Raw genomic sequence first — 72,089 nt, 5'->3', positions numbered from 1 at the left:
GAGTTTTGCAGCGCTGTGAGGAGACCAATTTGGTCTTGAATTGGGAGAAATGTCATTTTATGGTGCAGGAAGGTATTGTTTTGGGCCACAAAATTTCAGCAAGAGGCCTTGAAGTGGACCGAGCAAAAATAGAAATTATTGAAAAATTGCCACCACCTACAAATGTTAAGGGAGTTAGAAGTTTTCTTGGTCACACAGGATTTTACCGGCATTTTATTAAGGATTTCTTTAAAATTTCTAAACCTCTTTGTAATCTGTTGAATAAGGATGTTGTGTTTGATTTTGATAAGGACTGTTTGAATGCTTTTAACAGGTTAAAGCAAGAGTTGGTGTCAGCACCAATTATGGAAGCCCCAGATTGGAGTTTGCCTTTTGAGCTAATGTGTGATGCTAGTGATTTCGCTTTGGGTGCTATTCTCGGCCAGAGAAAAGACAGGAAGTTGCATGTTATATATTATGCTAGTAGAGTTTTAAATAATGCACAGTTGAATTATGCAACTACTGAAAAAGAATTGCTTGCTGTTGTGTTTGCTTTTGACAAGTTTCGATCTTATCTTGTAGGTTCCAAGGTGATCGTATATACGGACCATTCAGCAATCAAGTACTTGCTGAAAAAGAAAGATGCCAAACCGCGCTTGATTCGGTGGGTGCTGTTGCTTCAAGAATTTGATCTTGAGATTCGAGACAAGAGAGGCATGGAGAATGTGGTGGCAGATCACTTGTCTAGATTAGAGGGGCAGTCAAGAGCAGATGAGGTGCCCATTAATGAAAGCTTTCCAGATGAGCAGTTGTTGGTAGTTTCAGTCATCCCCTGGTATGCTGATTTCGTGAACTATTTGGTGAGTGGCATTGTTCCCCCTGATTTGAGCTATCATCAGAAGAAAAAGTTTTTGAGGGATGTGAAGCATTATTTTTGGGAAGAACCGCTACTCTATAAACACTGTGCAGATGGGATGATTAGAAGATGTGTGCCCCAAGATGAGATGCAGGATATACTTGACCATTGCCATTCCTTGGAGTGTGGTGGACATTTCAGTACCTCTAATACAGTTGCAAAGGTATGGCAGTCTGGTTTTTGCTGGCCGACCATGTATCAAGATACTAGACAATATGTGAGCATGTGTGATAGATGTCAAAGGGTTGGCAACATTTCAAAAAGGAATGAGATGCCCTTGACCAATATCCTGGAGGTTGAACTGTTTGATTTATGGGGAATTGATTTCATGGGCCCATTTCCTTCTTCCTTCAATAATCAGTACATTCTGGTAGCAGTGGTTTATGTGTCTAAATGGGTTGAAGCTACTGCAACTCAGACTAATGACTCTCGGGTGGTGATGAGATTTGTGAAGAAAAATATTTTTTCAAGATTTGGTGTGCCGAGAGCTATTATTAGTGATGAAAGCTCTCATTTTTGTAATCGGTCATTTGAGGTTTTGTTGAAGAAATATGGGGTTACTCATAAGGTGGTACTTGCCTATCATCCCCAAACAAATGGGCAAGTGGAACTTGCAAATAGGGAATTGAAGCAAATTTTGAAGAAAACTGTGAGCAATTCAAGAAAGAATTGGGCAAATAAGTTAGATGATGCACTTTGGGCCTATAGGACAGCTTTCAAGACACCTTTGGGTATGTCTCCTTACAGACTTGTCTTTGAAAAGTCTTGTCACTTACCAGTGGAATTAGAACACAGGGCCTATTGGGCAATCAAGGAGTTGAACATGGATTTGAAAGCTGCGGGAGAAAAAAGATTGTTACAGTTGAGTGAGTTGGAGGAGTTTAGGTTGGATGCTTATGAAAATACTCGGATTTACAAGGAAAAGACAAAGCATTGGCATGACAAACATCTTCAGATTAGAAACTTCGAAATTGGGCAGCAAGTATTACTCTTCAACTCAAGACTTAAGTTATTTCCAGGCAAGCTTCGTTCTAGGTGGTCTGGCCCATTCACGGTAACGAAAGTGTATCCATATGGTGCTGTTGAGGTGCGTAGTGAGGTCACTGGTGCATTCAAGGTTAATGGGCAGCGTTTGAAGCCTTATCTTACTAGTAATGCGGTTCCTAAAGGAGTGATTTACTCATTGAAGAATCCTACCTATGGTTGATGGTGTGGAAGTCAAGCTAATGACTGTAAACAAGCGCTTCTTGGGAGGCAACCCAACCACAAAAAAAAAAAAAAAAATTCCTTTCTTTTGTCTTTTGTTATATGTTCTAATTGTTGTTTTTATTTAAGTCTTTGAATAATTATTGTTGTGACCCCTTTCTTTTTGGTTGTGTTGTGTAGGTGCAGAAAAATCAAGCAAGAAGCTAGTTCGTGTTCAATTCAGTCGGACATTCATTGTGTTCAGCCTTGCTAAAAGGGGAGTATTAGTCTTCCATTTTTCTTTGCTTTCACATTGAGGACAATGTGCAAATTAAGTTTGGGGGAGTGGATATTTGATTATGCTGAATGCTAGTATTGGTTATGTTTGTTTGAGAAAGAAAATTTTTTTGAAATTCTGGTTTGTTCACTTTCATGCAAGTTAATTGGTGATCATATCTATGTCTTCCAAACCAAATTTTTATATGAAAGATTAGGAGAAATGAACATGCATTTGCACTTGTGTGAGACTTATCTAGGATCAACATTACACTTTTGGGTTCTTTATTGTGTTTAAGCATTGAATTTTGATTTAGGATAGGCAATATCTTATAAAGCAAGAGTAAGCATATTTGTTTTCCTTTGGGATTATTGAAGTACATCTTTCCTTGCAAAGTTGTATGAGTTGTGTGATTATGCATAAAAGATGAGTGTGATGCTTTTCTTGTGATTATCCCCTTTGATCTAGTCCTAAACAAGGTTTAAGTAAATAGAGTGATAATGATTAGACAGTCGAATAAATAAATGTGTACAAAGTTCTTTCTACTCCAATGTGTTGAGTTGCTTAGTAACTAGGGGTATTCATCACCAATGTTTACTTTTACGTCAAACGGCAACTTGAAATATGAGTATGCAAAAGCACTTTAAGTATGTGACTTGTTGAGTAACCGGGTGCATCCATCACAAATGCTTGTATTCGCGTCAAAAGGCAAGTGACAACTTAAAGACAAAGAATAATTTGCAACAAAAAAAAAAAAAACTCTCTAGTTTGCTACCTTGTTTGTAGTAGTGAGAAGGGGTGATTGCAGGTTGAGTTGTTACATGATTCAATTGTGTTGGTCGCATGATAAATATGATTGAGTTTGGAATTATATATGGATATTTGATCTAGAGAATGTGAGTATGCTTAGTTTTCCTTCATTTGCTATTATTTACGCACTAAGTTGAAGATTTGATGTTTGCATGATAGGTCCTTTGGGTGTGATGAGTTGAGCCTGACTATGGTTATTGTCCTTTGTTTTTATGGTTTTTCTTTTGCTTGAGGACAAGCAAGCATTCAATTTTGGGGGTATTTGATGTGGGAATTTATTTCACATATTTTCTTAGTCTTAATTATTTTGTTTTAGAGTGTTTTGTATGTTCTTAGCTCATTTGTCTAGAATTTAGGTGTCTTTTACATTTATTTAATTCTTAAAAATTCTTGGTATTTTGTAGGTGTTTAATTATTGAATTCGGTTGAAATTGGGCTGGTCTAGTCAATCCAGAATACTATTCGGTTTTTGGATTCTAACTGGAGCTACAGACCTCCGTTTCATATGTTGTTTAGCTTGCTGGAAAGATAAGAGGTAGACCTAAAACTTTTATGAAGATCACAAAACCAATTTCTGCCGTTTTGAAGTCCAAAACTTAGCCGAAACGGAGAAGTCTGAATCTGTCCAGAATTTTACTGCGGCCCAGACCCTGTTTCGGTTTTCAGCTTGTATATGGAGTTATATAAGTTAGAATAATGCAAACCCAGGTGCATTGGAAAGCTGAGAACGAGATCTAAAACTTTTGTGAAGGGTCCAACTCCAAAGTATATCGTTTTGGTGCTCTAAATTCAGCTGGGAGTCGAGTCTAAAAATCAGCCTAGAATTTCGGGATTTCAGCTAGCAGATAGGGACGAAATCTGTTTTAAAATTAAAAAAAAAAGGGGAATTCCGAGAAGAGGAGGGGGGCCAGCAGATACGAAGAGGAGGAGAAGCAAAAAAAAAGAAAAAATGTAGAGAATCTGAAATTCCGAGAGGAGAAAAGCTAGAAATTCCGAGAGGAAGAAAAAGCTGGAATTCTGGGAGAAAGAACGGAACAGAGGATTTTTGCAAATACAGAGTTCTTTTCCTTTCTTTATATATATTTTTTTATTTTTTTTATTATTTGCGGAATTGTTATTAAGAATGTTGAATGCGAATTTATGTTTGAGAAATAATGGGATTGATTTATTAGTTATGTTTTGCTAGTTTTCTTATCCTAGGGCTAGGACGTAGTCATTGAAGTTTTGATATGAATTGAGTATGGTTGTATTGAACATCTTTTGTTAATTGTAATTTGATGATTTCGGTTTTCATTCTTGCAATTTACTGGCCATGAATTGCATGCTTAAGATGTTGAATGAAGTAACGAAAGTTGAAATTCAATATTAGTTGGTGAATTTATCAAACATTGGTGGTGTAGTTTAGAAATAAATGCACACCCTTGTGACCTACAATCAAGAATTTTACAGATCATAATGAATTTATATTAATTTCTATGATCACGAAAGTAGACATAGGATTAATATAGGTATAGGTGTTATGCCTTGAAAGAGGATATCACATAAAAAAAAGGAATTCGGTCATTGTAATTAGCAGAATATTAACAATCAGATTTAAATTCATTGAAGGAATTCAATTGATGAAATCCAAGCCCTAGGAACCTTTCATATTTGATTTTTCAGGTCAAGAAATTGCAGTCAGTCACATCAATTTGGGATCGTCTAAATAATATAGAAAATTTATAAATTGGTACTTGAATCGTCTCCTTGTGGAAACGATATTTTTTTTGTCCTATTCTACTTGTTATGACCCATGCACTTATGGTAGAGTCCAGGGACTATCACCAGCCAGCAGCCAATTTCTAGGGATCTCGTGACAGCCCAATTGTGTATTTCCAGCTCCCAATCGAACGCAGCTCAGCCTTCCATTTTCACCAGGAGCAACTGCCGATCCCAGCTGCCGTTCCGCGTCCTCTGCGTCCCAGCCTCCTCCCAGCGATCCCGCAGCATCCAGCCTTCCGTGATCAACGTTCTCGGCGATCACGCGTCAAGCTCTTCTTCTTCCGCAATGATCCCAACCTCCACCGCGGCCGTGATCGGCTCCTCCCTGCATCCCAGCAGCCGGTAATCCAGCTCCTTCCGCCCGACTGCAAGCATGAGATCAGCCCCCTTCCCAAATCTGCACCGTCTCAGCCCGTGCGAAAAAAGGGAAGGAGCAATGGACCAGCAAGCCGTGATCCAGCCAACCGGTGAAGCTCCCGGAGCCCCAACGATCCCGTGATCCAATCATTCCTCTTCCATAATCAACATTCCCACGGATCCCACGTCCGTTCCATGCCGGATCAGCTCCTCCCAGCACCCACGGCGTCTTTCCCGTTCCTCGCCATCAAGGAGCTGCTCCAGCCCCGCATCCAAGGATCACGCATCCGTTTGCATTCCGCCCCAGTAATCACGCGTCCGTCTTCCTCTTCCGCTTCATCATCGGCATCTTCCGAGTTCCAGCCATCCACGTGCTTGCTGGGGATCTATATAAGGGAGCCATCGGCAGGAAACAAAGGGGGGAGAGAGGGGAGTTCTCGGTTGGGATAGGGGCCAAGAAACAAGGGAGGTGGTCAGCTGGTTCAAGAGGAAAAAGGGGGTTCTCGGCTCGGTTGAAGGAAGAAGAAAGGCTATGTTGTCAGAAGAAAAGGGAAGAAACAGAGCATGGCTCTATTTCTTTTAGTCCTTGTTTTCTTTTTTTTATTTGCAGAAGAAAAGAAGCATTAGGCTTCATCTTCAATTTTTTTACTTCTGTAATCATTTCTTGTTATGAAATTTTTAATTTTTATTTTATGAAATCCGTGTCTAAGATTCAGTTTAATTTCTGCAATTTATTTTATGCATTTTGGAATTCTTAGTTTTAAGATAACTCTAAAATTTTTCTTTGCTATTCGATCTGCAGTTTTCATTTATATTATGTCTTCAGGAATCAATCCCTACTCTGCATTAGAATTCAATTGCAAGTTTTCTTTCTCTTCTTTGTTTATTTTCAAATAGAAAACATTCTCTGATTGACTAGAGAATCATTCCACATCCCCGAAGTAATGTTTTTCTTTTATCATTCAAAAATCAATTTCAAATCTTAGTGAACGTTTTAATTTTTATGCAACTCCAATCGCCTCCCTGTGGATCGACCTCTTACAACCGCTATTCTTCGAGTAGAACAGGTAAGAGTAAAATTAATTTAAACTTTGTTTGTTGGTTCTAACAACGATCTGTTTAGCATATTTTTAGGTAAATAGGAATCGGACGAACAACTATGGCCAACACCATCGAAAAGAAATCCGCAATAGACTCGGATTCTTGCATTCGTATACCTTCAAAATCTCCTCGTAGCATTTGAAAGCGTACTTTCTTCACTTTATCAACTCCTTGGTAGGAGTTTTGTAAGATCTCCCATGTTTGCTTGGCGGTGGTCGCATTAGCCACTCTCTCAAACATGGCTTCATCCAAACATTGATGGATGAGGGTGAGAGCTTGTTGGCCCTTTTTCCACATTCTGGGTAGAGCCTCCCTTTGAGCAGGACTTATCAAAGCTTCTTCACGAGGCTCCTCATAGCTTCTATCCACAATCTCCTACACATCTTGCGATCCAAGCAAAGCTTTCATACGAATGCACCAATTCTCATAATTCTCTTTTGTAAGGCGAGGGAATTAAAATGGAAAGGTAGAATTGGCCATCTCCAGGATCAAAAAACTGGAGCTCTGATATCAGTTTGTTGGAAATATAGGAAGAGAGATTAGAGAGGAAAGGATGGAGAGGAAGAATACTTCAGATTTTTTCTATTAACTTTGGCTCTTGCCTTGCTTACAAAACTAAAAGACTTATATGGTATTTATAAGACTTCTAGGGACATGAATAAACCCAAATACATGAACCACTTAAATATACATAGAAAATCCAAAAGACATAAACCACTTAAATGCACATAGAAAATCCAAAAGATATGAACTACTTAAATACATATACATGAATCACCACTCTCAAGGTGACCTTTCACATATTCATGAATCCTCCCACAAATCATTCATTAAATTAAGTTTATCTTCTCAACAGACGGCTCCGTGGGGGGCACGGGGTTCAATTGCGGTCCAAGGAAGGGAAGCTTGGCGCCGGCTCCATCGTCAGCCAGTGAACTTTCCGGGGCGTAGGGGAGGGCCCATAGGCCGGTCTCGCCGGTAGCGTGCGGCGAAAGATCGGGGCATCACCGGCTTCCCACAACAAAGTATTTTGCTTTGATTCTTATAACCACTCTGTGTGTAGGTTCTTCTCTGTCTACGGCGGACAGCTCCGTGAGGGGCACGGGGTTCAACTACGGTCCGAGGAGGGGAAGTTTTGCGTCGGCTCCATCATCAGCCAGGGAACCCTCCGAGGCACAGGGGTGGGCCTAGAGGCCGATCTTGCCGATGGCGTGTGGAGGAAGATCAGGGCATCACCGGCTTCCTACAACCAAGCATTACTGGAGTGTACAGATCCCTCCCTCTACTTTGTTTTCCTCTAACCACTCTGTGTGCAGGGTCGACGAGCCGATGGATTAGCAGGCGGGCTCATCGGGGACAAAGCCTATGAGGAAGAGGACATCAACACCGTGGAGGCCGACGAAAGCTTCTAGCCGAAAACGACTGGAGGCCGACGAAGATTTCCCACGTGGTCCACCAGTGCCGGCGCAAGATCCTCACCGGCGTAGACAACGAGCTCTTCCGGAGTTGTTTGACGAGCAAGAGGACGAGGCGGTCTTTAGAGCTTTCGATGGACCACGCCTGAACCCAGGTGAACGTGGCTTCGGTGGGGGCGAACGGAATTGGAGAAACTTCAACCGCAGACTTTCCATCGGGGGCTTGGCTTTCGACCGTCGATTCCCTGATGAATATGGGCTATTCGATGAAGCCCACGAACTACATCCATGGAGGAATAGGGACTATGTGGAATTTAGGCATGAACGATGGAATGCATAACCCGCGGGAAACAGGCTCCCTCGGGGCGTTCTTGATGGGGGCTCCTCTAATTTCAGATTGAAGGTGGACCTTTCTGCATTTAGCGGCAATCTTCACGTTGAGGGATTTTTGGATTGGTTGGGTGAAGTAGAAAAATTCTTCGATTACATGGAGATCCTGGATCAGAAGAAGGTGAAGTTGGTCGCGTACAAATTGAGGGGTGGAGCCTCTGCATGGTGGGAACAATTGCAACATAACCGTCTGTGGCAAGGGAAGATACAGATCACGACCTGGCGCAAGATGAAGCAACATCTGTATGGTCAATGAGTTCAACCGTCTCAACATCCATAACAATCTGTCAGATTACGAACAGACGTTGTATCATCAATATCAAAATTGCAGATATGGCTCCAGGATGGTGACCGAGTACACGGATGAGTTCAACCGTCTCAACGTCCATAACAATCTGCCAAAAACAGAAAATCAGCAAGTGACCAGGTACATTGGGGGATTGAAACTGGTGATCCGAGATCAGGTAGATCTACATCCGGTATGGAGCCTATCGGAAGCCACAAGTTTGGCCCTAAAGCTCGAGGCCCAAGCAACACGGAGGGCGAACCAACCCACGAGTCGGACAATTTCCTCGGACTCCCTCATGGCAAAGCAGAAGGCCGTTGATGTGGCCGCCACTTCGGGCCAACCGCCACCAATGTCCACGACCAAAGGAAATGGAAATTTCAACAAATAGTCAGTGGCCCCAAAAGGTAAGAGAAATTCCTATGAAAAACCAATGCCCTTAATGTTGGGAATTGTATCCTAAATGTCAATCGTCAGCATATTGATGATTGAATATTGTAAATAAATTGACAAATTAATAAAGTATTATTTGGCATTATTCATCATTTCATCTTCAAATGAACTCTTATATGATGAAGTCCTTAGGACTTATGTTATGATAAAGGAGGATTTATCTTTGAGTCCTTAAACTTGTTCGCGACCAAATGATATGTTGTTACTAGGACGACAACATTATCGAGATTAGGTCGTTGTGTGACATATACGTTGGTTGTCCTCTTAACCAAGGAGTGTGGAGACACTGGTATGCCATACAGGTGAAGTGTAGGAGTACATTTCACTGAACGTGACCAATTCCGGAACGCTCTACTGTCGAGAGATGTTCCGAGTGGATATGGGTATAAGTTTGGCCCTCTGACCTGAGACCGCAACCTGTGACTAGCAAGCAACTCACTGTACTTTGGTACCGGACTACCTGAATTTCTAATTCAGTGACGGAAGGTCACTGGGTGCAGTCAAGTACTTGCGTAGTCAGTTGTGAGTCAAGATGGAATTGACCCCTCCTGCAAACAGGAGATAATGTCTTGTGACTAATTTAGCAAAACCTTGGCCAGGGTAATCTCAGTGAGGAGTCACGGGATATCTAAAGTTAATCACATAATGGATGTACTAATTATAGGGTTGACAGTGAGCTCTAAGTCATCCTGGCATTAAGAGTCAAAGGGATTGAATTATACAGTAACCATAGTTCAGGGTTCCAGAATATTTGCTTCGCATATATTCGGCCTATTCGGACGTCGGGTACCATTGCTAGATGGTCACATCGATTAGTGTAGGAAGTCGTTCCTATACTACCGGCTTAGGTTCGAACCTATGAGGTCACACGCATAGAAGATTCCTGATTGATCAAGAAGGCTGATGAATGATTAAGAATCATTCAGGGGTAATTTGGTCAATTCGATTGGCAAATTATCTTATAAAATAATTAAAGTAATTATCGGAGGATTAATTAGTAATTAGATTGCTAATGAACTCAATTGGATTGAGTAATTAGACTAAGGATGAGCCAAATTGAATTAGATTCAATTCTGGGCTCAATCAGGGTTTTTGACCTGATTGGATTAGGTCTGAATCAAGAGGACTTAGGTTGACCAAATTAAATTAGATTAAATTTGTGCTTAATTAGGGATTGACCTAATTGGATTAGGTTCAACCCATGGTAATTGAATCATTCTAATTGTTAGGATTTAATTAAATTAAATGGGTTTGATCTGAAACTATTCGGATCTTGAAATCCACTTGTCACATATCCATGCATGGCGCCATAAATTGATTTTTAATATGATTAAAAATTAATTTAATTTATTTAATGGTGCCATGGGACACTTGGCAACATCAGGGACCTCTTTCATCATTAGATGGGTCGAAATGGAGAGATAAATTCATGAAAAGAATTGGATAAGATCAAATTCTCTCTCTTCATGACATATGCCATCCTTATCTTTATCTCACTTCTAATTAAGGTTGAATTTCGAATTTAATCACCACAAAATCACCACGTGACCCTCTAATCTGATTAGGGGCATGGAAATTTCGAAATTGAAAGAGGGAAGTGGCAACATGATGAATGGTTTAGATTAGATCAAGCTTCATCATGTAATGGCACATGAACTTGAATTTTGAATTCAAAATTCAAAACCCCACAAAATCCTCCACAAATATGGGATGGTTGGCATGAAGTTAGGTAGGAGAGCAACATTAAAAGGACCTCCATCATCTGGTGGTCGAATTCAAGGAAAAAAGAGAGAAAAAGAAGAAGAAAAAAGGGAAAAGAAAAGAGAGGAACCCTAGTTCATGCATGGAAAAATTCTACATTCAATCTAGCTGACTTCTTCCTCCTCTAAGTCCATCGCGCCATTAGTGTTAGGGGTCCCTGATAAGAGTCTTTAGATCAGATCTAAGTCCTCTTCAATCCCTTTAAACCTTTCCTCCAAGTTCTTCCAAGAAGGCGGATCAAAAGTTGATAGCGTTTGGAAGATCAAATTTCAGCCTCAAGAAATTCTGCGCAAGCTAGCACTTCCGTAGGATTGGATCTCTTCAGGAACTTCGCGTGGACTTCTCGTAGAGGCCATTCGTGTGCGTGGCTGCGAAGTCGAGGATCAGATCCACAAGTTTCATCCATCATAAAAGGTATTAATCCTACATTAATCTTTTATTATGGTGTCAAGATCTAGGTCTGATTCTCCGAGGTTTTACCCTCTTTTGGGGCTCCTCACGGAGATATCTCCAGAATCCATTCAATGGATATTCGGAGATTAATCGGAATAGAGTTCTTAAGTTTCAGATCTGATAGTTAATCATGCATGAAAGTTTTAGCATAATTGTTTAAACGATTCCGGCATAATCCTATGTGTTCTTAAGGTGCTGATTTCTAGATTTGATCTTGTAAGCATGCATAAATTAAATTGTTTGATTCGATTTTTCCGCTGCGTTTTAAAACTTAAAAAGAACTACGTATGGCTTGATCCCCCTTATGAAGGGGTACGTAGGCAACCCGATCAGGTTCAGCCATGGTTTTAAAAAAAAAAAAAATCCGCATGCTTAATACCGAAGAACCTAGGATTCACTTTCACTTAAAATGTTATTGGTGTCAGGAGGTTGTGCATCTGTCCAACGAATGTCCGAAGAGGCGATCAGTCAATGTGGTCGAAGCTGCGGAAGAAGAAGGGGTGCCTTTTGAGGAGGAAGAACAAAAGGAGACGCCGACCGACGATGACGACATCGTGGTGACGATGCCTGATCAAGGGCCTCCAGCTTCTTTTGTGGTTCAGCGTATCCTGTTTGTTCCAAAGAGTGAAGAAGAGTCGCTATGCCACAACATCTTTAAGACCCGATGTATCGTCATCAAAATTGTGTAATATGATTATTGACAGCGGCAACAGCGAGAATATTATTTTTTCTGCATTGGTTCGTGCAATCGGATTGAAGACAGAGAGGCATCCATCTCCCTACAAAATTGTTGGATTAAAAAAGGTGTATAAACAAGAGTGGACAAGATTTGCAGAGTGCCACTATCAATCGGGCGGTACTATAGGGACGACGTTTTGCGTTATCTCGACCCCTGTATGTAACATCCGTATCATGCTGCCATGGACGCCCAAGTAGAACATGGCATGCGTCCATGGCAGGGTAAGAAGATCCTACTAGTGCCAGGGAATGAAAGCACTACCCCCAAAGCTTCTAAAGTGGAGGAGAAGTTTTTTCTTATTGTGCCGGAGGAGATAGATGAATTGATCGAGAAGAACATTAACTCGAGGGCGAGTTGTTTTCAAGTAGAGGGGATTGATGCAGGATAGGGAATCAGCCGCGATGAAGATGGAAGCGATAGAGATGAAGACACTGATCCTGGGGGTTGATCGTGATTGAAACCCAACCGTGAAGTGCTGGATTAAGAGTCCTTTTGCATTTGAATTCTGTTTCGTTTGAGTCAAGAGTCCTTGTTATTAAGTTGGTTTGGATTAAATTGGGATTAGGAGTCTTATTGGTTTTGGTTTAGTTTTCCTTGAGGCCGAATGTATGAGGGATTAGGGTGCTTTGTGATCCAATATAAGGATCGTGTGAAAGGGTTGTTCTTCTTCCTTAGCATTGTTATTTTTTAGGCCGCCATTGATGAATGGAAGAAAGATTTCATTGAGAGTTTCCAACGAAGAGAAACCTCTATTTTATCCCTTGTTTCCTTTACTCTATTCTTGTGGGAGAAAACCGAGCTTGGGTTGAGTGTTGATCAACGTTGAATCCCCTGCTTGGATGCCTCGATACAGGCCTTTGCGGGACGATCCCAACACTCGCGGCAGCCGTGTTTGAGGATTGATTCTCCTTCCGAAGCAGGGTCTCGTGTCATCTTCGCGGCGTTCACCAAGTTCTGAGTTCTTTCCAGTTCTGGCAGCATTAATTGCATCTTCTTTCCCTCCACGCTCCCGCATCAAATATAGGAAGAGAGATTTTTCTAGGGAGGAAAGTATGAAGAGACGAATTACTTCAAAATTTTTCTATTCACTTTGGCCTTGCCTCTTGATAAAATCACAAGACTTACATAGTATTTATAGGGCTCCTAAGTATATGTACAACCCCAAAATATAAATTACTTAAATACACATAGAAAACTCAAATACACGAACTAGCCAGATATATGAATACTTAAATACATAGGAAACCCAAATTTATGAACTCATCCATATATGAATCATCACTCTCAAAGAGTCTCTTCACACATTCATGAGCCTTCCAAAAGACATTCATTGTATTAAGTTTATTTTCTCAAAAAAAAAGAGGAGGAAGGCTCGGAGTCGGGTTAGGGGTGGTGGCTTGGTGTCTGGTCGAAACTCGGCTCTCTCCCTAGCGGCTGAGACCCAGATGTCTGCCCCGGAGTACCGAGGCCTCGGCCGGAGGGAGATTCATCTCAAATTCCAAAACAGGGGACAGAAACAACGAAACAGGGGAGATCAAGGCGATGTGATCCAGCCATCAAAATACTGGTCGACAGCAGCAGTCTCTGTTCGGAATAGTAGAGGGAGAGAAAAAAACGTTTGTTCGAGACATCGATACTTCACCTTCGGCTAGGTTTAGGGCCGTGACATGGCGAGTGGAGACGGCGTCATTGTGAGGATGACGGTCAGTGATGGGGTAATCCAAGGGAGTGGAGATCGCTAAACGGAAGCGCTGTTAGGATTTCCTAGCCTCTGGCCCCCCTTGGGACTCACGACTCCGAACGGAAGTATCTGCATGGCTCCGTCACGGACGGAGCACGCCCCCAGACTGGGGGTGGCGTTGGTCGAATGCAGGCCGGTCCAAATGGATCGGACCTCCCGTTGAAGTTAGTCCAAATGTCACAGGATACGAAGTTTTTGAAAAGCATGATGAGTTGGAATCTGTTGCAGTAGTAACGGATAATTCAGACGACATGCGGATATTTCATGCGCCAGTTCACCGTTTCTGGGAGTCTTCCGAATACCTATAAATTGGGCCGTTGGTCCCACTCCGATTCCTACCCGGAGTCCCAAAAGAACCCTGCATGGTTCCATGAGTGACCCCTAAAACGTTTATAAATACGGCTATTCATCCGCACATCAATCAACGATTCAACACGGAGAGTTTTTTTGCTTTCAAAGCTGATGGACTCCAGGGGACCTTCTTCTCCTAGTCTGTGAGGGCCATTGCTTTTCTTGTTTCCCTACCTTTCTCTCTCTCGCAATCTCTCTAGTTGAGTTTCTTTTCTTCTTGCTATCAAGATTTATTCTACGTTCCTAACAATCATGTTACAATGTCTAGGCTCCAGAAAAGTTGCTCAAAGTCTGATCATGGACGGCCAGCGGCTTCGCCTTCAAGATCTTCCTCCTTCGCCGCCACTGTAGCTGCCGTCATATTCTTGAGGAATAACGGAGCCAGGAAGACCAAGAAGGCGACGGCGACTGCAAAGAAGAAACTGAACTGTGGCTGCAGGCTGCCGCCGCTCCCCATCAAGTGCCCCTTGCACCAGTTTGGTTCATGGCCTTTCAGCATGCTCGCGAAGAGTGCCAGTGTTTGTGGAGAAAAGAAGAAAGAAGTTGTCTTGCCGGTTACTACAAGTGGTATTTCTTCGGTATACGCCAACTACTTGCGGAGGAGTCAGAAGAAGCAGCCTAGTAGGTTTTTCTTTGAACACCAGGCAAGAGTTGCTTCTGAAGCCTCTGGCGCCGGCTCAAAGTAGGTTTTGGGGTTCCTAATTCTATTCTCTAGTTCTTGGGTGAAAGGTAAGGCAGCCACTGCCCAGGTTTTTTAGTTGGCCTGTCACAATCGAAGAAGGGAATTCTGGAAGAAATTAGAGCTTGCGAATAGGGCTGTAATGTAACATACATGGCAGTGAATTTCTTTTTTGTTTTCGCTAGTTTGTACTCACTGCTGCATATAAACCTCAATCCTTAAAGTTACGGGGCCCTTGTGATAGAAATTCATTATGCTTTCTTGATTCAATCTCTCCACTTACACACCGAATTGTATTGTTCCTATTACAAATATTTTAAACTGCAGAGGTGCGTGCATGGTTTGCCCAGTATACGATTATTAAAATTTTTATTTAAATTTTTATTTAAATAATTTTGATTTTTAATATTTTAATACAAACTTGGTCAAGCCATTGACCTGAGCAACCAGATCGGCCTTGATGCGGGTTTAATAACTACGCTTAAATCCTTACTTACTTATGGGTCGCATGCGATTTCCATAAGTTTTATTCTTGTCCTTATAATTATATAGTCAATACTAATCTTCATCATTAAATTCTACTAAAATCTGCTTTATATCCCAAAAACATCCAACTTATATCCTTACCGGGATAAAAATATATAGACACAACTCAAAACCGACATGTATTCATATTTGTTTAGAACAAATACAGATATTGTAATATCCAACCCAGCTAATAAGGAATGAAGCCTAGTTCACTTAACCGGCCCAGACGTGAGAGTTGGCATAGGAGACGGAAAAAAAAGAGTAAAGCATTATTTGACTTGGAGTAGGAGACTGAAAAAAAGAGATAGAACCCTATTCGACTTGGAGTAGGAAACAAAAAAAAGGAGGGACGCCCCTCCTTCCTTTGGGCGTGTGACAAGAAGGAGGGGCGGATGCCCCTCCTTGTTTCTCCTTTGTTTTGGCCTGCATGAAGGAAGGGATACTCCCTTCCTTTCATGCTTAAATTTCCATAATCAAATTAGAAAACATGTGTTCCCTCTTGATTAATTGAATCCTAATCCAATTAGGACCCAATGTGTTCTCCAATTAGATTCATGGGAATCCTAATCCAATTAGGATCCAAATTGGACTTCATGAATTAAGTTCCTTATCTAATAATGAGATCTAATTAATTAAGACTTCTTATCCTTATCCAATAAAGTTTAAACCTAATTGATTAAGTCCAATTGAATCAATCAAATTATAATCCAATTGCAAATCCTTCTTTTTTAACTTACAAACTCTTAGTGGGTTAAACCAATTATCAATCAAATTGACAATTGCGATTCTAAATCACAATTCAGCCGTTGAAACGACCAAAACCTCTTATGTGTATGACCCCATAGGTTCTATTCTGTCTTATTGTGAAATATATTGTAATCTCTATCACAATATCATTAAACTCCTTTCAATGGTTGAAACAATTTTAACTCTTCTCTTTAGGGTTTACTGATCATTAAGTAAATGCCTTCGAGTCTCACAATCCACTAGTGATACCTAGCTGCATACTGAGGCAATCCAGCAAAATTGAATAGATGAACCTCTAGGTGCAGTTAGCGTATGATATAGTACCTCTATTATGGATCCCGACAAAACGGAGGTTATAGATAATTCATCAAATCCCATCGTCTGTCATATTTCAAATTTATTTAACTCAAGTTCGAGATTGGAAAACTCTTTTTCCAAAACTGCCCTAGCCAAAGTCTTTCGAACTTAGTCTCATAAATCACATAGAAATACTCTTATTCTATCAAGGTCGATAGATCCCATCTAGATGCAACCTTAATCTGACAGTGAACCTACAACAGCCAATCTGCACTACAAAGACCATGATGGATAGGGCCTATGTTCATGTGCTCGTCAAACTACAACAACCTCACCATGACTAGCTGAGGCATCACAGGTCTAAGTAGTAGTCATATAACTGCAGCGTCAAGTTAGTCACTAACAAGTGGATAGACATCCAAGTGACTTCTTGCTTTGGTCACGCTCAGTAACCTTGTTCTCTAACAAGCACTTGCACAATCACTCCAGTGTTCCCACACTGTGGACTCAAGACTCATCCATCAAAGAAAGTGATATGTGCATTATTTCATCGGATCGATCACCGTCCTTCGTGATGATCCATCGATCAGGAGCAATTTAGGAATTAATTACCTAATGACACATGTCTTAAATTCTCAACTCTTGAGAATATGTGTTATTATCTTATTAATTCCTAGGACGATTCATGAACACGTAATAACATAAATGAACAAAATGCCCGATTTTATTAATTTATAAAAAGGTCAAGTACAAATTTTATGCCCCCACAACAAATACAATGCGTCGGCAAAATTGGCTTTTAGGACATACTTCTAACAATCTCCCACTTGCACTAAAGCCAATCAAACATATATCTAAGCCCCATCTTCTCAAAATGTGCTTCTGTCTTCTGCTGACTCAGCTACTTAGTAAAATGGATCAACCTCGTTGTCTGGGAGTCTACTCTATACACCTCTACATACTTCTTTTCGAGGTAGTCGCGTATCAGATGATATCGCCGCTCTATGTGCTTGGACTTCTGGGGAGACCTCGGCTCCTTGCTAGTGCTATGGTATCATTATTATCGTAGTAGAGTGTGATGGCATCTGATGACATCACGCCTAACTCTTCAACAAATTTTTTGTACCAAAATGCTATCGGGTTACCCCCGAATGCATTGCAACGATCGCAGTGCAAATACACGCGCGGAGTCGTTCATCATATGAATGTCCTAGGGAACGTAGATTTCAAAAAATTTTGAGTTCTTTAACTTAGAAAATTATGAAATCTATAGGATAGATTAAAATTAATTACTTGATTATTTCAGATCAACAATTAAAAATTATAAAGATCAAATATTTACCTTTGAGCGGGTAGATCTTCACTACTATCTGATGATCGTGGAAATCAGGTTCACTTAAAGCTGCACAAGTATCCGGCCTCTACGGATATCCACACGAAAATCTGAATCGATCAAGGTCGTGATCTCACCGGGTGCTAGCTCCCTTACAGAGATCTCTTTTGATGGTTGGAATTTCTCTAAACAATCAACTCTGGATTGCTTCCAAGAGGAGGAAGAAGGAGAAGGAGAAACGCTTTCTCCTTTTCTTGGAGGAAGGAAGGAGGGAAGAGAGGAACACCTTCCTCTCTATGTTTTCTTCCATGCGGCTGATGAAAAGGAGGAAGAAGGAGAACCATGCTCGTTGCCCCTTTCTTTGCCTTTGCGGATAGAAGAAGAAAGAGAGGGAGAGATGGTCGCCATGATGAAAAGAAAAGCCACAGACCCAAGGGGAGCTGGCCTCCTTTTTTTTCATCTAGATGCCCTAGGCGTGGTCTCCTCCTTAAAATTAGGAGAAGCCACGCCCCAACCAGGTCTCGCGTCCCGGGCACCCGGGAGGATCTAAGGAAAGGAGGGGCTCTTGCCCCTCCCTTATAATCCTAATCAAATTAGGATTTAGGTGGCCCTTGGTTTATTGAATCCTAATCTAATTAGGACCCAATTGGTCTCCCTATTTCATTCAAGATCCTTATCCATAAGATTAAATCAATTATGACTCTTGGAGTCCTAATCTAATTAGGACCCAATTGGATCATGACTCAATTGAACTCTTCAATCCTAATCCAATTAGGAATGATCTTCATCTATTAGACCAATAATTAATTAGGACTCCAAAAGTCCTAATCCAATTAGGACTCATATAATTTTAGTCCTAATCCAATTAGGACTTTAGGAATCCTACTCCAAGTAAGACTCTAATAATTTGAAGTCCTAATCTAATTAGAACTCTAGGAGTCCTACTTCAAGTAGGACTCTTGAACCTTATCAAATAAAATCGAGCCCAATTAATTAAGTCCAATTGATTCAATCAAATTGCAATCTAATTGCAATTAATTTCTTCTTCAACTCACTAACTCTTAGTGGGTTAAATCAATTATCAATCAAATTGACCATTACAAACTATTGTGATTCCAAATCATAATCCAACCATTAAATCGATCAGATCCTCTATTGCGTGTGACCCCATAAGTTTTGTTCTGTCTGGTAATGAGATATATTGTGATTTCTATCACAATACCATTGAAATTTCTTTCAATGAATTGAAACAATTCTAACTCTTCTTATTCGGGTTCACTGATAATCAAGTGAATGCCTTTGAGTCTCACAATCTACCAATGACACCTAGCAGCATGTAGTGGCAACCCAGTAGAATAGAATAATGAACCTCTAGGTGCAATTAGCGTATGATACAGTTCCTCTCTCGTGGATCCCGACAAGATGGAGGTCATGGATAACTCATCAAACACTATCATCTATCATAGGTCATGATTTATTTGATTCTAGTTCGAGATTGGAAAACTCTTTTCCAAAAACTACCTTGGCCAAGGATTTACGAACTCAGTTTTATAAATCACATAGGATCTCTCCTAATCTATTAAGGCTGATAAATTTCATCTAGATGCATCCCTACACCTACAATGAACCTACTGCAGTCAATCTACACCACAAGAACCCAAATGGATAGGGCTCATATTTATGTGCTCGTCAAACTACAGCAACCTCACTGTGAATAGCCGAGGCATCGCAGGTCAAAGGACCAGTCATACAACTGCAGCATCAAGTAAGTCACTGACGAGTGGATAAACATCCAAGTGACTACTTGCTATGGTCACGCTCAGTACCCTTGTTCTCTAATAAGCACTTGCACAATCACTTCAGTGTCCCTTCTCTGTGGACTCAAAACTCGTCCATCAAAGAAAGTGATATGTGCATTAATCTCAGTGGATCGATCATCGTCCTCGTGATGATCAATCGATCAGGAGCGATTCAGAAAATAATCACCAATGACACATGCCTCAAATTCTCAACTCTTGATAATATGTGTCATCTTATTAATTTCTTGGACGATTCATGGACACATAAGAACATGAATTAAAAAAATGCCCTACTTAATAAATTCATAATTAGGTCAAGTACAAATTTATGTCCTAGAACAAAATAATGCATCAACCGAATTGGCTTCTAAGGCATACTTCTAACAATCTCTCACTTGCACTAATGTCAATCAGCCATAAATCAAGCCCCATCTTCTCAAGATGTGCTTCAGTTTTCTACTGACTTAGCTGCTTAGTGAATGGGTCTACCACGTTGCCTGTGGAGTCTACTCTCTATACCTCTACTTATTTCTTTTCAAGGCAGTCGCATATCAGGTTAAACCGTCGCTCTATGTGCTTAGACTTCTAGTGAGACCTTGGCTCCTTAGCTAGTGCTATGGTACCATTGTTATCGCAGTAGAGTGTTATGACATCTAATGACATTACACCTAATCCTGCAATAATCTTCTTGAACCAGAAGATTTCTACTGCATCCTTAGAGGCGGCGATACATTCAGCTTCCAAGGTAAAATTTGTAATGATCGGTTATTTGGAACTCTTCCAATTTACTGACCCATTAATTTACATATTTCGATGTAGACTTTCTATCATCAATATGTGTGTATCCTTTTACCTTTAACTCTGATCTTCCCTAAAGACCAAGAACATGTCCTTAGTTCTTCTTAAGTACTTAAGAACGTTTTTTACAGCTATCCAGTGCTCCTTGCCTGGATTTGACTGATATATGCTCATGACACTCACAGCATGTGCTATATCAAGTCGTGTACATAGCATGGTATACATGAGGCTCCCTATAACTGAAGCATAAGGGATCTTTTTATCCGCTAAATCTCTTCAAATGTGTTGGGGCATATCTTCTTGGAAAGATTTATCCCATGCCTAAAGGGTAATGATCTCCTTTTTAGAAGCTTCCATGTTAAACCTCTTCAACACTTTCTTTATGTACATATTCTGTGACAGGACGAGCATCCTCTTAGATCTATCTCTATAGACCTTAATTCCCAAAATATAGAATGTCTTCCCCAGGTCTTTCATGGAGAATTCCTTAGACAGCCATACCTTGACATAAGTTAGTATTGAAATATCATTCCTAACAAGAAGAATATCATCCACGTACCATACGAGGAATACAATAGCCCTTCCACTAACCTTCTTATAAATACATGGTTTCTTTTCATTCTTGATGAAATCAAACTATTTGATTACATCGTTGAAACGAGTGTTCCAACTTCGAAATACTTGCTTTAGTCCATAGATGGACTTTTGCAACTTACAGACCTTGTGATCACCATCACAATATCTCATAATCATGATATGCTGCAAAAGCAAGCATTATTCGAATGGACTTCAGCATGGCTACAGATGAAAAAGTATCCTGATAATCAGTGCCTTTGCACTGACTATAACCTTTCGCCACTAGCCTTGCCTTATAGGTCTCTACCTTGCCATCTGAGCTTTAATTTCCTCTTGTAGATCCATTTACACCCAATAGGTACTACACCTTCTGGTGGATCTACTAAGGTCCAGACTTGGTTGGAATGCATAGAGTTCATCTCTGACTTCATCGCTTCCAGCCATTTCTCGAAATCGATGTCTAACATCGCCTCGTTGTAGGTATTGGGATCCTTATCTTGATCCCTATCTCCCATGAGGAACACTTTCTCTACATCCTCTGTAAGCATACTTAAGTAATTTTCAGGAGGACAGAAGATCCTACTAGATCTACGAGGTGGAGGAGGTACTACATTTACTAACTTGATATGAATAGGTTTTATAGGCACAGTGGCTCGTTGCTCTTCAGAGACTTTCTCTTCGAGCTCAATTTTTCCTCCCACTGCCTCTACCAAGGATAAACTATTTTTCATGAAGATAGCATATCAGCTCACAAATACTTTGTGATCTTTTGGGACGAAAAATTGTATCCTAATGACTCTTTAGGATATCCAATAAAACGAGTATTAATTGTCCTATCCTCTAATTTATCCGCCCGTTGTCGCTTGACTTGGATCGGACATCCCCAAATCTTGAGATAAACAAGACTCGGCTTCTTACCATGCCATATCTCATACGGTGTGGTAAGAGCAGACTTTGAGGAAACTCTATTCAATATGTAAATTGCTAAAAATAGAGCATCTCTCTAAAGAAACAACGGTAAATCAGTGAAGCTTATCATGGACCTGACCATATCTAATAGGGTCTGATTCCTCTTCTCTGACGCCCCATTAAGTTGAAATGTATCAGAAGGGATCCATTATGAAACTATATCATTCTCTTTGAGATAATCACGAAACTCTATATTAAGGTGTTCACCTTCTCGATCTGATCGAAAAACCTTAATGAGTTTTCCTATTTGTTTTTCTACTTTATATCTTTGAACTCAGTAGGCTTATATCTTTGGGTCTAGTCAAGTCAAAGCTAGATTTTCACAATAAATCCTAACTGGGTCTCAACAATTCACTTGGACCCATAAATCAGAGTCATTCCAGCATATATGACAGTTTTGCTAAATTTGTACCCTTTTTGGTCATCAATAGATCCTTACCTTTCAATTCTGAAGATAGTCACTTTATAAACTAATCCAATTGTAAACAAACATGACGTAAATTTGTGCATATACATATAAAAAGTAAAAAGTTTTGCCCTAGATTACAAAGCACCAATATAAGATAGATCGTGATCAAGATGAGAACCTACAAAGATGCTTCTTATTAGCCTCCCAGGGTCCTTGCATTGATACACAACTAGTTACAAGATAACCCTGGGAAACATTAGAAACATGATAATTCTAATATTAACTACACTTCTTGTTTAACCCATGAATGAGAAGAAAATGATAATTACTTGGGAATTTACTCCTCTGAAAAGGGAGCGTATCTACCTCTCAAAGTCCAAAATCAATAATGAGCCAATCATATTAAAAATCTACACCATTTATCATAATCTATACTATTAAAAATGCTTATAAACTAAAAATGACCTGTTCAATAGTCCCTATCCTTGCATCAAGTTGTGCAAAAGACCATAGTATACTAGCAAATCATGATATATCTTAAAATATGCAAATCATGATATACAAGATGGATTCTTAACTTATATGTTTTATCATGTATTTTAGTAAACTAGCACAATAGAAACCATTCATTTTTATATCCATATAATGCATAAATTAAAACCCATTAAAATACATGATACTAGGTTTTCTAGGCATTTTTAATAATATAAACAATTGTGATCTTCAATTTAAATGATCCATTATTGATTTTAGACTCAAGAGAGGAGTCGATACCCTCCCCTATTAAGAAGAGCACAGTCATCTCAATTACTTTTCCTATTACAAATCAACAGAATAACTTGTACATTTATTAAGGAAACATGTCTAACATAGTTGCCTCTGAACAAACAATTGTAAATGGATAGAGAAAACATAGCATTACAGGAGCACAAAGACCCTCTTACAGACATGCTGCTATATGACCAAAGTAAACAAAACAAATTGTTTGAAATATATTGCCACAATGAATTAAAAAACAAAAAAAGAGAGAGACAGAGGGAGAGCATGGGTGAAGTGATTGGAAGATTTCTATATTAATTCCTTTCCCCCTTAAAGGATGAGAAATTTGGGCTCTGACTCTGATGGGTTTATGTACAAACAAGAAAAAAGGGATAAGAAATTGAATGTCCTTTGAGAAGGGGTCTCAGATCCTTGCTTTCGTATATTTATCTCTACAGCAGCAAGTCTACTACATTCGAGGACCCACTGGAATTGGCGAAATCAGGTCTTTGAGGGTTTGATTGAATCTGTTTTGATGTGCCTCTTGATTCATTGAATGAGGTAGTGGAAGAGATGTGACGTACTTGGGCACGGTAACTTCTGCTCTTAACTGAGCAACTGCCTCTGATGTTTACCATCAATATTGCTACCTTGCCTCCTGTATCTTCATGCCACCTATTCCGTGGGATTCCGTCAACATACTCTAGGGTATCAAGATCCTCATGGTGCAAAGATACATCAATCATATGACCAGGCTTGATTATACCAGCTGTTGGAGTAATCTGCACAGCATAATAACAAATTCACCGTTAGTCTCCATGGGAAAAACAGAAACTAAAAGATGTCTAAGATTTCTGCACAAAATCCATGCACTTTCGTAGCTCAATTATGTGTTCTGTGCAAGGGCCATGTTTCAAGATAATCTTCATATAAGCAGGAAAATAGATATTTCTATATACTCTTCCACTTCGACCTTTAGTTGCAGCTTTTTTATTACCAGAATCACAAAAACCTGCATGCCAGGGCCCAATTTTACATGTAATTTAAAAATCCATACCCTAGGGATGCATGGTATGTAATGTGTATACAAGGACTAAATATGTAATTCTCTTTTTTTCAGAAAAAAAGAAAGACAGTCGAATGGGAAATGGGATAGAAAAGAACATCCCAACAGACCATCTTGTTGGCCACCATGGACCAAGCAGCAGGTGGAGAGACCAATTTGGAACACATACCATCTAGCTAGACACAATACTAAGACCACAAAATCCAAAATAAACAAAAACCCAGATGAAAGGAAAAACAAGAAAGAAAGAAAACTCCCCATTTCCCAAACACGAGCTGCCCGACAAACCACAATTATGCCTGCATATTCCTTCACCTGAATTATCATTTTGAGTACTATTCAAGAAATTACTGACTTCTACGAACTAGAACTCCCCTTTCACCCATCTTTAACATCATTTTTTTCAACCCAATATTTACACCTCCCTTATAGGAACTACAACACTGGTTCTCAGGTTGTTATTTAATCTTTTTTGTCAAAGCCTGGTAGTGAAGCAAAACATAGATACTTATCAGCAGCATCCACCTCTTCAACAAGGAGTCCGGCATTAAGAATCAGTTGAAAACTCGACCACATGTCTCATCCTCAAAACCCTCCTAAATTTTTCCATTTCCCATGCAATACATTTAGTGATTTATTACATCCGACTTTGCTCTCACAAGAAGAGCTGAACTCCTCTAATATAGCTGATTAGTTGGTAGTAGCAATGCTAATGCAAGAAGTATAGTCAAGCTGAAACAATTTAATAAGAATTATATGGAGCGCAGTTTGCTTATGAAAAATACTTCTGTGATTTTAAAGCAAAAGTGCTACCTTTTGCTTTAAAATCACAAAGTACATTTTTAAAGGAAAATATAAGTGTTTGGTACACCATTTAGATTTGAGAAGTTTTGGTTCTCTTGTTGGTGGGGTTCAGGAGATTGTGAGAACGGCATGGCACTTTAATGGCAATGTATCACATGGAGTCAGGGTTAGCAATATGCTCCAAAGCACGAAGAAGGCTATATTGAAGTGGAACGACAACTATATTGGCAATTCAGAAAACTGAAAGACTGGAACAGCAAATTAAGTGGCTTCAAGAGAAGGATATTGATCATGGAAGGATGAATTCTCAGATATAATCAGCACTGCTTAATAAAATCAGAGAATATGACTAGGCTTTAAGGCTTCAAGTAATCCTCTAGCAACAAAAATCTCGAATCAAATGGCTTAAGGACGGAGATGCTAACACATCCTCCTTTCACAAAACTACCATTCTAAGGAGAAGGAATAGAATTCATAAACTCATACATGAGCATGGTACCACAACTGAGAAGGATTCCGAAATTAGAGCTATAGTCCAAAACTACTTCCAACATCAGTGGAATTTGCAGAGTAACAGTACTCATGTTGAACTCCCCACTATCCAATGCAATGTGACGAGGAAGCAAAATCTCCTCCTTATTAAAAAGATTACGGAAAAAGAAATAGAGGAAGCAGTAGCTCAATTATCTTCAGACAAAGCTCCTAGTCCAAATGGTTTTCAACCTCCGTTGTACAAAGTTCTTTGGTCGATCATCAAACGGGATTAGAGGCTGCAGTGAAGGAGTTCTTTATTTCTTGTCAAATGCCAAGGGATTGGAAAGCAACTTATATCACTTTGCTCCCAAAAAAGGGCTGTCCCAAGGAGGTCAAGGATTACGAACCAATAAGTTTATGTAATACCTTATACAAAATAGTGACAAAAATCTTAGTCAACAGATTGAACGTGCTTATACCAAGTCTAATTCAGCAGAGGAAGGGGCCTTTATACCAAACTGAAAACATCATGGTTCCCCAAGAAATTATTTATTCCATGGAAAAGGCATTGAGAAGAAATACCTTAAAGATGATCAAAGCAGACATAGAAAAGGCATAAGATAGAATGTCATGGACATATTTGCAAGAAATTAGTTGTTTCCTTCATAATCTTTTTTTTTCCAATATCCTTAGCCATATAATTGAGTCACAAGGTTTTGTAGGTTATTCAGATATTTATCAAATATATTGATCCATATTTTCATATCATTGTGTTTTTTATCACTGTTCATGGGCCTCCCATTACACTTCTCTTCACTTTTACGGTTTTACCTGTTAGAACAATTCTAAGTTGATGACTGCTTCCAAAACCACTAAGCAATATACATTATTAGCTATGTCAAATCCACATCATGGTTTTCGTCTTAAAACTCTTTCATTGTTTCACTTCTACATTTCTACCCATATGGATACTTTAAAATTCATTTCACAGGTTTTCTCAGTCACTTAGAACTCCAATCCAATACCCTGAATGATGGACTAACAATATGTTGTCCCTATTCCACCACCCAACCCTCTACGAGAACACCAAACAACCTCATCAAGGTGCAGAACTGAGACTAGGAAAGAAAACATTAAAATGCTCTTTCTTCATCAAATAAATCTCTGACAAGGCTTGCCTGATATAGCTCAATTAGGACCAAATGATCTCTGCCATCCATTACCATACTTACCTGGGCTTCTCCATGAAGGCAAGCAGGTCATTGCCAAGGCCACCACTATGGTTGGCTTTGCCATGACAGAACCCCCCTGAACCATATCTACTGGGAGTAATCCAAATACAAAATTGCAAAGCATCAAAACTAAAGGCTGGACAAGGAAATAATTTCTCGAGTGAACAAGAAGCATTATCCTTCCATTGGATGGAGGTGAGAGGCGGGATGTCTTAGTTTCGAAGCAAGCAGTCTACATAATCATGCATGAAGGATAACTCTATGATGACCATGGCCGCCTGAAGATTTCCAGGAAGAATTTGGCTCAGCAACATCAACATGGGTAAAGAAGGAAAAGGCAAAGATATGTTCCTTTTGTTTCACTTGAGGAATAGAGAAAAAGTAAGAGGAAAAGATGGATTTTTTTCCCTAGTCGAATAGTCTTCTAATTTTAATTTCCGTAAACTCTAAAAGCATATCCAAAGCGAGCCATGTGCAAAAGAAAAAATGTTTCATAAACATTTAAGGAAACAAGTATCCTACAAATTAGGTTTATAGGCCATCCAAGGAAGTGCTCAATCAGTAGAATGTAGCATTACCCTGTTGATATATTAATTGAGAGAGGCATTTAGTCTAGTTGTCAAAATGACCCAGCTTGTCCAATGTCAGTCAGTGCCTTCTGAACCATGCAGACATCCCGACTGATTTCTTCATAAAGACCTTAAGGAGGTCAAATCTTACCATTCGCATCCGTTGGAATTTTGTTATCATTGTTCCCCAATCTACAGTTTGCAGTCAGGCCCTCAGCCTGAACTAAGAATTTCAATCATGCCTTTGGCAACAGGTTCCATATATAGTGTGACTATGCCTGTCCACAACCTGGCTCATGGTCCCATTATTCTTGTGTGGAAGACATGATCATGATTGGAGTGATTGAATCCTATTTGGTCAGTTAAGAAGAATTGTTTTGAGCTCAAACTATCATTCTGTTTTACTTCCTCATCGCCTAGTGTTACTTATATCCCCTAACCTTGAAGTACACAATTGATTTTGGCATAGAACACTGAACAAATGCTCAGTTGCTCCTATGCTAATTAAGCGACATATCAACATTCAGCTAGGTGATGGTGTGCTGCTTCCAATTCTCATCAGCTTGTCAGTTGTCCAAAGTGATTTCACCATCTTCCAGCCACATATTACCAATGTTCTGCATGTAGCATCCAGCTTGCTATCATTTCATAGTTTAATTAGTCATGCTGCTATTTATCCAACAATACTCATATCATCTTTCATGATCTCTTTTTTCAATTATTTTCTTCACAACAATCTCAACCAAGGTTGGAAGAACCGATATTGGGCACTGTATCGGTTCTGCAGCGGCTCGAGTCAATACGGATCGTACCAGGCCTATACCAACCAAGGCAAGATACCGTGGGAAATAGGAAGAGAGAGAGAGAGAAGGGGGAGAGGAGAGAGGCTGGCGGATGCCAGCGGAGGGCCGCGGGGGGCCAGTGGAGACTGCAAGGGGCCAGCCCCCCGCGGCCCTCCGCCAACATTCACCACCTCTCCCTCTCGCTCTCCCTCCCTCCCCCTCGCTCTCTCTTTCCTTCTCCTCCCGCTTCAGCACGCATCTCATTTCTACAACCAAAATCGTATCGGTGAGCCACCAGTACAGCTCAGAACATGCAGAACCACTCGGTTCGGAACGGTTCCGCCGACCTTAATCTCAACCCTTATCAAATGCTAATAGGACTAGAATTGTCACCAATTGTTATTCCACCAATAGATATCATGCCCCATTCTTGAAAGATCCCACTCTTTCTTTTTCAAAAGAAACATGATTTTCTCCAAGATTAGCCATACCGATCGGTACTGTACTGTACCGAGTGTAACATACCACGTACCGACACTCCAATAGGATGTTACCGATATAGGGTCCGGTACCGAGACGGCGAACTTTAGTTTTCTCCCTCCAGCTTCTCACCCACAAATTTTTCTTAACTATGGCTTGCCTTCTCTAACCTTGGAATTACTTTTTTGCCATGATGAAAAAACTCTATGGCCTAATTCCCACAAGTGTAGAAAACCACATCTTCAGAAACCATCTTACTATACATCTTTCCTTATTGTATCTGCAGCACCTTCACTCCAACCACCTTTGCATCTACCCTTCTCCACTAGTTATACAATACATTTTGATTTGTTGTTATCAGTGTCTGAAGTGCCGATACTAGGTCCCAAACCGATTTTCCGACGGCATGGGTAGGTATGGGCCCGCGTCGTGCCATGCTAAGTCTGTACCGACACAGTAGAGGAGGCAAAGGAGAGGGCGAATGGGAGAGAGGAAAAGAGAGAGAAAAGGGAGAGAGGGGAGAGCCAGCGGAGGCCGGTGGAGGCTGGTGACCCAGGTAGAGAAGGCGGAGGAGGGCTTCACAGTCGGGTCCCCTGCTCCTTCGAAACAGAGGTCCGACCGTTTTTTTAATTTTTGCAACTTTTAAGTAAAATCGGCAAGCGTTCGACATAGGGGTCCGGCCGCAGAGCCCGGAGGAGCCTCCACGCGGCTCGGCAGCCTCTGCGCAACTCGCCGGCCCTCTGCCGACCAGCTTGCACCTCCCTCTCCCTTCCTTCCTCTCCCTCTTCCTTTCTCCCCCACTCGCTCTCTTTTTTCTCTCTTTCCTTCTCCAGCGACAGGTTTCGTTTCCGTTGTTGAAACCGTCCCGATCTCTTGCTGGGACGGCCCGGTACAACTGGAACCTCCCGATTCGAAACGATTCTGTAAACCCTAGTTGTTATGCTTATCTTTGTTAACCTCTTGTGACATGTACAAGCACGCGATAAGATACATAAACACATAGACGATCCATATAGATTGCTGTCCCAGGGCATAACTAACTAGGCTCTACTCCGTGACAAAATGTATAGTAGGCAATCCAAGTTGATGACCAACACTAGTCATTGCATTCATCATCTCAAAACGCATGTGGACCACCACCAAGCAACAGCTGAAATGGTATCACCCCTTGCCACTTAAGCAAGGAAACAAGTGTTCAATGCTAATTGGGTTCGGCCCTTGAGTGGTGGGTCGATGTACCATAGAAGGTGCTGCTTAGGCCCTCCCAGTCTCAAAAAGAAAAAAAAGAAAACGAAAATTAGGAATCAAAATTTAAGCGGCATGAAGAGTTCTCGAGCATATGCCCGCACTATTAACTTGTCAAGTTCTTTTGAAAAAGCTAATTATTTAGTGATTACCTAATGCATAGAGAATAAGCTACCAAAAAATCTAAAGTTTTGTATTTAGAAATTTTAGTATGTTGGAGATTGTGACGAATGGTGTGGATCCAATGCTAGATGTGCCTCAGTGTACTTCAACTATAGGGAGTTATGTAGGTTATAACCAAATTATATATATCTTATACAAGGTTTGCCGTATCGATCGGTACTGTATCATACCGATACCGAACGAGTATGTTGTACCATACCACATCGACACTCGGTATAACGAACCTTACTGCACCGACACTTGGTACGCCGAACCTTACCGCACTGACACTCGGTACACCGAACCTTACCGTGCTGATATTCAGTACGCCGAATCTCACGTATCATATCGCATACCAATAATGTAATAGGACGGTACTAATGTAGGATCCAGTACCAAGAAGGCAAACTTTGATCTTATATCTCTATTTATATCTATATCTTTGTATGTATTCGTGTGTGCAAGTTTGTATCCTCTGAAACTTTATCACGACATTAACCGAAAAGTCCAAAATATATGTAAAATTACCTTCAGCCAGCTAGGAAATCCAAAGGAAGCTCTTGTGCGAAGCTTAGATATCTGTCCATCATCCTTGACAATGGAATGACCTTCGCATGTAATTCCAAACATAGCTTTGTCCCTCTTGCATTTATTAGTTATTCTCAACATGGAGGTGTCTTGGTTTTGTAGGATTATGTTGTAAGTGTTAAAAACAGTTTCTGGAACATACTGAATTTCTTCAAGCAAACACTTGACTCTCTCATTTGAAGCAATTATATCTCCAAACTCTTGCCTCCTTGACAATTCATCTACACATGCAATATCAACATTGAATATGCACCTGACTGGTTTGTGATCACTATCTGTCACATCCATGCAAGAATCATATCTGATAAAGCAAAGGTGTTAGGTCAGGCTCTTAAAGTAGTGTTTCAATATACATCTCTACCAACACAACTTACAGGGAGATTGAAGAAACCACAGGACTTTCTAGTGAGCATTGAGCCCCTGAAACAGAATGGCTGTCACGATATAGTATTCTGTCACACCAGGCAGGAATGCGTTTCTTCTCACTGGAATCATATGCTACAAAACAATCATGATGCTTTAGCTTCAATTTTGTTATTCAAATTCTGTGAAAAAGAAGAATATTGATGACAGCAGTACCATCATACACACAGATGGTTCATAATTGTCTAGGATTAAAAAGTCAATAGAGGCCTTACATCATAAATATATGTGCAGTTGATTTTTCATCCTAGTAAACTAATACATGCTCCATCCATAAATTTCAGACATTTTAATTGTATATCTTTTAATACCAGATAGACCTGCTTGGAGTCTTTCAAATTTGTATGTTGGAGGGAATTTGATTTCTCCTTCACGCAACCCTTGAAAGACTCTACCTGCTCTCATTTCTGCTTGGAGCTGATCCCTTTCTCTAAGCCAGTCAAAGCAACTTCGAGAAATTAAGTCCATTGTTTCATCATATGTGATACCCTGGAGCCGATAGTTGAAATCACCAAAAAATATGGCCATGTCTGCATCTGATAGTTCAGGTTTTCCATCACCTGGGGTCTGCCACAGCCACATCATAGCTTTTCTTACAACCTTAAAAATTCCACAGAAAATACTAATCTGAAGATAAGAGTTACAATCCAACTGCATCATTTACATACATTTGATCCTCGAGGCAATTGAACAGCAGAAACCCCATCTGCATAAAAAGTATTAACGTCAAGATGTTAGATGAATCCAAAAATCCTGGAATTTCGGCAGGTGGAAACATGCATGTCAATTTATGACCATATTTTATGGCCATGATTGCCAATTGACAAAACTCATTTGGAGTGTGCGATTAGCCCGGAAAAATCTAAGAGGAAAGCAGGGTCAGTACAAAACCTGCAGCAACATGATTTGCAATGAAAGGGCGGTCAAAATTCATTGTTCGGAAAACATGATCAAAATCATCATTCCGCCGGTTAACTGCCTCCATATGAGCAGCAAAATGGCAATTCACAAAGCACATTTTCCTATCATAGATTCTCATCCTTAAACCTACAGCTCCCTGCAGAAAATCATTCATCAATATATCTTGTTATTTAATCAATGGACTATCAAATAAACTAAGAACTTGGAAAAGGATTCTGTTCAAGCATGTCCAGTTACCCATGATATAGAATACAACGTATAGAGTACCCAAGAGCTTCTGAACAATCAAGTACAATGCTTACAGTATAACTGTGAGAACCTGGAACTGGGCCTGGTCCACTTGACCGGCCCAGCCACCAAATTCGGCGCACCGCGAAGGAGAGGGAGGCACTCCGAAGAAGCCAGGATGCCTTGATTTAGGGTGTCTTCCTCCTCTCCTTGAGATAATCCGAAGAAGAGCCGGCAGACCCCAAGTCCCCTCCTTCCTTGGGCGATCTTCTTCCTCGTGCAGCCGACCAAGAGGGAGAGAAAGAGAGAGAGCCGAGAAGCCACGGCATGGGTGACCCTTTTCTTCCGCTTGCCACCGGAAAAAAGCCGCCGGATCTTCATCGGTATTGAATTTATATGTGATTTATGAATTTTATGGGATGATGATTTGAATGAAAAATAGATATATAAATTGGAATAGTATTTTTCGGACTATTGTTATATTTACTGTTCTTACATTGTATATGCATATTTAGATTGGATTATGATATATCTATTATGTTACAAAAGAATTTTGATGTGCATCAGATTTGGAACTCTCAGCCTGACTATGTTCTGGACCCTGCCAATTGGGGGTTATGCATTGGCAATTCTGGCGCCACCACAAGGTATAAGTGTGATATTCTAGCCCACTCCGTAGGGTATAAATGCGGTATTCTGGCCCACTCCGCAGGGTATAAGCGTGGTCATGTTTCTGGCCTAGCCATAGGATATAAGTGTGGCGGTAGTTAAAGGCTGTTGAGTTGAATGTGGTTTGTTTCGAATTGGACTTATGATTATGTATATGGATATTTGAAAGATACGGATTTCAATAGATTTGTTTTTGAAAAGAAATTAATTATGTCATTATGCTGATTCGTCATAATTTATATTTATATTTTATGTTATTATATGAATTATCTAGTTAAATTATTTATTACTTACTGGGCTATCTAACTTATTATACGATTTTTTACTATTTTTACAGATCCGAAGAGTTAGCTCGATCCGGATTTTACATAATGGGAGAGCGACTAGAAGAACTGAGGCACAAGTTATCTTAGATTAGGATTTATTTAAATTGATGTTTTATCTTAGACTATTGTTAGACATTGTAAGGTTTTGTTATTTAAAGAACCAAGTTTTACATGCTAGTAGTTTATTGTTCCGCTGTGTATTTAGAACTGTGAGACTTTATAATTTGTGTCAGTCAATGGAATAGATTGCATTTATTTTAGCTTAATTATTTTAATTACATATTTGAGATATTTGGTTAAGATGCCTTGCATGCTCATGGGGAGAGTTTCCTACGGGTGTGCGGCGGTTGGCACGGACCCCCGGCTCGCGATCTCGGGCCGGGGGCGTGACAACTTAAGTGGTATCAGAGTATGAATAGATAAATTCTAAAAGAAAATCTAGCATGACATGAGTGTAGGTAGGTAGACACTAGGGACATTGGGACGTTAGTTTGTGATAATTGTAACAACCATCCTATATACTTGTAATTAACTGGTAAGCTTATTATTGGCATGCTGTTATCTGATAGATATAGGTCAGGATGCCTCCACGTTGGATGAGAAAGACTACTTTTAAAGCTACTAATAAGGCATCAAATCCGCAAAATGGCAGCACACCCCAACAAGTTAGTAACACCCCTCAACAAGAGAGAGTCGTCAATTCTGCTAGTGATACTCAGACAGGACAACAAGAACCGGACTTGGGCCAGGTTATGCGGACTTTAGTTGATATGATCCAGATGCAACAACAGGTGCAACAGCAACAGGTTCAACAACAACAAACGTCATTGCACCATGCAGGACGAGGAAAGCAGTACGAGCAGCGTAGTAATATAGCTGAGTTCAAGAAGCTGGCTCCTCCAACCTTCAAGGGGACAACGGAGCCTTTGGAAGCTGACAATTGGCTTACAAAGATGAAGAAAGCACTTGCCGTTCAGAGATGCCAGAATGATGAAAAGATTCTTTATGCATCATACATGATGCAAGGTGAGGCATTCAACTGGTGGCGGATGTTGGAACATAAATATGAGCAAGATAGGGAGCCACTCACTTGGGAAAGATTTCAAGGAGCATTTTATGATAAGTATTTTCCTCGGAGTGTAAGGATGCAAAAAGAGCAAGAGTTTATTCATCTAAAGCAAAGGAATATGACTGTTGCAGAATACAAAGCTAAATTTACCGAATTAGCCAAATTTGTTCCAAAGTTAGTCTAGGATGACCTAGATCGAGCGCATAAATTTGAGATAGGACTAAAGACTGAAATTAGAAGACAAGTCATACCTTATAAATTGACTACCTATGCAGCTGTGGTAAATAAGGCTTAATAATTGAAAGAAAAGTTAATAATGAATGGTTGGAAAGGGAAAAAAATCAAAAGAAGAGGAACAGGTCAAATGAATTTCAAAGGCAAAGCAATGAAAACACCGAGAGTTCAAACAAGAAATCAACGAGTGACAACCCTAAGTAGATGAATATTAATAAATGTTCCAGATGTGGTAAGGCTCATGCTGACAAGGATTGCTATTGAAACACCAATGCCTGCTTTAGATGCGGTAAGATAGGTCATAAAATTGCAGACTGCCCACAAAGAAATGAGAATAGATCTACTCAGGTAATGGAAGGAAGCCAGGGGCCAAAGACTCAAGGAAGAGTATTTGCACTTACACAGCAAGATGCACGGGCTTCTGATGTGTTGACGACAGGTATTAATCTAGTCCCAACATTTATTTCTATTTATTGTTTAGTCATGCCCACTACTCTTTGTTAGACAACTCATTATGATGCTAGAAAAGATTAAATAGTTATATAATATTTTTTTGATTAATTATCAAAAGAAGAATATGAACTTTTAAATTTCGAAAGTGTTCACACGGATTAAGATATAATAATGAATGTACCAATAAGCAAGTAATTCTAGAAAAAAAAATCTAAACTTGACATGGGTATGTTGAGGTTTAAATCAGAGTGTGCAAAGGAAGTGTGGTGAATGGCATTATTTGACATTGGTCAGACAAGGCGACTTTGATTTGAAGAGTGTTATGACTTGATTTGAAAGAAGTATTCTCTACTCTTGAACTACATGTACGAAAATTTCGTGGATGAAATTTCTTTTAAGAGGGAGAGGATGTGAGAACCTGAAATTGGGCCCGGTCCACTTGACCGACCCAGCCACCAGATTCGGCCTCACGTGCATCGCACGTGAGGGCGCACCGCGAAGGAGAGGGAGGCACTCCGAAGAAGCCGAGATGCCTTGATTTAGGGTGTCTTCCTCCTCTCCTTGAGATCATCCGAAGAAGAGCCGGCAAACCCCAAGTCCCCTCCTTCCTTGGGCGATCTTCTTCCTCGTGCAGCCGCCCAAGAGGGAGAGAAAGAGAGAGAGCCGAGAAGCCACGACACGGGTGACCCTTTTCTTCCGTTTGCCACCAGAAAGAAGCCGCTGGATCTTCGTCGGGGCTGAGGTAAGGTTCCTAGCTTCACCTCTTTGTTAAACCATTTGAAAAGAAAGAAAGGAAGAAAGAAAGAAAGAAGAGAGGGAAGAAAGAGAAGGCCGACCGCCACGAGCTCTTCTTCTTCTCCCGTGCGCATGACTCCTCCGCAGGAAGATGGAGAGGGCCGGCCACCACAGGCGCTGCCGGCCTCGACTTGGCCTCTCCCGAGCTCGCCGACCTCCATTCACGGGAGAAAGAAAGAAAAAGAAAGAAGGAAAGGGGGGAAGGAAGAAAGAAGTCGGAAGAAGCTTCTGGAGAAGAAGAGAAGAAAAGAAAAGAAAAAGAAAAAAGAAGGAAAGAAAAGAAAAGAAAAAGGAAAAGAAAAGAAAGAAAGAAAGAAATAATAATAATAATAAAATAAAGGAAGGAGGGTGGTTTACGGGTATGAACCCGAATCTGAAGCCCAACCCGGGATGCTAGACACTTCTGCAGGATCGGCCCTAGAAGGATGTTAAGATTTAAGTTTTATATATATATTATGATAAATTTTAAAAGAAAAATATGATTTTTGGATATTAGGTTCTGCGAGAAATTTGTAAGATTAATTAGATTTATTGTGGATCGCATTCAATGTAAGTAATGAATTATCTTTTCTAGATTCTTCATTTATATAATATTATTTTGCATCGAATAAATTATTAATGAATTTATATGTGATTTATGAATTTTACGGGATGATGATTTGAATGAAAAATAGATATGTGAATTGGAATAGTATTTTTCGGACTATTGTTATATTTACTGTTCTTACATCATATATGCATATTTAGATCGGATTATGATATATCTATTATGTTACAAAAGAATTTTGATGTGCATCAGATTTGGAACTCTCAGCCCGACTATATTCTGGACCCTGCCAATTGGGGATTATGCATTGACAATTTTGGCCCCACCACAGGGTATAAGTGTGGTATTCTGGCCCACTCTGTAGGATATAAATGCGGTATTCTAGCCCACTCCGTAGGGTATAAGTACGGTTCTATTTCTAGCCTAGCCACAGAGTACAAGTGTGGTCGTAGTTAAAGGCTGTTGAATTGAATGTGATTTATTTTTTATTGAATTTATGATTATGTATATGGATATTTGAAAGATACGGATTTCAATGGATTTGTGTTTGAAAAGAAATTGATTATGTCATTATGCTGATTCGTCGTAATTTGTATTTATATTTTATGTTATTATATGAATTGTCTAGTTAAGTTATTTATTGCTTAGTGGATTGTCTAGCTCATTATACGATTTCTTACTGTTTTTACAGATCCAAAGAATTAGCTCGATTCGGATTTTACATAATGGGAGAGCGGCTAGAAGAACTGAGGTACAAGTTATCTTAGATTAGGATTTATTTAAATTGATGTTTTATCTTAGATTATTGTTAGACATTATAAGGTTTTGTTATTTAAAGAACCAAGTTTTACATGCTAGTAGTTTATTATTCCGCTGCGTATTTAGAACTGTGAGACTTTATAATTTGTGTCAGTCAATGGAATAAGATTGCATTTATTTTAGCTGAATTATTTTAGTTACATATTTGAGATATTTGGTTAAGATGCCTTGCATGCTCGTGGGAAGAGTTTCCTACGGGTGTGCAGCGGTTGGCACGGACCCCTGGCTTGCGATCTCGAGCCGGGGGCGTGACAATAACAACAAAAGATCTTGAGAGTTTCACCGGAAAATCAACATTAAGTTTTACAACTTCCAACAAACATAGGCAACAACCAATAGCAAAAGAACAAATGGATAAATAGGATTTTTGTAATGGTGTATCAGGAAAACTGAAAGCAATCTAAAGCTATTATTTTAATAAAAGTAGGATAGGTTAAACAACGTATATGACAAACCAAGTGTAGAAGCTGAGGAACAGATAGTAAGTAAACTAGATTATCATATAAACAGATAATGATTCAAAATAATACAAACTGCTAATGCAACAAATTTCCTTCAGCATATTCATTTCCTTATGCCTACTTGCTCATCTTAATATACATTAATGAAAAAGAATAATATCAACTAACTTCCAGAAGCACAATAACTTTCAGATGTAGTAAAGTAATTTGTGTCTAAGGCTATATGATGCAGAAGTTTATAGTTGAACGATCTGTATTGGTAAATTATTTGTTGTACTGCATAACAAATAGGGTGTGTGTGTGTTGGGGGGGGGGGGGGGGGGGGGGGGGGCGGGGGCGCAAGTATATTTCTCTTGTATCACCTCTATCATTTTGCAGTTTTCTGCATTCCTAAATTAGATCAGAATGAAGAAACTGCAGTCTATATATCTTTCCTTCTCTATTTAGAGGAGAATAAACTAATCTAGTCTCCTCTTTTTCTTAAATTTGATATGTATTTTGCCCTTGTACCCCCATTGATTTGTTTACTTCTTGCCAATGTATGAATTTATTGGTAATTATCTTGGAATTATGCTTTCAGACATGGAAGTGTTTTCCAATCATGACATACAATCGACTTTGAGATATTTAGCCCATCCACCAGCATCCTACCTTAGTTCCTAACTTGATTCCTCTTCACTTTGATTTCAATTCATCACTTGGTTCACAATATAGTTCCATGCGCTGATTATAACATTTTAGGCATGGTCTAAAATTCCAGCCTGTAGGCTTTAATTTTTATTTCCTTTCCTTAAAAGAAATGATATTTCAAGAGACAGGGTTTCAGTAATTTTTTGATATGTTTCAGCCCATGTGTAAAAGCATTTTCGTCATGCATTTCCCATATCTAGTTCATTCCAGCATTCTGCATTCACCGGACAGAGGTAAGAGAAAGTGAAAAGCCAAACTAATGACAATTATTAATAACTTACAGCTAATAAAACTTTTGGATTCACACCAAAATTGACCCACAAAAACTCAATAATGGCAGATTTTGTAATTTTCTAGTAAAGCTCATCAAGCTACACCCAAGGTTATTCATATCAGATGTTTAACTATGTATTCATAAGTGCTATTTAGCAGTTTCATAATGGATTTTCATCTTTCCAACTTCTGTCTGGTTATTTTCAAGTTGAAACTTTTATAAACCAAAAAAATTTCCCCATTTAACATAATAACATTATCAAAAACTTTACTTGAACAATGATTATTCAAAATATAGTTTACATCATCAATCTTCTGAGGCTGCCCTATGAATGTCTAAGCATACAACTACGTCTTTAACACTGAAGAATATCTACTACATAGGCAGATGTTTCTCAGCATTCCTCGAGCTCTAGATTCATTGAAGGGCCTATATTGTTGATCAAGGTAAGTTTATGGTTCACACAGCTAAAAACACGTTTGAAAGCATATAGATATAATATTATTTGTTTCTTCCACTGAAACAATTTTACTAATTGCCAGAATATAATGAAGATCAAACACAGAAGCATACCTTTCAAAAAAGTTAAATTCATTTTTTTAGCAAATGGCTCACTTCAGTATCTTTGATTGGAATATTTCAGAATAATCTGACACCTCCTACTATTCAAGCACTTGTCAGCATTTCTCTATTCAAAAGGCAATAGCATGAAACCTCAGAAGCTTTTGTTTGGAAGAGCCTATTCATATTGTTACTTTGGACTAAGAGGGTTTCTTTCAAAGCCGTTGGGTTCTCATAGGTTTCTTTCAGCCACAGTGATACTATAATGGATTATGGACATAGGCATCAATTGTTGCAAGGTACAAAATTAGTCTCTCACTTGAGCAACTATAGGGTGCTTTGAAAAATTATCACCTGTAGATCATCAACAATCTATGAATAGGAGAGGATGTAGGAACAAGGCCCCTAGTTGATCTATAACTAAGAAATTTGCAAAACGATTCAGATAGAACTGATTAGAGTTTGGATGTTGTGCTTCGCTCTCTATCTCTCTCTAAAACTTTGAAAGTTTTAGATATTAGTGACTTTTCAATTTGGATGACATATTAGTTGGCTACATATGATCTAATGGCCAACTATTGTTGTGAATAAATGAACTGAAGGAAAAATTTGCAAGTATTTCTTGATTAATTGACATTCAGGCCATTAACTGACAGATACAGTCATACTCGGAACTTGTTAGAGCCAGTTTTCAGGTTGCGACAAACAAAACCGTGTTTTTGAGTCTAGTTGCTCTTTTCATACTCTGTGGTTTATGAAATCCAAAAACAATAGATACAGCACATATTCTTTTAATAAAAATGAGTGTAAGTGCTCGCCTATATTTATTGAATGGAACCCCCTTGAAGCTTGTAACTGTTTAAATTCTCTCCCTATTTTCTCATACTGGAAAAGAGAAAGCTTAAATCAAAATTCATTAGTCGAACATCACTTCCATTCCTTGAGATTCCAAAGACAGAAAAAGAAAACAATAGTTTCAAACGCTAACGAATAGGTTTAATAAATGAATACCTTGTTGCCAATTGCACGTCCAAACCCACATGGGACTGCTGCAGTATCAACATCACCAATATATGGCTGAAGATATTTTCTAGCCCTACGAGAAGTTATAAATATATAAACAAATAAATCAAGAAATAAAGAGGATGAAAGGCACAAAGAAAAGCAAGTAATTACAGCTGGATGCTCTAGAATACACTTGCAAATGATATTAAGGAAATAACATATGAAGTTCACATTTCATTTTGTTGATAGATTTACCATACTGCAACAAGTAGTCCTGCCAGCTGCCTAGAACCAACACGCTCGAAATAATTTCCTTCACCTAAAATCTTACCAATGGCATCCAACCACCACTGTCCATTTGCACTTCCCTCAAGTCCTACCTAAAGCAAAAAACATTCAAAATAATAAATTTACAGAGAACAAGACTTGATTTCCACAAAACTTGGCAAATTATAGGTTATTTGAACCCAAAGATTTGAAATGCTTCAGAAAACCAATTGAACCCTTTAATCTATAGCAAGGAAATCAAGTCCCTAGTTAAAAATTTAAATATTATTCATGGGAATCAAAATCACACAGCCTAAGTTAGAAAAGGTGGTGTATCATTTCTTCCCATGTTGGAAAGATAACAAAAGTTCAATATATCTAAATTATTTTCATGAGCAAAACTATAAGAACATGCCTCTTGCTTTCCTTTTAACAATAAGACTCCCGTCCAGTATAATCACCATACTCATACTCTCTTTCTTGATCTCTGTCTCTCTCTTCCTATCTGCTTTTTTCTCTCCTCTGCCCACTTTTTCTTTCATTACTGCTCCTCGTTAGTATAAGAAAATGTTTAAAAGCAAATTCATTTATATTTCCTTGTGCAATGCATGTGCTCACATGCCAGCTAGTGCATATGTTGTGTGTGCACGTGTGTGCAATGTGTGTGTGCACATGTGTGCAATGTGTGTGTGCATGCTTGTATGCATGGTAACATCTGTAGGTAGATGTATGGGTGCATGTGCACATGCTTGCGTGCATGCTGCATGTAAAAAGACATACTAGAACATCCAAGTGAATGATCCATATCTTTTATCATCAAGTTTTACATATACTGAAATAAAAATTGGAACAAAATTCAAGTTGTTCAGATAGTCCTTTACAACCAATCCACACTTATTTTTCATTCTAATATTGAAAAATTATTTGTAACTCCATGTAACGAACAATTGATACATAGATGAGTAGTCTTCAGAGCATATAATACTTTTGGTTATAGACACTATGAATGCTTTAAGATCATGATGAATGATGTGGATCATTGGTTTGGATGTCCCATCACATAATCTAAATTCAGGGTATAATTTAATTGTCTATGCCTTGTGATCATGAAAGAATTTAAGTCATCCCACTCCACCAACACACACAGAAATATTATAATCTTATAGTTGGATGTCCCGGATTCAATGCCGAGGAGAGAAAGACACCTCACTCTCTCAAGAGGCCCCTCCACCCTAACCCCCTCCCCAGCTTGATTTAGGTAGATCCCCCAAAAAAATATTTTTTGCACACTGGTTTAGTCTTCTATTTATTCATTGTAGCTTTTATGTACCAAGCACAGCACTGTATACCATAATGAGTGCAATATACTGAGACATGACCATGTCAAATTTTTCTAAATGGAATAAGTTATAAACATAGAAAAAACATGGTAAGGATAAAAGGCTTAAGAAATTATGACAAGAAATCAGTTAAAATAAAGAATAATGAAACCATCAAGATCGTTTTGGTTAAGGAATGGAAATTATGGAATTTAAAACATTCGAGAATGCAAGATGAAAGGAGAAAAAATTGGGGATACAATGCATAGTAAACTCCGAGAAATACATAGAATTATGATAATATTCAAATGGCTTCTTATACAAAGACTAGGTAGCAAATGTTTAATATAATATTATCCTCCACCAGCAAACCTTCATGCAACACTTAAGTTTGGCTTCTTGCATGTAATAATGGATTGACAGGCTTATGAAATTGATGTACTTGCAAAAAAGACTGATACAAAAATCATTCTAATTTTATCTGAATAAACATATAGTTTGTATCTACATACACAATCTTAGGAGATGAGGAAGATTTAAATTTCAAAGTATATATTGACACCGAGGCGTGTGTGAAACAGCAATCAAAGATCTACAGATAACTTATGAAGTGCTTGGAGTCCCGAATAGCAATATGTCTTCACTAGTGGCCTGTTAAAATTTCTTATAGATTCCATATTCAAGAAGAGGGCCACTTGTGCAGGCCACTTGGAGAAATAAGCTTGGCTAATGAGATAAAGAGAAGCATGAACTTTAAATTGGAACTAGGAAAGGAAGATATTGATAATAAGCTTACAAAAGATCAGATCAAGACTGATATGGGGTGCAAATTTCATTAAGAACAAGTATGGAATTCAAGAATGCTAATAATTCAAGAGGAAGATATTCACTAAAGAAAATATAGACTGTAATATATAAAATAATTAAAAAGATATACAAGGATGCTCATAGACTGGAAGGAAATAAAATATAAAAAATGGAAATATATCTTTTAAGAGTCGGAAAAAATGCACATGTGCATTATATGAGCCAGGAAAATAATAAATCTGTGGTGGATGTATGGACAACAACAAATGTAGTAAAAACCATTTGAGATGGCTCAGGTGCTTGCAGCATAAGCCAGAAATAGCTTCAGTGATAAGTGGGTCTAGTGTTCAAATTGTAAGGTCTAGGAAAACAAGGTATATGTCACAGGAAACCTGAAGATAATTATTCAATATACAAATACATGTACATATATATACATACATGTAAAGGAAAAAAACAAAAATGAGCACCAACAATTTAGAGGCAAAATGTTGCAGCAATCTTACAGTTTCTTTTGCCACAGCCATGGCAAGAAAACCAGCACCCATTTCCACCTCTTGCAACCCAACAACCACCACTCCAACCTCTGACGATGCACCACCCAGCCAAGATATAAGTGATTCACAAGATGCTTTTTCTTGCCCAACATTCCAAGTACCCACCAAAATTTTAAGATGTTCTGTTTTTGTATAAAATGGCTCTTTATGGGTTAGCACTGATCGCAAGATACCATCAAGAGGCCCTGGAGATGCCAGGTTCCATCCACGAATACCACCATGATTAGCCAATGTAAAGATATAAGAACCTCCAACAGCCATCTTTATTACTGGGCTGCTATGGGCTATCCATCTTCCCAGCAAACATCCATCGAGATCCATCACCTGGACAGTGCCATCTACATAGCCCACCCACAATCGCATCCCAAAGGTACAAAGACACTGCACAGAAGAAGAGTGATGCCGAACTTCTTGTAACCTAATGCCATCTCCATCCCACTGCACGACCAAGCCATTTGCACATCCAGTCCAAATCATTCCATCCACTGTCATTGTCAATGCTTCTGTTCTTCGATTATCATCTCCAAATGCTCCCTTGACTGCAACTCTCCGAACAACATCAGCTGCTCCCATCAAGGCATTACGTGAACGCTGGAAAAAGCTAACAGGACCTCGTTGTTTTTCCTTCTTTGAAATAGTGACAAAATTCATCTTCATCTCATGTTCTTCATATAGATCATGCACTGACAAGGTATCAAACCTAGTCTCAACCTGACCATCTATGTTGAAAACTTTCAGAAGTTCCTTTGTATGAGAATCCCTGTGATATTAACCAGGATGGGGAGTTACTGCCAATATAAAATAACCAAACTGATCCAGTGCCACAAGATGTAAACAAATTACATCCTGTAAGATACTAGTCTCAAGTAATTATTAAAAAGAGAAGTTCATGAAGTTATACCACAGGGCAAAAGAGAGGTAACCACCACTCCATACTTTTGACCTAGAATTATCAGATAATAGATATCTGACATCCATGTTAGGCAATATACACACCCCTCCAACAGTCACCAGGCTTCTAAGATCAACATAGGACCTCTCAACTAACGAAGCAGTCATATGCCCTTCTTCTATTGTTAGAGAAAGGGATTTCTCAATGGCCTCCCAAGACCAGGCTCTTATGACTCCACCTTCAGAACCAGACCACAATTCCCCTGGAATTTACAAATACAGCATGAAATGAATTAGATTGATTTGTACTACTAATTTTAAATCTTTGAAGCCACATAAGACACAACTGAACCCGTACTTTGGAGAAAATAACTACCCAAAAGACATGATTAAAAAAGCACTTAAGGAAGTATAATAATGCAAATATACAAGAAATTTAATAGTCAATATGAGTTAGATAATACAAAATTACACATCAGAACAAACTTACTTATTGCTGAAGTGATTCTTTAACAGCATGATCAATTTGATTGAAAAAAAGTGTATCGGGGCAAAAGAGTCGAGCATGAATGTAATAAAAATATGGACAATAAGTCTTGCTTTTGAAAAGAATAGGTCATATTTAAGCAACAATAAATGACGGTTTAGAGCATTAGGCCAAGATATAGAGCTACAGTTCCAACAGTTGGGATGCATAAAAATGGATGGGACAGACCTGTATGTACCAGTAGTTTCTATTTTGTTGATACTGACCATTTCAGTCCGTTCCTAACCATATTGGCATCGTACAATTTGGGTTCAAAACTGGCACAGGTTCCCAATACCCCTTTTCTAATCATTCATATGAACTGAAGTTCGGGTCAATTTGTCTACACTTAGTAGGTTAATAAGATCGCTATTATCAATCAACTTCTTCATGTCCTCCTTTTCTTCCTCATCACGGAGTTAATTCATTTAAAATCTATACATAAATTATAAAACCTTACATAATATTAACTTCAAGTCATGCCAAGATATTCTACATGGTCCCTCCATGGGTCATCCACTAGGACTGCCTTTACAGTTGAGAACCTTGTCAATCTCTTGCAGCGGTTCATAGTTCAGAAATTTACTTCAGTGAAAGTTTGAGAAGTTTTGTATATCAGATTTAGTTCTATGGAAAGGTACAATATTATATCTCCTTCAATCATTTAGTTTCCCTATTATTAAAATTTCAATACAGAAGCCAGTTAACCATCTTAAGTTCTTAACCTAACATTCACTATGTGTTTCCATACCTCAACAGGTATCAACAAGACCCTACACTTACCCTTTTGCATCCTTTCAAATTCAGTGAAGGAAACCATGCATCTCTTTAATTAGGCTCTTTTGAAAAGGCTTCTAAAACAGAATCTTCATTAAATTACTTCAAACACTATTCTCATTATATCTCTACTTCTTTATCTCTTAACCTGCTAACATTAAGAAATCTTAACCTTGTTTTGAGCCCAACCAAGACTTATGCACCAAAAAGGAAATCGAAAAAAGGTTGCATACCTAGCCCTACCTATTCACTCCTTTGCCCTTACTGCTTAATATCTTTCAAATCCTCTACATCATTGTTATTTGTAATTTCTTGAGAAAATTTCCTTTTTCAAGGTCATAATTTAATCCTCAAAATTAACAACCAAGTTTCTTTATCTGTATAATACTTACCTTTATGTTCTCCAAAACTTCTGTAGGTACTGTTATAATATTATTTGCCATGCAAACCAACATCATACATGGTAAGCCAAATATCTTCAAAGAATTATAAATAAAATGGGGGACATCTTACAAATGAGAGCTATGAAGCTCAAACAGCCTCCCAACAAAACTCATGAGAAATTTATGTTTCCCAGACAATGATCGCAAGGAAAAGAGAGAGATGGTCCCCTTTCAAGCTCCGTTCTTTGGAGGTAAAATATCATGAAAAAGTTGATCAACTTTTCTATTGACCAACTTACCTATGTTTTCTAGCTAAAAAAGTGAGGTTGCTAAGTTAATTTCCCATGGGCAATATTTACCCATGAATTAGGTGGAAACATTTACCCACGTAGGAGATTGGTAAGTTCGTTTCCCATTAGCCGGATAAAGTGGCCCTATTTTTTGTTCCTAAAATACCCTTCATTATGCTAATACACTAATAAACCTTAACCTCTCATTTTGCTAGTTGGTGATGAATTCAAGCAAATTTGTTCCTTTTTTCCTTTACTCGTGCTTAATTAAATGCATTTTTAAATATTTTGTCATGCCCTTATATCATCTAGCCTCCCCCCTCCTAAAAAAACCTATATAGGATTTGATATGAGAAAATTGGGTTTCAATCACAAATGGGTAGTACATGATAAGTGTGCAAAATGGACCTAGAAGCATAAAGGGTATAATTAGAAAGATGGATAGATCTTAGCAACTTAACCGGAAAATCATAATACAAGATAATATGGGTAACAAATTCCGGAGTCACTTTCCAATGCATAAAAGAACATAGGTTATTATTTTTCTGTCTAAGTATTGCCTAGGTAACACTTATCCAGGAAAATGTAATTTCCCAGGTAAGTCTCACACCCCCCAAAGAATAAGCCCTTAAGAGAATCCTCTTTCCTTAAAGCCTCTAAAGAAATCTTTAGGAACATTCATCAAAATTACCTAAATAGCGCCAAAATAAGATGGTTCCTGTGTATTGCATCCTCGATCCTTCCTGATAGCTAAGAAGCCAAAGCAACTAAATCAAGATGCCCAATTCACATGGTTATATACGTTGTCCTAGTTGATCTTCTACTTATATAGCCTAATGTCAGAACAGCTTAGACAGCAATAAAATTGTTGAAGTATTTGTCATCCCTCAACAAAAGTACAATGAAATGTAATAGAACATCTAGGTCAAAGCACCTGAGTTATATTGTCGATGGGCTATTTTAGTAAGTATCATTGTGCTTCACATCCGCCACTTCAGTCACCAGTTGTTTATATTGGCTACATCTCACATTCACTTTGAAAAATGAGTATTTCTCTGGTTCTAACTAAGGGTTATTCATGCCATATGATACAGAAATAAGCTGAAAGATAGATGATTTGAATGGCAATTACCATATGAAGTGATGACAATGGAGAGAACAGGAGAGTCGTGTGCTCGCCAGGAAAGCCCTTCCTTGAAATTCCCCCCTTTACCCGTCGGCGAATTCCTTGGTGCCGGCTGCTCCATCCTCCAAGATCGAATCTTCCCATCCTTGTGACCACTCCAAACCAACCCACTGGCGTCATCAACAGCCAAGCACAGCGTGGGGGACGTGCGGCACGACTCCCAGAAAGGAGCACTCTCCTCATCCCCTCTCTTGACCACACCCGTACCCCACCCCTCGAACACATCGGAGAGATTCCAGAACCGGACCCCGGACTCCTGACCAGCCCAGAGCTGGGAATCCGAACAGGCGATGGTCCGGAGGAAGGAACCTACCTGCGTCTCGCGGAGTGGGCGGGGCCTCAGCTCCAGTGAAGGCGGGCGACCAGGATGGACCGCGGCCCGCGGGGGAACCTGGAAGATCCCCATCCCGCCGCCCCTGCCGGCGAACTCCCGGAGCGCTCCGGCAGGGGACCGGCCGGCGGCGACGCCGGAGACGGAGGAGGGAGGATTCTGGCGGTCCGAAGATCCGTGGGGGCGGCGGTGGGGTGGGAGAGGGGGAGGGAGGTGGGGATCCACAAAGAGGGAAGGGGGAGGAGAGGAATTAGAATTATCGCTGTTGGTGGTGTTGTCGTCGATATCGAAGAAGGGGCTGTTGGTGGCGGAGGCGGTGTTGCGGGGCTCGTCGGGGCTGTGCCGGCGGAGGGGGGTTTGGGGGATTGCATCGGGGGAGAGAAGTATGGTGAGTCGCTGAGCCCAGTCATCGTCTTCCACTCTTTCGCCCATTTCTTTGTAGGTGGTGGTGGTGATGGGAGGAGAGGCGAAGGGATCCCACGATTATTTTGGGGAGTAGGGGATGTCGGGCTATCGTACAGGTCCGGGGGAAGTACTTTTACCTCATGAGGATTTTTTTTTTTTGGGAAGCTGACGTGTGAATATATATATATATATATATAGAGAGAGAGAGAGAGAGAGAGAGAGTAGTTGAAAACGTACTTTTTGATGTTTAGTTGGTCATAAAAATGGTCATGGATAACATAATTTTTTATTTATATTTAGTTGGACATCTATTTTATAAAAATTTATATAAAATATTTATTATATTTTTAATAAAAAATATAAGTAAAAACATTGTATGTATAATTTTTAGAATCAAATACGTGGAACTATAGAGATTTTGAAGGTTCAATACCAAAATGGCCGGAGTATATTTAGTAGATATTTTTAAATATTTTTAACTATAAAAATTACCATAATGCATAATATATGTAGATAATTATCTAATTATTAAAATTACCAAAATTTATATTTACAAATAGCTATTAAAAATATTTATTGGATTAAACTTTTAATTAATAGTTAGACAACTTCAATTTTAAAAAGTTATTAATATATTTTTATATTAAAATTACCATAGTTTTTTATATTATGGTAATTTTTAATATTATATTTTTAATAGTATTAAAAATAGTTATTAAGAAGATTATAATGCTTTAATAATATTTTTGGAAAAAAATCCTAATTTTTATCTCGTAGGGAAGTGGCTTTCATACGTCCAAGGGTTCTTTCTTTTAAAATATTCTCATAAAAAATATTTTTCTATCTCTTCTTTAAAAATTCTAACCAAATATGAGCTACTTTTTTATTTTTCAATTAACCATACTTTCTCTACTTCTCTTCTTGGGAACTAAATGAGTTCTGATATGGAGAAACACTATCAGTAACATCAAAAGAAATAAAGACTTTCTAAGTAATTTTAATCCAGTGTAACACCTCAATATCTGAAAGGAAATGAGTTGCTTCCTTTACTACTCACCACTTCAGTGGATTTAAATAGAAAAGCCAAGGCCTTCTGCCTGAGCCCGTATGTGGGCTTCTATTTTCTAATTTTATTGGTCGTATTAAACCTGTTGCGTCTGAACAGCCATTATACCCAAAAAAAAACTTACTAAAACTAAAATATCTTACCTTTTCATTTAGCTATCAAACGGAAAAAGAGAGAAAACTCGACTCCATTCCAACATTTATAAAAAATTGTAGAAAAATAGAGACATTTTTGAAAGTAGTGTTAAAAAAATGAATCTTGTACATATTATCTTTCACTCAAAAACAAAATTCCGAACACACAAATAAAAAATAAATTAATTAGTAATAAATTAGATTTTTGTACATGTCATGCACAAAACAAATTTGCATGCATGCACAAAAAATGCATCCAAAAAATTTAATCTTAATAAAATTAGGTTTTTAGTGGATTTTTGCACATCATTACACGCAAAATAATTGCACGCTTGCACAAAAAACATGCATGAGAAAATTCAATCCTACTAAAATTATATTTTTAGTAGCACGAAAAAAATAAATAAAATTATATTCAAATAAAAAAATCCACACACATACAAAAAAGAAATATTGGCTTTTTTGTTTGTATATCTAAAAAAGTTTCATTCAAAAGAAAATTGCACCCGTGCACATAAATGGAAAGAAATTTTGCACATATTTATGTATAAAAAAATTGCATGTACACAAAAAACATAGGCAAGAAAATTCAAACATACTAAAAAAATATTTTTGGTTTCAAAAAAGAAAATTATTTAAAAAATATTCAAACAAAAAATCGATGCATGTATGGAAAAAAAATTAGTGTTTTAGTGATTCGTGCACACAAAAAGTTTCAAAAAAAAAAAATTTGTACGCACACACATAAAAGGAAAAGATTCTTACACATGTTCAGGCACAAAAAAAAATTATATGAACGCAAAAAAACACATGCAAGAAAATTAAATTATACTAAAATTAGATTTTTTGTTGCAGAAAAAAGGAAATTAGTTAAATTATATCCAGCTAAAAGGAATTTTTGTATGTATAAAAAGAGAAATTAATTTTATAGTATTTCATATGCATAAAAAGTTCCACTCAAAAATAAAATTATGAACATGCCAAAAAAGGAAAGAAATTTTCGACATATTTATGTATGCACAAAAAATGCACATAAAAAAATTTAGGCATACTAAAATTAAGTTTTTAGTGGAAGGAAAAGGAAAATTAATTAAATTAGATACAAATAAAAGAAATCCATGCATGCACAAAAAAGAAAATTTAGTTTTTTAAGTACTAAAATTAGAGTTTTAATGATTTGCTTCTTATTTATTTTTATCCATATATGAAAATTTTTGAACTTTTGTTTAGTATCATAGCAATCGAAGGTAGTAAGAGACTCAAAAAAAATGTTGCCTCTATTTCTTTCTACAATTAAAGTGCCAGTCTGTAGTGATCAAAGTGATTAGGAAAATTAGTATGGCATCCTTTTCATTATTTTTTCGATTATTTATTTTTCTTATAATATGAATGGTTGAAGTACTATAGGTATATACTAGAAGCAACTGATGTTGGAAACTTGATTGCTACAGGAAGGAGCAGATTTTGCAAGAGGTATTGTTTGAATATTCATAATCATCTATTTTCTAAAATTTTTATTTTTTCTTGGTCTTGAATTATTTAGTTCATATATATAAATGTTAGTTTTGTATTTATAGTGCACATACTAAAGCAGCTAAATACTATGTATTTATTAATATTTCATAATATTTAATAATACAATAGATTATTAATATTTAATAAATATTAATATTAATATTTGTTTATAGAACTGCAGTTTTATATTAGAAGCAATTGACGTCTGAAACTTGATTGTTGGAGCTAGGAATAGGTTTGCCACAAGTACAATGTGAATACTCATTATCAACTAATTTTTCTAATTTCTATTTTATTTTGGTTTTGAATTATGTAATTCATAAATATAAACTTTAGTTTTATATTTATAATTACCAGGCAATAGATTTTTTATAAAAAATTAATATTCACGAACAAATTAATATTCATATTCATAAAAGTTTAATATAGAAGTAAGATATATCATAAATATAGAAGTTATTAATATTAATATTTATTTATTATTTATTTAACATTATTATGAATTTAATATTATATATGGATAGATTAAATAATCATATTAGTATTTAATAAATATTTTTAATTTTAATATTTATTTGATATATAAGTTTTATATAAATTTAATATCTTTTCAATATGTTTAACATTTAATATTAATATTTATTAATAACTTATTCTATTAATAACTTTTTATTAAAAAATCATAAATATAATTTTTTTTGTTTGTAAATATAAATCTTAGTTTTATGCTTATAGTTGCCATGCTATAGAATTTATGATTTTTGTAGGTTTAATTTTTAATGGTTTAGCGTGTGAAATAATACAGTTGTCATGCTATTGAAGTTAATTCACATGTCATATGATGCTTGAATTATTAAGGGTAGGCTTGAATTGTTCGATATTCGATTCAACTTAAGTGTTAAAGATCCAATCCTATTGAACTGTTAATTATTTGGTTTTTGATTCAATGTTAAAATAATATTAATATTTAAAGTTAATATTAAGATAACATTTAATGTTATTGGTAGGCAAATAAATATTATTTAATATTTGATTCAACTCGTTTATGGTTGCTTTGGCCGTTGAATGCCCAAGCAAAAAAAAATCCACATCATTCAAATATATGTGAATAAAATTTTCAAAGATATATACCAAATTTAATGCATCCCAAACTCATAAAAAAAATCCACCAATATCATTAAGGTAACAAATTTATAATCTACTAAAGATTAAAAAGTACAGACTAATCATTTTATATTTCAATATAAGTATCTCATACAAATTAAAATATGTGATCATACTGGAGAACTTGCTTTAACTATTTTTGAGAGAGATGCTGAAATATTCATGGAAATAATTATAGGTAGTTCAGCCATGACATATTTCATTTTAGTAGTGTTTCCTGATAATAATTATATTAATATGGTGTTTGTGTCTATATAATAGGAGGGTAGACCAAGAAATCTTGTGGTATTTGTTAAGAAAATACTATAGGAATGCTACGTATTCATTTTAACATCCGTAACAAACAACATCTCCTCATTCGCAAGATCTAACTATGTTGTATGTGGCATATTTCAAATGGATCTTATTGAAGAAAGTCATTCCCTTTTACAACTTATTGCTCAATTTATCAATCTAACAAAAGATTATACCTATACTATTTCTCTGCTTATTTATTTAAAGAATATAGATGTTATTAATTTTTTCTTTTCTATTTTTCGTAGGTTTGAAGAATCACAAGATGACCAAGTTCCAAAAACAATATTTTGTATCAAATAAAACAGATTGGAGGTCTCCATATAATCATACATTTATTTATCCTACTACAAACATTCAAATATTATGTTAAACAATTTATGTTTTTTCCATTATTGCTGATCTTTTCTTAGTGAGATATTGAAAGTAAAATGATCAAAAATTATTAACTATATTTCACTTATTATATTTTTTTTGTTATATTTTTAAAGTTCTTATTACCATCAAGTTATATTTTGGTTTTCATTATCTCCCTACGCATCACATGGGTATCATTCTTGTTTCAATTATCTCCTGAAAATATTTTTCTGGCTCAATATGACATTATCATGTGATAACTTAAAAGCTATGCTATTATCTCAATGCCCTTTCCTATCTACTTTGAAATATCTTTCGTTTGCAAAGATAGCACAGTCCCCTTGCTACCTCCATAGTGTTTCCAATCCCACAACCAACCTATCATGCACATGAAGAACCACTTCCATTCCCGACCCTGACCCAGCTAAACCTGCAGTACCTAGTTCATGTTGGTTGGCACCGGTTTTCACTTTGATCGTCTGGAGGGAGACAAACGTACCAAAAAAACTTGTTCGCTGGCAACGAGTGGTGACAAATCTCATGGCTAGGCATGGTAAATGTGCAAGCATCACCGACTTGCATTAGCCAGAAAGGGGATAGTCAAAGGAAGATAGTTCAAATAGTGTGGGCCTAGGTGCCTTAGACTTTCAGAAACTTTCGCCACCATCAAACTACCCCATTCAAAAAAAGATGGATTTGGATAGGGAGTAGCAGAGGCTATGGTTTGAAGAAATCTACTCCTAAGGTAGAGTTCTACTAATAATCTATCACGCCTCCAACCCGATATCGCGAGCCGGGGGTCGCGGCAACTGCCGCACGCTCATAGAGAGCTCTCCCCATAAGTATGCAAGGCATCTCATCATGTTATCATAAATATGGAGCAGAATAATTTAAACTAATAATATGCAATCTTTATTTTATTAACTAACTCGACTTACAATGTCTCACAATTCTAACATTAATCTGAAGTAATACATCAATTTAAATAAACTCTAATCTAAGATAACTTGTGCCACAGTTCTAGTCGCTTTCCCATATTGTAAAACTCCGGATCGAGCTAATTCTTCGGATATGTAAAATTAGTAAGAAATTGTATGATGAGCGAAACAACCCAGTAAATAATGAATACCTTAACTAGATAATTTATATAATAACATAAAATATAAGTACAAATTATGATAAATCAGTATAAAGACATAATTAATTCTGTTTCAAAACATAAATCTATTGAAATCTATATCTTTTAAATATCCGTATACATAATTGTTACGGGGGAACTTAGCCACCATGCCCCACGTGACCGGCACGCGCGCCCAGAAAGACTACGGCAGCCCCTTGATCCAGCAATCCGACCCCGAGTCGGACATCTTCAGCTCCGCAGCCCGACCCCGAGTCGGCTACCCCTTGATCCAGCAATCCGACCCCGAGTCGGACATCTTCGGCTCCGCAGCCCGACCCCGAGTCGGCTGCCCCTTGATCCAGCAATCCGACCCCGAGTCGGACATCTTCGTCTCCGCAGCCCGACCCCGAGTCGGACATCTCTCGACAACGACAGGCTATTTCCCAGAGGCACGCCGCGGCCCTCTGCTCCACTACTCCCTGCAACGGTCGTATCCGGCGCTGCTCCACGATCCCCTGTAACAGCCGTACAAAGCGGAGCTCCACTACGCCCTGTCATGGCCGTACCCAGCGCTGCCCCACGACGCCCTGTAATGGCCATGTCAGTGGCAGCTCCATCGTGCTACACGATGACCAACCCCCCAAAAGGGCCCCCCAGCCTGGTATATATGCGGCTGGGGGGAGAAGGGGGAGGGTAAGCAAGAACTTCCAGAGCATTCTCCTACTTGCTACTATTATCTTTCCTTCTTCTCCAATCTCCTCTGACTTGATCGTCGGAGGGCCCCCACTACCCCAGTGGTGGTGCGAGGCTTGCTTGCAGGTTTTCCGGTGGAAAGTAGAGTGCAATCAACACCAACCAAGGCAACCCAAACGGAACCCCGTTCACACCGCTGTGCCAATCGTTCTCGGTTTGGACCACCAGCAACAGTTGGCGCTAGAAGGAAGGGCCCGAATCTCAGAGCGATCGTAATGGCACGGCGAGGTGGTCGTGGAGCTTCCAATGCCTCCGGTCGCGGGGCCTCTCGCGCCTCCGGCCGGGAGGCCACTGCGTCCCCAACACATTCTCAGCAACACTCCACCGTTCCACCCCCCATTCAGATGGTCGAAGCCGCTCAGTTCGACCAGTTAGCCCAGCAGGTTCGCACCCTCGCGGAGGCAGTGCAGAACCTGCAGGGCGTGATGTCTCGGGCGCCGCAGCGGGCCCAGGAGCCGCTGCTCCCTGAGCGCTCACCTGTCCTCCTCAACCCGCGCTCCTTCCTCTCCCATGGGGAGGAGCGCCGGCGCGAGGAAGATTCTCGAGCACGGTCCATTCTGCCGGGACCTTCCCATCGGAGCTACGCGGGGTACGAGAGGCGGGCCCGGGCGCGTTCCCAGACCCCCCAGTCCTCAAGGAACCCGCGCTCCAGTCGGTCCCCCTCTCGGTGCACCTTGTCCCCCACCCATCGGTCGCGCTCCCTGGACCGGCGGGTGGACGATCTCCACCGACAACTCCAGGTCCTGAAGGGCCACTCCAAAGATCCCTTCGCCGACTTGGAGATCTCCTCCCAGCCGGCGCTTGCCTCGAGGATCCTGCGGACCCCGAATCCGCCGGGGTTTAAAATGCCGGCGATCGAGCCCTATGACGGGGCGGCGGACCCGCGGGATCACATCGAGAGTTTCAGGACCCTTATGCTCCTTCACGGAGCATCAGATCCTCTCCTCTGCAAGGCCTTCCCGGCGACCCTCCGTGGCCCGGCAAGGGCGTGGTTCGCCGGCTTGGAGGCTAACTCAATCCAGTCCTTCGACCAGTTTACTCGCCTCTTCATCACCCATTTCGCCGTCAGTAGCCGGCGGCGACTGGTCTCCGACTCCCTCTTTGATGTCCGGCAAAATGAGGGAGAAAGTTTGCGGGATTATCTTACCCGCTTCAACAAGGCTACGCTGGAAGTCCGGAACCTGAGCCAGGAAGTGGCTCTTTCAGCCCTGAAGCGTGGCTTCCGAAAGGGCAGACTCACCTTCTCCCTGGACAAACGCCTGCCGCGGAGCTTCCCGGAGCTGTTGTCCCGGGCGAACCAGTATGCGGACGCCGAGGAGGCGGCCGCCCACCGGAGCAAGGAGGCCGCCGAGATCCCTCCAAAGCTCGGGAAGAAAAGGCGAAAAGAGGCACACCAGAGGAGGAGCCCGACGCCTCAACGTCGGCGCAGAAGCCTGTCGCCGGCGAGGAACCACGGCGCCCTACGCCCTCGTTCTCCGCCCCGACGTTTCAACCGGTACACTCCTCTCCTGACTCCCCGGGCCCAGATCCTCATGGAAATCAAGGGGCGGGAGGACCTCCCGGTCCCGAGACAGATGAAGAAGATTCCTGGGAGGAGGCCCTCTCGGGCGTACTGTGAGTACCACCGGGACCACGGCCACGACACCGAAGACTGCTTCCAGCTTCGGGACGAGATCGAGGCTCTCATCCGCCGAGGGCGTCTCGGTCGATATGTGAACGACCGATGTCCCCCCGCAGACCCGCGTCCGGCCAGTCCGACCCCTCAGGAGCCTCGGGAGCAGAATCGACCCGTCGCGGGCGTGATCCACACTATCACTGGGGGCTGCCCCCGGCCCGAGAGGAACGCAGGGGGCTCGACTGAAGCGTCAGGGGCAGCCGTCGCAAAGAGGCAGAGGGTCGGTAATGTAATCACTTTTTGTGATGAAGATGTAAAGGGGGTTCAGACCCCCCACGATGACGCCATGGTGATCTCCCTCACTATGGCAAACTATGATGTAAGGCGTGTTCTTGTGGATAGTGGAAGCTCAGCTGATATTTTGTTTTACGAGGCCTTCCAAAAGATGAGCTTGTCCAGACAATTGTTGCACAAAACATCCACCCCCCTCATAGGATTCACTGGTGACGCTATCTCGGCCGAAGGTGTCGTTGAGCTGCCTGTGACTGCGGGCGTTGCACCCGCAGAAGCCACGGTGCGGCTCGGGTTCTTGGTCGTCCGTGTTCCCTCGGCCTACAACGCTATCCTCGGACGACCCGGACTGAACGCCCTTCGCGCGGTGGTCTCTACGTACCACTTGCTCATGCGGTTCCCCACGGCGGCCGGGATTGGAGAGGTCCGAGGTGACCAACCGACCGCAAGGCAATGTTTCCTAGCAACTCTCAAAGGGAAGAAGCCCGTAGAAGCCTTAAGCGTCGAGTCCCTCGACGCCAGAGACGAGGTGGCCTTGCGGCACGGGGAGCCGGCCGAGGGTGTGATCGAAGTTCCCCTCGAGGAAGGTCGCCCAGACAGGACGATCCGGGTCGGCGCCAATCTCGACCTGGGAGCTCGGGCCCGGTTGGTGGAATTCCTCCGAGCCAATGTCGATGTGTTTGCCTGGTCGGCGGCCGATGTACCTGGGATCGACCCGGAGGTCATTTCTCACGCCCTCAACGTCGACCCGACCCACCGACCGGTAAAATAGAAGAAGAGACACTGTGCCCCGGATCGGATCCGAGTGGTCGACCAGGAGGTAGACAAACTCTTGGAGGCAGGATTCATAAGGGAGGTCAGCTACCCCGAATGGCTGGCAAATGTCGTACTTGTCCGGAAGGCGAGCGGAAAGTGGAGGATGTGCGTCGACTACACCGACCTGAACAAGGCATGCCCCAAGGATAGCTTTCCGCTTCCGCGGATAGACCAACTGGTCGACGCGACTTCCGGATATCAGCTGCTGTCTTTCATGGACGCCTTCTCCGGCTACAACCAGATAATGATGGCTCCACAGGACGAGGAGAAAACTGCCTTTATAACAGACCGGGGGCTGTACTGTTATAAGGTAATGCCTTTCGGTCTGAAGAATGCTGGCGCCACTTACCAGCGCCTCGTCAACAAAATCTTCAAAGAGCAAATCGGCCGGAACATGGAGGTGTACGTGGACGATATGCTGGTGAAGAGCCGCCATGCAGACCAGCACATCGCGGATCTGGAGGAGACTTTCGCCACCTTGCGGAAGTTTCACATGAAGTTGAACCCAGCGAAGTGCGCCTTTGGCGCTTCGGCCGGGAGGTTCCTCGGTTTCATTGTCAACCAGCGGGGGATCGAAGCCAACCCGGACAAAATCAAGGCCATCCAAGATATGTCCCCTCCGACCAAAGTGAAGGAGGTTCAGGAGCTCGCTGGGAGGGTCGCCGCGCTCGGACGATTTGTGGCAAAATCGGCCGAACGCTGCCAACCTTTCTTCAAGGTGTTGAAACGCCCGAAAGACTTCCTCTGGACGGCCGAATGTCAAGCAGCATTCGACCAGCTCAAGGAATACTTGGCGTCTCCTCCCCTGCTGTCCAAGCCGCAAGAAGGGGAGATGCTCTACCTCTATCTGGCGGTCTCCCCAACCGCAGTCAGTGCGGTACTGGTTCGGGAAGAGGCAAAGCTCCAGAAGCCTGTGTACTACATCAGCCGGGTCCTACGGGATGCCGAGACGCGGTACACGAAGGCTGAAAAGATCGCCTTCGCGCTGCTGACCGCGACCAGGAGGCTTCGCCCCTATTTCTAGGCCCATTCTGTCACCCTCTTGACCGATCAACCGCTGCGGCAGATCCTCAGCAATCCAGAGAATGCGGGACGGCTGGTGAAGTGGGCAGTAGAACTTGGTGAGTTCGACATCCGCTACCAGCCCCGACCCGCCATCAAGGCCCAGGCGCTCGCGGATTTCCTCGCCGAGTGCACGGTGCAGGAGGCGGAACCTAGGTCGCCGGAAACACCCAGCCTCGACCTCCCGATTTGGATGCTTCACATCGATGGGTCGTCGAACCCCGAAGGTGGAGGGGCCGGGCTGGTCCTTACCAGTCCAGATGGAGCGATAGCCGAGTATGCCTTGAGGTTCGAATTTCCAGTGACCAACAACGAGGCGGAGTACGAGGCCCTAGTCACGGGACTCAAACTCACCAAGGAGCTCGGCATCCGGCGCCTGAAGGTCTTCACCGACTCCCAGCTGGTGGTCGGGCAGGTCCGTGGGGAGTTCGAAGCCCGGAACCCGACCATGCAGAATTACGTCCGGAAGGTGCAAGCACTCATTCCCGACCTCGGCAGTGTCGACATCCAGCAGGTCCCAAGAAGTGAAAATGCCAGGGCCGACAGGTTGTCCCGCTTAGTGAGCGCAGACGCGCACAACTTGTCGAGGGCGATCTACCTGGAGACCCTGGATGCCCCGAGCATCGGCGAGGCTGGAGCGGTGATGGCGATTGATCCGGAGCCGTCTTGGATGGACCCGCTTGTCGCCTACCTCGCCGAAGGGATCCTCCCTGAAGACGAAGATCAAGCTCGGCGACTTGTTATGAAGTCCGCCCACTACGTACTCTATGAAGGGAGGCTGTATCGGACCTCGTTCACCGCCCCCCTCTTAAAGTGCCTCCGCCCCTCGGAAGCGACCTACGTCCTCGGCGAAGTCCACGAAGGCGTTTGCGGATCACACTTGGGGGCTAGGTCCTTGGCGCACAAGATCATGAGGCAAGGCTATTATTGGCCTACCTTGTTGGAGGACTCAAAGGATCATGTACGGAAATGCGACGCCTGCCAGCGCCACGCCAACGTCCAGAGAGTCCCTTCTGTCCCCTTGGCGCCAATCACTGCACCCTGGCCCTTCGCCCAGTGGGGAATGGATATCCTCGGACCATTCCCCGTCGCTTCAGCTCAGCGGAAATTTTTGATTGTTGCAATCGACTACTTCACCAAGTGGGTGGAGGCAGAGCCGCTGGCCACTATCACGGAGGCGCAAGTCCGGAAGTTCGTGAAGAAGAACATCATTGTCCGATTTGGGGTACCTCGGGTCCTCATCTCGGATAATGGTCGACAGTTCGACAACAAGCATTTCCGTGACTTCTGCGAGGAGTTTGGGATCGAGCATCGGTTCACATCTGCGTCGCATCCCCAAACCAACGGCGAGGCCGAGGTCACAAATCGGACAATCCTCCAAGGAATCAAAGCGCGAATCGATCGGACGGGGCAAGCTTGGGTCGAAGAACTTGAGAACGTCCTTTGGGCGTATCGGACCACACATCGGACCCCTACCGGGGAGACGCCTTTCAACCTAACCTATGGCACGGAAGCCGTTGTCCCCGTGGAGCTCGGACTCCCCTCACCTCGGGTGACCGTGCACCGACCCGAGGCCAATTCGGAGCAACTCCGAGGGAACCTGGATCTCTTGGAAGAAGCAAGGGAAATGGCGCAGGTTCGGATGGCGATGTATCAGCGGAGGGTGGCCCGATATTACAACTCCAAGGTCCGACCGAAGCTTTTCAGAATCGGAGATCTGGTGCTAAGGCGAGCTAAAGCATCTCAACCTGCGGAAGGTGGGAAGCTAGCGCCAAATTGGGAAGGCCCGTATAGGGTTCGCTGGGTAAACCGACCTGGCTCCTACCAGTTGGAGGCCCTAGATGGTCGAGAAATTCCAAGGAGCTGGAATTCCGCTAACCTGCGGATGTATTACCAGTAGAACGACAATGCCAGAAAGACAGTTCAAAAATGTATAACACTTTTCATTTCAATAATTTCTGGTTACAATGGCGTGCTCGTGTGATTACAAGGAATTCCCAGAGGGGAATTAGGGCGTAAAGAAAGTAAAGAAGAGGTGGAGACTCCGAGGAGCTGAAGATCTGGGATCCCGAAACCTCCATCCGAAGCGGCTGCAATCCCGCCGGAAGTGGGTGCTTCCAACCGGAGGCGCCATCGGCGTCTCACGAAAGAAGACGAAGAGCCGGCGCGGATGAAGAAGAACTGGACGAAGGAGAAGTCCACACTGCTCCTACCCAGAGGCGCCATCCACGCCTCACGAAAAAGACGAGGAGCCGCCGCAGACGAAGCTCCCGCTGCCTCCAGGGGAACGCCACCTCCAAGGGATATTCCGGTCCTCCCCAGTGTTAGGGGAGAGAAGGAATACATGGGAGAAGAGCATATGGAGGCGCGGTCCCGAATCAAGCGCCTGGTGCGGAGCTCAATCGGGAGGCCGAACTTCAAGGAGGGGAGACGTGATCCCGGATGAAACGCCTAGAGCGGAGTTCCGCCGGGGAGAACCTCCTTGTTGATCCCAGATGAAACGGCTAGTTGGCGGAAGTCGCGAAGGGCGCGTCTCCCGTTCCTTCGGTGGGGGTCTCTCAACCATGCGCCGGAGAGGAGGCCCACGATCCATGGCAACCTGAACAGCTCCGGCTTGGCAGGCTCCATCGCACCTGCACCTATATTTATAGCCAAACTGCGGCCCCCCGGTCGTTCCGCTGCGGGTGGCTCCAATAAATGCGGGCGCATTGAATCCGGAGCCGATCCGGCTCTCGAGGCGTATCTTCCCGCGATTTCCTAAGCGTTATTCTCCTTAATCGCATTCTTTGTGCAGGACACTCCGGGTGTCCTGTACCCCTAGGTCCACATATCTCCGCTCGCGCCCAGGCCGCATCCGCCTCGAAGAACGCGCGTATCGCGGCCGCTTAACTGACACTCCTCGCAAGCAGCAACTGGCGATCCGATTTCCCAGGTAACCCCTCAATTAGCATTTAATGCCCATCTGGTGTTCCCCTGGCGACGCTTGGAGAGGAGGAGAAACACGATCGCAGCTGGCCACGGAGAAATCCCGTCGGGCGGCAAGCGACAGGCGCACGACCAGCGAATGGAATTTTCCGAGGCTCGGCCCTCGGATGCCAGGCTAACCCGATGATCATTCCGGGAGCAGACTAGCCTGAAGCCCCGACCGGTCGCCTCGGCTTGCGCCAGCCTTGGCCGACCAACGAGCGGAATTTTCCGAGGCTCGGCCCTCGGATGCCAGGCTAACCCGATGATCATCCCGGGAGCAGACTAGCCTGAAGCCCCGACCGGTCGCCTCGGCTTGCGCCAGCCTTGGCCGACCAACGAGCGGAATTTCCCGAGGCTCGGCCCTCGGATGCCAGGCTAACCCGATGATCATCCCGGGAGCAGACTAGCCTGAAGCCCCGACCGGTCGCCTCGGCTTGCGCCAGCCTTGGCCGACCAACGAGCGGAATTTCCCGAGGCTCGGCCCTCGGATGCCAGGCTAACCCGATGATCATCCCGGGAGCAGACTAGCCTGAAGCCCCGACCGGTCGCCTCGGCTTGCGCCAGCCTTGGCCGACCAACGAGCGGAATTTTCCGAGGCTCGGCCCTCGGATGCCAGGCTAACCCGATGATCATCCCGGGAGCAGACTAGCCTGAAGCCCCGACCGGTCGCCTCGGCTTGCGCCAGCCTTGGCCGACCAACGAGCGGAATTTTCCGAGGCTCGGCCCTCGGATGCCAGGCTAACCCGATGGTCATCCCGGGAGCAGACTAGCCTGAAGCCCCGACCGGTCGCCTCGGCTTACGCCAGCTTTGGCCGACCAACGAGCGGAATCTCCCGAGGCACGGCCCTCGGATGCCAGGCTAACCCGATGATCATCCCGGGAGCAGACTAGCCTGAAGCCCCGACCAGTCGCCTCGGCTTGCGCCAGCCTTGGCCGACCAACGAGCGGAAGTTCCTGAGGCCTAATCCTCGGATGCCTGGCTTAGCGCCGGAAGAAGTTCCTGAGGCCTAACCCTCAGATGCCTGGCTTAGCGCCGGAAGAAGTTCCTGAGGCCTAACCCTCGGATGCCTGGCTTAGCGCCGGAAGAAGTTCCTGAGGCCTAACCCTCGGATGCCTGGCTTAGCGCCGGAAGAAGTTTCTGAGGCCTAACCCTTGGATGCCTGGCTTAGCGCCGGAAGAAGTTCCTGAGGCCTAACCCTCGGATGCCTGGCTTAGCGCCGGAAGAAGTTTCTGAGGCCTAACACTCGGATGCCTGGCTTAGCGCCGGAAGAAGTTCCTGAGGCCTAACCCTCGGATGCCTGGCTTAGCGCCGGAAGAAGTTCCTGAGGCCTAACCCTCGGATGCCTGGCTTAGCGCCGGAAGAAGTTCCTGAGGCCTAACCCTCGGATGCCTGGCTTAGCGCCGGAAGAAGTTCCTGAGGCCTAACCCTCGGATGCCTGGCTTAGCGCCGGAAGAAGTTTCTGAGGCCTAACCCTCGGATGCCTGGCTTAGCGCCGGAAGAAGTTCCTGAGGCCTAACCCTCGGATGCCTGGCTTAGCGCCGGAAGAAGTTCCTGAGGCCTAACCCTCGGATGCCTGGCTTAGCGCCGGAAGAAGTTCCTGAGGCCAAACCCTTGGATGCCTGGCTTAGCGCCGGAAGAAGTTCCTGAGGCCTAACCCTCGGATGCCTGGCTTAGCGCCAGAAGAATTTCAAGAGTCGGGAGTCAGCGAGACGCTACCAAGAGTTAAAAAGAAGAAGGACGAAAGTGAAATGAAGAAACTCTATTTACATTAACTTTCATTGTTTCAGGGCCGAGACCCATACAACTTGGCAAAACGCCAACACACAAAGAAAAGAACGAAAATACAGAAGGTCAGCTTGGAGGAACCCCCGGGTCGGGAACGCCGGCCACGTCCGCAGGGGGTAGGGAGACGGTTGGAGAAGCAGCAGGCAATGGCGCCGGAGGGGAGTCGAGAAGGGAGATCCCACTCAGGTCAATTTCGGGGTACTTAGCCGACACCCTTGCCAGGCCTTCCTCGAAGCCTAAGACAAAGGAGTCGGACCCCGCGTCCGACATGTCACGGACGAACTCGTCAGACTGACGATAGGCCTGTACCGCCTCCGACATATCACGGGTGAACTCGGCGGACTGACGATAAGCCTGTACCGCCTGACGCCCGATCTCCGCACTCTTCTCGGCCAGCGCCGCCTCTGCCCGCTCCATAATCTGAGCCTTCGCCTCCAAGACCTTCGCCACAATCCGGTCGTCCGCCTCGGAGGAGATCCTCAGCAGATCAGCCTGAGCCTCCTTGTGCTTCGCCTCGGCAGCAATGCGAGCAGCCTCAGCCTCCTCCAGGCGCGACTGAAGCTCCTGGTCGCTCGCGCGGGACTTCTCCAAGGCCGACTCCAATTCGCCCAGCTTGGCTTCAAGAGACCGGGTTCGGTTGCGGGCGTTGTCGGCTGACCGCTGGGCCTTCTCCCACCTCTCCCGGTAGTCGGCAGCCTTCCGGGACTGCTTCTCGGCCCGCTCCTCCGCCTTCTTGATCTCGCCCTCGAGACCCGAGGCAACCTTGAGTTGCTCCTGAGCCTCCAACAGTTGCTTCTCGAGGGTGACGAAGCCGAGTGCCCGCTCTTCGGCCACCTGGAGCCTCATCTCGAGGTCCCTGGTCGTCCTCCCCGCCGCAGCCTGACCTCCCTCCTCTACTGCCTTCAGTTGGCTCTCGGCCCTCGCCAGAAGCCTCGCCTGTTCCTCGTAGCACTCCTCCAGGCGGATCATGTACTGGGCGAGCTAAGAGATAGGAAAAACGAGGGCGTCAGGCGGGGATCAACAGAGCCTATAAATGATGAAAGCGACCAAAAGAACACTCACCGACATGAGACAGACGCAGCTGGCAGCCCCAACGTCAGGGACCCTCATCTCCCGGACCTGCCTGCGGTCCTTCTCCAGCAGTACCGTCTCGATGAGGCTTCGGGCGCCGGCGAAAGTGAAGGCCGATCCTGACTTCTCCCCGGAGTCGGACGGTGGTTCCGCAGCCTTACCCTTACCCATCGCTTGGGGAAGAGTCATGCTGACCATGCTCGGGGCGGGGACCGCCCCTGGAATTGACAGGGTCCCGCTCGGCCGGGGCCTCGGCGTGTCCCTCCTCGTATCATCCGGAGCCGACCGAGTCAAAGGCTGGGCTGGGGACCGATCACGTCCGACCCGTCCATCTCGGCCGCGCCCGGGTGATGCCTCCGGAGAAACGGTAGTCTCGGCATCGAAGGGCTGATACAGCGTCAACTCCCGGTCCGCGCCCGCGACGTCCCCCTGATCGGTGGGTCCGGACCCGTCTGTCGGCGTCGGAGTCGCCTGCCGGCGGGACTTCTTCGCCGGTGGGGCCCCGCTCGGAGGAGCTCGTTTCTTCCTCCGGACTGCTTCCAGTAGGGACGTCCTACCAACAGCCGTTGCCTTGTCCGACCGCATGACGTCGTCGATCTCTGCAAAAAGGACGGGGTGGTCGGAGGTTGAGAAACTGAAGGAAAGAACGAGACGAAAGAGGAGAAAAGAGCTAAAAAAGAAATGGTGGCGGGCTCACGGTCAGTGGGGACCGAGCTCAGACCAACGTTCACCAAGGTATCCTCGGAAATAAGGCAAGCCACCGAGGGGAGCCGGCCCTCGGCAACCAACCCCTTCAAGATGGCGACGCCATCGGATTCCTCCCTCGACAACCTCGATAGGCCAATCGGGGACTTCATCGGCGTCTCCCAGGTTGCCCTGATTCCCCAAGAGGGATCTACGTCAATGAAAAAGAAACGCTCCTTCCAGCCGTGAATGGAGGAAGGAGCCTCCTTGACGAGGCCGCACCCTCGCCGCGCCGCAAAGCACCACCCCTTGTCCTGGGGGTGGCCGCTCAGGCCGTAGCATTCCCAAAAGACATTCAGGGTGGCGGAAACCTCGTGCATGCGGCAGAGAACCTGGAAGGCCGTCAGGGCGCGCCATGAGTTCGGCACCAGTTGCGTCGGCGCCACTCTTAAACCCCGAAGCACCTGCACAACTAAGTCCGAGGGGGGAAAGCGAAACCCAGCCTGAAGAATGTCCTCATTGATGGCGACCTTCCCTGGAGGAGGATGGGACATTCTCTCCTCAGGCCCCGAGAGCGTAACATTGCAGGCCTTGGGAAGGTGGTATCGAGCCACGAACCTATCTAGGTCTTCAGCGACCAGCTCCGTCTTAATGCGGTCTGCTCTCACTTCGCCCATCCCTAATGGCCAGTGAATCTACGGTCAGGACGGGGTCAAGAAGGGGGAAAGGACCGGAACGACTGGAGTACCCTAATACAAAAGGAGAAAGTATGGAGAGCCTTAAATTGAAGAATGGGGCAACTCACCGGAAGAAAAGGAAGAACGGCTCCGAGAGCGTCAAAGGAGGAGCAAGCGAACAGTCCGACGGCAATGGCGGCAGCGCAAAGGAGAAACTCGAAGATGTCTGTAAAGAGAAAGGCGGACGGAGGAGGGCCCCCGGTTAAATAGGCGGAAAGGTGGGTGACGCCAGAGGACGCCTGGCTGCCGAAGGGTCGCTCGCGCCCCAAAGGCGAATCGACGCCATTAAGGAGGGATGTCCGCCGAAATCCTCAGACTGCCAGGTCAGCAACAACCGCCGTACGCCATAAAGAAGGCGGGGAGCTCGAAGCGCGCGCGCCTCTCCGAGGGATGGCGGCAATCTCGAAGCATCACTCCCTTCACCCGTTCCCCTTCTGGTTTCAGGCTCGGAAGTGGGGGGCTACTGTTACGGGGGAACTTAGCCACCATGCCCCACGTGACCGGCACGCGCGCCCAGGAAGACTACGGCAGCCCCTTGATCCAGCAATCTGACCCCGAGTCGGACATTTTCAGCTCCGCAGCCCGACCCCGAGTCGGCTGCCCCTTGATCCAGCAATTCGACCCCGAGTCGGACATCTTCGGCTCCGCAGCCCGACCCCGAGTCGGCTGCCCCTTGATCCAGCAATCCGACCCCGAGTCGGACATCTTCGTCTCCGCAGCCCGACCCCGAGTCGGACATCTCTCGACAACGACAGGCTATTTCCCAGAGGCACGCCGCGGCCCTCTGCTCCACTACTCCCTGCAACGGTCGTATCCGGCGCTGCTCCACGATCCCCTGTAACAGCCGTACAAAGCGGAGCTCCACTACGCCCTGTCATGGCCGTACCCAGCGCTGCCCCACGACGCCCTGTAACGGCCATGTCAGTGGCAGCTCCATCGTGCTACACGATGACCAACCCCCCAAAAGGGCCCCCCAGCCTGGTATATATGCGGCTGGGGGGAGAAGGGGGAGGGTAAGCAAGAACTTCCAGAGCATTCTCCTACTTGCTACTATTATCTTTCCTTCTTCTCCAATCTCCTCTGACTTGATCGTCGGAGGGCCCCCACTACCCCAGTGGTGGTGCGAGGCTTGCTTGCAGGTTTTCCGGTGGAAAGTGGAGTGCAATCAACACCAACCAAGGCAACCCAAACGGAACCCCGTTCACACCGCTGTGCCAATCGTTCTCGGTTTGGACCACCAGCAACAATAATCATAAATCTGATTGGAAACAAATCATATTCAACTCAACAGCCTTTAACTATGGCCATATTTATCTCTATGGCTAGGCCAGAATAGAACTAAACTTATACCTACAAAGTGGGCCAGAATACCGCACTTATATTCTGTGAAGTAGGCTAGAATACCACATTTATACCCTGTGATGGCGCCAGAAATGCTAATGCATAACCCCCAATTAGTAGGATTCATAACATAGTCAGGTTGAGAGTTCCAAATCTGATACACATCAAAGTTTTTTTTATAAAATATAGATATATCATCATTCAATCAAAATATGCATATATAATCCAAGAACAGTAAATAACTTAACAATAGTCTAAAAAATATTATTCTAATTTATATATCTATTTTTTTACTTAAATTACCATCCGTTGAATTCATAAATCACATATAAATGTATTAACAATTTATTTGATACAAAATAATATTATATAAATGAAGAATCTAGAAAAAGCTAATTATTACTTACCTTGCAAATGTGATCCGACTAATAGATCCAATTAATCTCGAAAATTCTTCTTAGAGCCTTATATTCCAAAATTTTACTTTTCGTCAAAATTTCATCATAATTATTTTAAAATAAAAATTCTAAATTCCAACACCCTCACAAGGATGACTAAATAGGAGTGCCTAATATTTGGGTCAGTCCAATCAAGATTATTTCATCAAATCGTGCTCGAAATAGGGCACAAATGGTTCAACAGAGATCGAGGGTGATCAAATCAAATAGTATTGGTAAGGACCAGGGTGAGGGCTGACACGTCGCCCGACAACTATGGATCAGAGCCGTTCACTAGGATCAATTCGAAATCACTATGAAGAGTTCCTACTGAATCCAACTACCCTAGAGAGAGTAGAAAGAGAAAGTCCAGTATAGAAAAAATTCAATACGGAGAGAAACTTTACAATAAGAAAAAGGATAGAGAAGAAAGAAAATTTCAGTCCGAGTTCAATCAAGGGTCACAAGTCAACCTTGATCAATCAACATGTATGGCCATGAATTAAAAGAGAAAAATTTTGTAGAGAGAGAAATAAGAGACATAATAAGAGAGAGAAAGCATGGGGAAGAGAGAGAAAAGAGAGCACGAGACGAGAGAAATGCTAAACTTTTTCTTTCTCTCTCTATTATTTTTATTTTATTTTATTTTTCTTTCTTTCTTTCTTTCTTCTTGGCGAAACAGGGGAATTCCAACCCCCCTCACCACGACACAACCATGCCGGAGTCGGTAGTGGCACCTTAGATCAAAGGAATCACGGCCACCACTGTGGATGGTGACCGATGGCAGCCGACATCCGGTGACGAGGGAGAATGGACTGAAATTGGGCACCCCAATTTTGGATAGTTTTTCGGTGATTTGTTGGCCTAAAGCTCGTCTAAACATGGCAAGAGAGAGAGGAAGAAGAAGAAGACTTACCTCGGTCCGACAAGGTAGTCCGATGGCTCCTTCTAATGACAAGTCGAGGAAGATGGCCGGAGGAGAAGCTTGGAGTCGGTGGCTCAATCTTGGTGAACTCGAAGGAGGGAGGAGGAGCTCTATAAATAGAGTTTTCCTAGTCTTATCCGATGGTCTTCAGATCGCGATGGACTTTCGATCCCATCACGATCAGGGAGGAGTCCTCACCGCGATCGGGAGGAAGGAAGAAGACTCTAGCAAGAGTTTTCCTTCCATTTTTCCTCACGTGCATCGCACGTGAGGTTGGCCCAAATGGGGCTAGACCAGTCAAGTGGGGCAGGCCCAGTCCCTCAGGTGGCGTAGAAGCTCCTCGGCCGACCCCACGGTGTTAGAAGTAAGCCCTAGAAGCCAACTTGGCTGACGCATATTTGTAATCTGCGGCACAAATTTGTAATTTGACTCTTATTAATAAATAAGATTGGGCAATTTATTTTTCATTCATGTTTGTATGTGTCCATGAATCGTCCAAGAAATTAATAGATGATGACACATGTTCTCAAGGAGTTGAGAATTTGAGGCATGTGTCATTAGGGATTAATTTCTAAATGCTCCTGATCGATGGATCCATCATGAGGGACGGTGATCGATCCACTGAGATTAGTGCACCGATCACTTAGTCAGACGGACGAGTCTCGAGTCCATGGTGTAGAGACACTGGAGTGATTATACGAGTACTTGTTAGAGAACAAGGTACTGAGCGTGACCAAAGATAGTAGTCACATGGATGTCTATCCACTCGTCAGTGACTACTTATGCTGCAGTTGTATGACTGGTCCTTTGACCTGCGATGCCTCAGCTATTCACTGTGAGCTTGCTGTAATTTGACAAGCATGTGAACTTGGGCCCTAGCCATTCAGGTCCTTGTAGTGCGCATCTGCTACAGTAGGTTCATTTTGGAATAGGGTTGCATCTAGATGGGATCTATCGACCTTGATAGATTATGAGTGATCCTATGTGATTTATGAGACTAAGTTCGATAAATTCCTGGCCAGGTATTTTGGAAAAAGATTTTCCATATCTCGAACTGGAAGTCATATAAATTTGATATATAACGGACGATGGGGTTTGACGAGATATCCATAACCTCCGTCACGTCGGGATCCATGATAGAGGGACTGTATCATACGCTAACTGCACCTAGAGGTCTCAAAGAGGTATGCTGCAGACTTTTATCTTCTAATATTATGATAGTCATAAGAGGTCTTTGCAAGGAGCTAGCACTCCGGTAAGATCCTATCTCAGATGATTAGATCCTCGTGTGGATACCTGTAGAGGCCGGACAATTGTGCGGCTCAAACAGAAACTTAGAATAGATCATCAGACTGCGGTGTTCTACACCTGCAGAATTTTTGAAGATGAGATCTTCAAATCTAAAACTTTTGATTTTTGTTTTAGTTTTATAAATCTTAATCAACCCTCCTCAGATCCTAATCTTTCCTCCCTAATGAGTTCAAAAATCTTCTGGATTTGGATCCAGAAAATTTTCTTGAATTCTACGATCCGAGGCGCGTTCATACGATGAACGACGTTCCGTTCGAATTCCGCTGCGAACATCGCATCAAACAGGGCGTAACTCAGCAGTGGTATCAGAGCCATGGTTCTAGGGAGCATGATTGGATCTTAAGGATTGATTACTACGTTTTTAATTTGATTTTTAAAGAAATTATGTCTGCTGGATTTTCTGCGTACTGAAATTTCAGGTTGCTAAAATTTTCAGAATGCAGATTTTTATTTGCTATGATCTTGCAAATTATTTTAGAATTGCAATTAGATTACAATATTTTAAATCAAGTAATGCATGATCTGAAATCCAGAGAATAGCATAATAGGTTTAAAGTTTCAGATCTGAAAATATACATGAGATGCATGTGGTAATCATAATGTTCATATTTGTTTAAGGTTATGTTTAAAACAATGTATGCATGAGATGTATGTATTAGTTAAACAAAATTTATTTGCATGAGATGTAAATAAAATCCTTAAACAATAGGACATTTACATAAGATGTAAACTAAAATAATTATGTCATTTACATAAGATGTAATCATATAATATATGAAAGGATTTCATAATTACATAGGATGTAAGCTGCTTTCTATTCTCGCGCGGATCTTGAATCTAAAACAACCTGAACCAATGTGACATTTACATAAGATGTAAATCGAATGACATTTGGTATGGGGTAGATGGTTACATTAGATGTAAATCCTAAGAGACCTAAAACCTTTCTAAATCAATCGAGAGTGAACGATACGTTGAGCTAGCCATATTTGATTAATTGATCTAATTGGTGTTTAGGAAAGCTCAAAGGTGGTTACTTAATTAGGACCTTACTCTGTAAATAAGGGAAGCCTCCCATCTGCTTACCTGGCCAATTGATCGATTATCTCCTATGAAAAGCTCAAAGTTGGAATCACTAAGATCTGATTACCCAATATTAAGTCGATTGGTCTTCCACCATAGTAGAGTTGCTAAGATCTTTCTGGCGTTGATTAGTCTCGGTTGGATACAGTGGGCTGGTTGCATCGGAGGATTGGACCTCTCTATTAACATGAGATGTTGTGGGGTAAAGGTGGGGTTGGGCTCCAATAACTGTTAGATGAGGACCCAATGACAGCTTTATTTTTGCGGGATATACGGTTGGTCTGACTTAACCAAGAAACGGGTCCAATAACTGTTAGGTAAGGTCCTTATGACTTGGAGACCAGGTTAGCTCAATATGCTTACGAAGCATTGTACAAAAGTTGTACACTCATCGTCTATGTGTCTCCAATAACTGTTAGGTGAGGTGACATGTAGATTGGTGGGACCGCAGCACCCCACTCGAAACCCTAAGTCGCAGGTTTCCATATATTTACCAAGGGAGTGTGAGAGATCCGAAAAATAGTGGGAGGATTTGATCCAATTTTGTTTCCAAAGTTTCTAAAACAAATTAATATCAAATACAAATTTCTAATTAGAATCTTTACTTTCTGCAGATGTCAATGGCTTCCAACCTGATAGTTCAAATTCTAGATAACAATAGGTTGACCGGACCAAACTATAAAAATTGGCTTCGCAACTTGAAGATTGTCTTGAGTTGCAAAAAGATAGCTTATGTTCATAACCATGAACTCCCGGTGTTACCAACCCGTGCAACCAATGAGCAGCGTAAGACGCATGCAAAATGGTTGGATGATGACAATAAAGTTAGGTGCTACATTTTGGCATCCATGTCCAACGAATTGCAATGCCAGCATGAGAGCATGAAGACTGTTAAGAACATATTTGATCACCTACAAGAGTTGTATGGTGAACAGAGTCGCACAGCGAGGTTTGAAGTATCCAAGCGGCTCTTCAAAGCCAAGATGCGTGATGGACAGTCTATCCATGAACATGCCTTGACCATGATCAAGGATCTTGAGGAGCTTGAGAAACTTGGCATGACCATGCACAAGGATTTGCAAACGGATTTGATCCTACAATCGTTGCCATCTTCATATGGGTAGTTTATTGTAACTACCATATGAATAAAATTGAATGCACCAAACTTGAATTGTTGAATATGTTGGTGACAACTAAGGAAGCCTTGAAAGGTTCAAGGGGCACAGTTCTCGCTGCTGAGCTAGCTTCTACTTCCAAAAGAAAGTTTACTGGGAAGAAGAAGAAGCCTGCGTAAAAGCAGAAGATCGAGAAAAAGCCGAAGAAGGAAGTTCCTAAGAAGAAGGACGAACCTAAAGGAAAATGTTTCCATTGCAATGAAGACGGCCATTGGAAGAGGAACTGTCCTATCTACATAGGAAACATAAAAAGCAAAAAGGGTGACATACCTTCTGAAGGTATGTCTAATATGCTCATTATTGAAACTAATCTAACAGTTTCTTCTATTTTCAATTGGGTTATAGACTCTGGTTCTAAAGTTCACTTGTGCACTACCATGCAGGATCTAAAGAAAAGTAGAAGGCTTACGGAAGGTGCGGTAACCCTACGGGTTGGCAATAGAGCAAGAGTTGCTGCTGTTGCTGTAGGCACATTTCCTTTGTATTTACTGTCAGGATTTAGTTTGATACATAGAGATTGTTATTTTGTACATAGTGCTAGCAGAAATCTGATTTCTGTATCTTATCTAGCACAGGAATATTATGAATTCAATTTTAACAAAGACTACGTTTCCATTTATTTACGAAATAAATTGTTTGGACGTGGTTTTATGATTGACGGTCTCTATCACCTACATATGGATGTATCTTTGAACGTATCTGAGCATACAGTGAGTACCATAGGATCTAAAAGATCTAGAGATGAAATAAATCAAAAGTATTTATGGCACCTCAGACTTGATCATATAGGAGAAGACAGAATTAACAAATTAGAGAAACATGGGCTTTTGAGTTCATTGATTTCTAAGTCATATCCGATTTGTGAATCCTGCCTTCAAGAAAAAATGGCCAAATTATCCT

General features: G+C 42.1%; 2 protein-coding genes across 4 annotated transcripts in view; one reads left to right on the top strand and one right to left on the bottom strand.

Moving 5' to 3' along the window:
* The window catches only part of LOC120105094, a 5,187-nt gene extending 3,085 nt beyond the window's left edge, over positions 1–2,102 (top strand). Inside the window, exons 6-7 of the mRNA XM_039117185.1 lie at positions 314–462; positions 562–2,102. Of these exons, the coding sequence (XP_038973113.1) occupies positions 314–462; positions 562–2,102 (1,690 nt within the window). The remainder of the gene's footprint in view (positions 1–313; positions 463–561) is intronic.
* A 20,827-nt stretch (positions 2,103–22,929) lies between these two features.
* Positions 22,930–47,597, bottom strand: LOC103722592 (type I inositol polyphosphate 5-phosphatase 13-like). 3 transcript variants are annotated; one of them, XM_008813196.4, is made up of 11 exons: positions 46,696–47,597; positions 43,598–43,850; positions 42,646–43,456; positions 40,002–40,126; positions 39,753–39,837; positions 31,586–31,751; positions 31,363–31,400; positions 31,006–31,261; positions 30,646–30,769; positions 30,212–30,572; positions 22,930–23,651 (listed from the first exon to the last, which is right to left on the bottom strand). In XM_008813196.4, the coding sequence occupies exons 1-11, from the start codon at positions 47,510–47,512 to the stop codon at positions 23,322–23,324; spliced, it is 3,366 nt and encodes a 1,121-aa protein (XP_008811418.2). In that variant the 5' UTR covers positions 47,513–47,597; the 3' UTR covers positions 22,930–23,321. The 3 variants fall into 3 exon arrangements, with proteins under 3 accessions (XP_008811418.2, XP_038973119.1, XP_038973120.1); XM_039117191.1 differs by having other exon boundaries at positions 31,015–31,261; XM_039117192.1 differs by having other exon boundaries at positions 31,090–31,261.
* Positions 47,598–72,089: the final 24,492 nt, after the last annotated feature.

This window comes from Phoenix dactylifera, unplaced genomic scaffold (assembly GCF_009389715.1).
Source record: "Phoenix dactylifera cultivar Barhee BC4 unplaced genomic scaffold, palm_55x_up_171113_PBpolish2nd_filt_p 000189F, whole genome shotgun sequence".
Lineage (NCBI taxonomy): Eukaryota > Viridiplantae > Streptophyta > Magnoliopsida > Arecales > Arecaceae > Phoenix > Phoenix dactylifera.
The sequence above is the reverse complement of the archived record's forward strand: the minus strand, read 5'-3'. Positions and strand labels throughout refer to the sequence as shown.

Bases quoted from the DNA above. Each gene is read 5' to 3' on its own strand.
- LOC103722592 (XM_008813196.4), bottom strand. From the start codon at position 47,512: ATGGGCGAAAGAGTGGAAGACGATGACTGGGCTCAGCGACTCACCATA. The intron at 31,752-39,752 runs GTATTCATTTAT...GATTTTCTGCAG, and splicing joins GACGTGCAATTGGCAACAAG to GGAGCTGTAGGTTTAAGGAT. The intron at 31,262-31,362 runs GTATGTAAATGA...TGGCTGTGGCAG, and splicing joins AATTGCCTCGAGGATCAAAT to ACCCCAGGTGATGGAAAACC.